This window comes from Cannabis sativa, chromosome 3 (genome assembly GCF_029168945.1).
Source record: "Cannabis sativa cultivar Pink pepper isolate KNU-18-1 chromosome 3, ASM2916894v1, whole genome shotgun sequence".
In the NCBI taxonomy this organism is placed as follows: domain Eukaryota; kingdom Viridiplantae; phylum Streptophyta; class Magnoliopsida; order Rosales; family Cannabaceae; genus Cannabis; species Cannabis sativa.
In genome coordinates, this window is record NC_083603.1 from 2,874,493 (window position 1) to 2,946,581 (window position 72,089).

Here is a 72,089-nt window from a genome sequence, read left to right on the forward strand (position 1 = left end):
AAAAGAAAGATTTTATGCCCAAGATTAAACATAACACACAAATATGGCTCATAACAAAGCAAAGTTTGTTATATAATTCTACAAAAGCCATACAAGGGAAAGAAGATGGTTTAGTTGTTGGTTTTTTTGGCTCCATTTTTAAGCCTTACCGATACGACATATCGGAAGCTTCTTTGACAAGATCGGGTTGAGGTTCATCTTTAGTGTTCGAACGACATAGCTCCTCGATTCGACTTGTCACTTCTGACATTGTTGGACGCCTATCGGGGTATTGCTCGGCACAATCAATAGCAAGTTGCAAGAGTTGAACCATCTCTTCCTCGACGTTTTGGTACCTAAGGAGTTCAAGATCGAACACTTCGGCTGTCCATTCTTCTTTAACAATGGATTGAACCCATCTAGGGAGATCAACACCTTCCTCATTCAACAAGGCATGAGTTGGTGGCTTCCCTGTTAAGATCTCCAAGAGTAGGACACCGAAACTGTAGACATCAGCCTTTTGAGAAACCTTTTTCGGGTCTGTAACTTCTGGTGCTCGGTATCCAGCAACGCGGTTTGGGGTGGTGGAAGGGCCAACAAGGTGTGCTAAACCGAAATCAGAGACTTTACCATTGTAGGATTTGGTGAGGAGAATGTTTGAGGATTTAATGTTTCCATGGGAGACATTAGGACCTTGTGAGTGTAAGTATTGGATTCCTCTGGCTGCACCGAGCGCAATGCCTGATCGGATTTCCCAATTCAATGGAGTTCTTCCTGCTCCTTTGTTTCCTGTAATGGAATGTAAAGATAAACAACATTGTTTGATGAAAACCCAGATCAGCAAAAACTGAAATTTGACAGTTGTTAACACCAAATTGCATCAAAATCACTTCTTTAACAATACCCAATTCTCATAACAACATAAACAATTGACATTATTCACTTGTGAAGCAAAATCTCAACACAATCATAAGAAATACAGAGAAATGGGAATCATCATCAATAACTCAAAAAAGTGATAATCATAGTCATAGATGAAAAATCAACAGAAAGCCTAAAGTAATAATAATAAAAGAAGAGACTTAAATCAAAAAAATCACTCATTTAACACCAAATTACATCAAAAATCACTCTTTTAACAATACCCATTTCCCAAAAATCACAGTTATTATGCTAATTCAACATTTTTATCATCATCAACATCTCAAAAAGAAATAATCATAAATGAATTCAAAGTTTGAGACTTTAATCAAAAACAAAAAGAGAGAAAAAAGCCACCATAAAACAAAGCTTGTTATTTTGCTAAATTTAACATTTTCATGTTGTTAGTTAGTTTTTTCAAATTTCCCAAATAGAAAAACAAATCTAAATACTTTAATCATAGATGAACCAAAAGAAAGAGAGAGAATTATACCATGCAAAAGTGCAGATAAGCTTCCCATAGGCATGTAATCATAAACAAGAAGCTTCTCATCTCTGCTATAATAATAAGCCCTAAGTGGTACCAAATTCTCATGATCCATAGCCCCAACAGACTCAATCTTTTCCCTAAACTCAACATCACTTATATTAACATCCTTAAGTCTCTTCACAGCCACAACAGTTCCAGCTTCCAAAACAGCCTTATAAGCAGTACCAAATGTACCTTTCCCCAAAACCTCAGCTGAAGCTCTCAACAGATCCTCCAAATCAAACACTCTCGAACTCGAATTACCAAAGAAAACCAACTTCTTAACCGCCGTCGCTTCGCCCTTATTCCCATTTCCAACCGGCATTGCAGCTGCAGCCGCCGTAGCCGCCACCGGATAACCATTACCGTTACTAAAACCGCCGTTATCAGCATCAGTAGAAGGCGGTTTATCCCTCGAAAGCTCGGTTTCGGGTTGTTTCAATGCCGCCACGTCAGCAGAACTCCTCCTTTGGTTACTACTCTTACGACATAAGAAGATCAAAAGCATTAAAATCACTAAAACCGCCACCACACAACCGATCACAATTCCGGCAATGACTCCACCGGAAAGTTTCCTCTTATGACTTTTACCATCAATGTTGACTTCTCCATTAGGTAAAGGAGAAGACCCGTTACTGTCTCCGGGACAGAGACCAAGTGGACCACCGCAAAGAGTGTTACCCATAAAAGAATCCGACTTGAAAGTTCTAAGCTTTACCGGAATAGACCCATTAAGCAAATTATTCGAAACATTGAATTGTTCCAAATTGGGAAGCTTTAACTCCGGAATCAACCCAGAAAGCTGATTATTCTCAACGTATAATGTTCTCAGCCTTGTCAGATTGTTCAACCCCACCGGGATCTCGCCGGAAAAGTTGTTTGAAGCTAAGTTAAGTCTAACAAGATCATGCAAACTAGTGAAGATGAAACTTGGGATTTGTCCAGAGAAAAAGTTACCTTGAAGATAAAGGTTTCTGAGATTTGTACATGAAGCAAGATCTGAAGGGAGTGAACCCTTAAGAGCATTAAGACGAAGACTAACAGTTCTCAGAGCTGTTAAATTACCGAAAATACCCTTTGGTAAAGAACCGGAGAGAGCTACTCCCGGAAGTCGGAGAACGACGACTCTGTTGTTCTCACATTTAACTCCAGCCCATGAACAAGGACTCTGAAGGGTCACATTCCATAGAAGAGTTCTTCCACCTACTGAGGAACGGAGAGATAGTAAAGCTTCACGATCGGAACTCAGATCTGGTTTAGCTAAAGGAAGAAGAAGAATAGAGAGGAAAAGCAAAATGGGAAGCCTTAATGGCTCCATTTTAGCTAGAAAAAACCAAGCTTTTTTGTATTTTTTTGTCCAACAATGGCGAAACTAAAAATGGGATTTTTTTTTTTAAAGTTTAGGCATTGTTTGATTTGGGGATGAAATGGTGAGAGAGATTTGATATAGTGGAGAGTATTGGGTAACCTGCATTTTTGTTGGTTTTCTCTCTCTGGTTTCGAGGAGAGAGAGAGTACAGGCTGTGACTGTGTGAGAGGAGAGAGAAAGAGAGAGTAATACTAAAAGGAAAAACCCTAGCTGGACACAGTGAGAGAGAGACAGTCAACTGAAATTTAGCTTTTAGTTTTGCTTTTGTCTTTTTTTTTTTTATAAATAAAAAATTAAAACTAAAATAAAGATAATTTTATATTTAAATAATTGTTTTCTTTTTTTAAAAAAATTTAATATATAGAATATTGTCCTCACTCATACTTTTTTTTTAAGAAAACTTGTAATAAGGGTTCTTTTGTGGTGATGGGCTATTAAAAAATAAGGTGTAATTTATTGATATAGGTAGTACTAATTAATTCATTTAAGTATTTTTTAACTATATAGTTTCAAATCTACACAGTCTTAGAATCATCACATTTGATATTTCTCAAGCAACGTAGATTGCAAAGCTTACTTGTTATTTACCTTTACGGATCACATGATTAGTAACTATTACAGGTGTCTAGCACCTTTTATAGGTGGTACTGCACAATTGGTTAGCGATATTCCTTTAAAATTATTTTCTTAAGTTATATAAGACCCAATAATTAATTATACTAATAGTGTTATGACATTCAGTAGGGTGCTAAGCACTAATAATGACTTTTAGCAATTCTCTTTAATATAATAAGAAAATTGTATGGTAAATCTTTTAAGAAGAATAGAGTATTGTTATAGGATATTTTTGATATGACATCTTATATAATTAATTAGTAGGTTCTTTATAATTATTATTAAATTGAAATAAGTAGAACTCGATATTGAATTACATCAATAGTGATATTGTATCTTATAACTTATAAAGTAATATGTGTAATAAAATACTTGAATTTTATTTTCTAACACTATAGTCGATTTAAAATTTTCAAAAAGTTTATCAATAACCCCTAAATAATTATAATGTACACGATTATATAAATAAAAAAATATACTAAATAGTACTCTCTGAAATGGTGAAACACATATAAAATCTATCGACACCCAACCGCTCTAAAATAGGTATATCACTGAACCTTTATGTATTTTCTATGTATAAATATTTTAATTCTAATTATTTTATAAGATAATATAAATCGTAGTTGTAAATTTTTTAAAATTTAAGAATAATTCATTGCTTTAAAAATAAAAATAAGATTTAAATATTTTATTAAATGTGTGACTATATTATTTTATATGCACGAACAATAAATTATTTAAGCCTCTTTTCTCTATTATAAATGTGCAAAATGTATTAAACAACTACAATAGATTATTTAGAATTTTTACCCCGTCAATTATGATTTATGTATTATTATACTTTTTAAATTTTTCAGTCCAATAAAAATAATTTCTAAACTATTTGTAGTATCGTAAAATAACTTTTTTATCAAATTTTATTACATATAACAAATAAAATGACCAACTATTCATAATACACACTTTACATAAGTACTTGTTATAAAATAATCGTGGGCAAAAATTATAAATAATCACTACAATATCTTATTATTATTATTATTATGATTATTTTGAGATTATAGTGGCATTAAAAACACCAAAGTGTTGCATTGGTGCACACAACACAATATTATTACCCAATATTTTATTTAAATGTTTATTTTAAGAATCTACCGTTATAATTTTGATCTATGAAAAAAATAGTTATAATAATAATAATAAATTAGGTTACTTTTTTTCTACTTTAGTTGCTTGGATTTATTTCCATTTATTATTATTTTTATTATGGTAATAAATACTCAAAACGTATCTTGTGTAATAATATTAAAAATTAAATTAAAACAATGAAGTTTAACCAAAAATTAAGCAATAAAATCAGATAGGAGTTGGAAGTTTTATCTATTTTCTATTATTGCTTTTATTTATTTATTTCTAGTTAATTAATTATTAAAGATAGTTTACTTAAATAATTAAAAAATATGGTTTGACAATTTGTGAGAAAGCTCAAGATTTTGTCTTGAGAATTTAAATGTCATTTTCAATTTCTTATCTAAATAAATTGGCTTGGTCTTTTCATGGAAATTATTTATTAGCAAATAATAATAATAATTTAAAGTATCAATTTTTTAAAGTTATTTTTAGATAAAATTTTCTTAATGGACAAACTACCAAATTTGTAGGAAGAGAAGATTGAAATTTTACAAGTCAAAATGACCATTTTGCCCTTATAGTAATTTATTATTTTTGGTGACCAAATTGAGTTTTGTGTCACTTTCTTATTTATGAATCTTCAACGTTAATGTCACTCAATTCTTAACCGAAAATTTAGAGTTAAAAACATTTAAAAAAAATGTTTTAAAAGCCCTTAATTACATGCTTTTATAAATTTGTTGTTTCATTTATAAAGTTAAGAAAAATTAAAAACCCAATTAAATAGATTAATTTTTTGGAAAAATATTGTAGCAATTTTTTTTTTAAAAGAAATGGTTTAGGAATATCCAATGTTTTGTACATTTTTTTTGAAAAAGACAAATGAAAAAAAACAAAATAATGGGTATTTTCTTGAAAAAATTGTTCATGGGTATTACAAAGTTATATGCCACTATAAATTTTTTGGCATTTTGTAGCCGGTTCTTGTTGATATAATTACTAAAAATATTTCAATTAAAAATATATATATTTATATATGGCATTTTATATAAGATTTATTTGGACCCATAAGTTGTGTTGAGAAAATTACTGTAATTGGATTCGGATATAGTTGAAGATAATTACTTAATTTAACAAACATTTATTTTTATCTTATATAATTACTAATAACTTTTTTATTTTAAATATTAATTATGAAAAAATGTTATTTTATTTGTTAAAGAGACTTATATTGATAATATGTGTACACTAATTATTATATATAAGATATATGAGTTATTCTTTTTATTGTCAACTGGTTTGAAATTGAATCTCATGCATAGGGATGCACATTTTCCACACGGGGATGGCCCCGCGAGGACCCGCCCCTAATGGGGCGGAGATTTCCCGTCTAAATGGAGAACTGGGCAGGGAGGGAGATAACTTTTTGTCCCGGATTATTAAACAGGGCGGGGACGGGGATCACACTCCCCACTCCGATAGGGATCCGTTTAGTATTTTATCTTATGTTTCTAGTAATATTTTATAATTTATAATTTATGTTTGTATTTTTAGTATATTAGTATTTTTTTATGAATTTTAAGTTGTGTTTTGGATAATAATAAGTTTAGTGAATAATAATTAATGTATAATATTTTAATTTTTATGTATTTTAATATTTTTTATATTAAAAATTTTATTATAAATTTTATTTTTCTATTAGGGAATTTCCCGCCCCTCCCCGCCCCATTCTCGATATGAAATAAGGGTGGATGGGGATTAAAATCTTTAGCGGAAATGAGAATTAAAATTCTTAACGGGAATGGGGACGAGGAGCACTCCCCGCCAATTCTCCGTCCCGTGTGCATACCTACTCATGAATCTCACAATTCTAATATGGTATCAGAGTAAAAACAAAAATTTCTAACAGAGCCACTAAAAAATTAATTAAAAAAGTAGAGTCAAAAATCGAAGTGTCACTTGTGATTCACAAAAAGAATATTATCACTTATAATTTAGGGATAATGCCAAAGAAAATTACTATTCTAACCTTATATAGTAGTTTTTTTTATATGTAAATATTCATTATAATTATAACTTAAATATAAAAAAAAAAATGATCCTTAGAACTTTTGTTTTAATATTGTCAAAACTAAACAATTAATTTTACAAAAATTCTAAATTTATATCTGTTACAAACTTAAATTTTAGATATTTATATCCCAAATATTTTTGTTAATTGTAAGAAAATTTTGTAGTAGACTCTCTTAAATGGTCATGATAGTAGACTATCTATCTATTTTAACATTCAGAAATACTTCTTAATTTTTTTTTTTATGATTGCGTACGTTGTAAGTATTTATGATCATTTATAAATTTTTAAAAAAGTCTAAGTAGTTTACAACACCGAAAATTAAGTTTAAAAAATTACTTACCACACGTATAACAAAAAATTAAAAAAAAAAAATAATCATACGTGTAATAAAATATGTACATTTTATTTTTGACATTATAAATTACTCGAAATCTTTTAAAAATTTACAAGTGGTGTTATATAATTATAACATAAACAATTAAAAGAAATAATTAACTAATTTTTTTTCTATATATCATAATAAATAAGGAAGAGAATCTACCAAAACACTCGGTTCATTTGAGATTGTAGTATAGATTTACCCTTAATTTTAAGGTTAATTAGCAATTTTTCTCCCCGAACTTTGACATGTACTAAATCGTGTCCCTTGAACTTTTTTGGCCGTTAAAAATTCCCCCCGAACTATTGAGATTGTCAAATTTAAAGACTTTTGTCTAATTTTAATAAAAAAATTCTAACATGGATGAAAGTTCAAGGGACATGATTTAGTACATATCAAAGTTTGAGGGGCATGATTTGATCGATATCAAAGTTTGGGCAACATGATTAGTACATAAACAATCACTGAAACAGTAAAATTGAATAAAATTAGATAAAAGTTCTTAAATTTAACAATCTCAATAGTTTAGGGGAAATTTCTAACGGCCAAAAAAGTTCAAGAAACACGATTTAGTACATGTCAAAGTTCGGAGAGAAAAATTACTAATTAGCCTAAGTTTAATAAGAATATATCACTTCAATTACTTGACACTATTACTCTATTATTTATTTATTTGAAAGGTTACTCTATCATTAATGATTATTAATTTATTGTATTAAGGAATTGGGATGAATTTATAGTTGCACTTGGATGAAGAAGTGGAGCAATTGTGGCCATTGGATTGAATGGGATGCACCGACGGATCCGACCGTTTGAAGTATGGAATCATAGATATTATATCATCCTTGTAATGTTTACAACACAACAAAATCCATAGGTGGGCCCACTTGTTCTCTTACACTTTCTCTCTCCATATATCTACATGTAACTATTTTATTATTTAGGTATTAAAATAATATTTTTTTTAATTTTTTTATAAATCTATTTGTCATAATTATAATATTATTTTTAATTTTTTTTTTAAATTATTGAATAGTTTATAGTACCGAAAACAGAATTAATGATATTTGAGTCTATCACATGTGTTTAAAAAACTTTAAACTTATTCTCGGCATTATAAAATATTTTTCAAAAATTTATAAAGATGGTATTATAACTATAACGAATATTACCGTAAAAAAATATTTTGGTTGTATTTGTTAGCAAAAAACTGACTAAAAAATTAACGGTAACACTTCAATTATGTAAATACACTAACAACCTATAATTATATGTAACTAATTAAAATTATAGCTCATTTAATTATGAATGGTAGCTTCAACCTATCATTTTTTAGATTCCTATTCAATTAATTATGTTCTTCTTATTTAGTACCTTAATTTTGTGTCTTGATTTGATTCTATTTCCATTCAAAAAAAAATTAAATTATATTAAAAAATATTTTATCATTGGATTCTTGCTATGTTATATGTCTTTTTGCTAAAAGAAAGAAAAAATAGTGAAAGAGGAAACTTCTTAAGCATCCAAGGCTTTTATAAGAGAAAAAGAAACTATATATTATGATTAAGTTACAATTATTGGGTCTCAACTTTCAAACAAGTTATAATTAATTAAATAAATAAATAAAAATAAACTTATAGACTTAGGTATAATAATAAATATATAATATATATATATATCAATGTTATTGCTTTCTTTTTTGTTTTTAACTTATCTAATCATAATTAATGGCATAGCACTCCTTTATTTAGGTTAGTAAATTAATAATATATATTTAATAAAAGTAAATCAATAATATTTATTTATATACATATTAATTGACACATTAGCAATGTGGTCCACATTTTTATATAACATATATATAAATGTGACAAATTTCATAAATAAATAGTTAATAGTATCATTAATCCCATTAGGTACCAAATTAATTAAAAATAATTACAATTCTTACATGAAAAATAAATAGTAGACCACCAACATTTAATACATATATATAAATTATAGTACTATATATATTATCAACAATTTAACATCAAAATTGTCCTTAATGCAATTTTTTAAAATAAAATAAAATAAAATAAATATTTAATGTTTATATGATTGGCCTAAAAATGAACTTTAAAAATGGAAACTTGTATTTTTTTAAAAAAAATATAAAAATAAAAAAAATGGTTGGAATCTTGCTGTGTTTTATGAATTAAATTAGTTCATACAAACACACGTAGTTTAATTAGCTAGGGTCAACCATATCAAACCAATTTTAGAAATTAATTAATGTGGTTTTAATTTTTAATCAATTTCCAACAAGACCAAATTATATATATTTTTTATGGGAATTAAATTATTTCCAAGTTTGGTTAACCAAGAACAATCTTCACCTTCAAGTTTAGAAGTGAAAATATACATATATAATTATATAAATGTATGTACTTCTTTAGGAATCAATGAATGAAAAGTTAGATGTGAAATATGTATAAAGATTCTGATATACCAACCAAAATTAAAGTTTAGAAAAGAAAATGAAAAAAAAAATACTAGTGAAAAGCCAATTATAAGAAAAATTACATGTAAGTACCTATGTTTTAAATAATTATATATAACAATACAGGTAACAATCGCATTTAACCCTTGCAGCTAAACTCTCCCAATTATTATTTTACTTACATTTAACCCTTTAGCACAAATTTTGGTAGTAAAACTATTCAAACTATTGAACTCTTAACAAATTTAAGGTGCCATATATTTTTCACAGTTAACTACCAACATGGACTGCTTATATGTATACGTGGCATATTTATATTGATAAACCTAATATCATTATTTAAAAGTTATTTCAAAATTTATAATATTTTTTATTTCAAAATACTATATCTCAACTGTCCAATAGAAAAGATAAAGAATAAATGAATTTTGAAATAATAATATTAGGTGTACTAATATAAACATGTCACGTGTACAAGAATGTACACGTAAATAGTTCTTTGTGGCAATTAGCTGTATGACACCTTACGTTTGCTAACAATTCAGTAGCTTTGAAGGTTTTACTGTCAAAATTTAAGCTTAAAACATTACAAGTGAAGTAATAGTTGAGAAAGTTTAGCTACTAAAAACTAAATCTCTTATTGATTTTAAGAGAGTATAGGAAGTATGTGTTACAACTCTAATCATATAGTCTTAATAAAGTGAACGATTATTTATAAATACTATTTTGGATTTTATGTTTTGCAAAAGTTAATAATTGGATTTTCTGTTTTATTAAATGTCAATTTGTGTCATTGTTTTAATATAATCAACTTGAAGCTTGTTTTTAGCACGAATAGATACCAAAAATATAATCAATCTTGTCATAACATCTTCAAGTTAGGTTATTGTTAAGTTTTAATCAGGTGAAAATTAAGCTAGTTGTCTATTTTGTATTATTTTGAAAAATATAGAATTTGAATTGTCATTTAAAATGTAACAAAATAGGGAGTTCAAAATAGTATTTTAATTCCTATTACACAAGTATTATCTATAACATTTATAAGAGCATCTTCAATGGTACTCTCTATTTTTTTTAATTAAAATAGCTAAAAAGTTAAAATAAAGTTCGTTTTATTGTTGTTGCTCTAATATGCTCTCTACTTTAGTTAATATTTGATTATTTTAATAATATTTTATAATTTGAATTTGTCAAATATAAATTAATTTTATAAAATAATGAAAAAAATAATAATACTTGAAAATGTAATAATACTTTTGATTAAAATACCATTAAAAAAGTTTAGTAAAAAAAAATAGAGAATTCCTTACATTTAGAGAGTTTATTTCTATTCTCTATTATAGGCTATAGAAAGCCAATTTTTGTATGGTTGAAGTTCCTTTTTCAAGTCTAATTCCTCATTTTAGTTAAGAAATATTTAGAAAGCATGATTAGAGATACTATAAGAAAGCATGACCGATGTTAGAAATATAAGAGTTGCTTGTCATAATAAATGGGCCCGTGTGGGTCCTTAACTAACTTTGCAACCAAAAAAAAAAAGATTTGTGACAAAATAGGAACACCGATACTCGTTAGATATTCTTTTTCTCTTTTTTATTTTGATTGGCTAAGCATGGAATTCTAAGGTTGTCTGCATAGGTCATGCTCTAAAAAATCACTACAACAATATAAAAAGTAGATAGAATTATCACCATTCACAACTTAACATAGAAGGTTAATATAGTAATTATTGAAAATTAAGGGTTTAAATTGATATTAAAACAAAATTAAAGGGCTTCAAATGAAAATTAAGATTAGTGGGTAGGGGTAAAATGTTGTTTTTAGGTGAGAATTATATGAAGAGAAGAGGGGTTATCTTACTTTTGTTAAGAAAAGCATTGATAATATAAGTTTTGCCAACCCATACCATACATTACCATAATGACATAAATTAGCTGTTTGGTGAGGAGGGGCTTAGTTGGAATTATCACTTTTATATTTATTATGATTATTATTATTTAATTAATTTTTTTATGTGTCGGCTCTTTTTTTAATAAATAAAATAAGTAACACTTTTCCTCTTTTAACAGATATATAAAAATTTAAAAAACTCATATATAGGGAATAGGAATAGAACAAAGAAAGAATACATTTTTGGGAAAGGGGCAAAATTGTAATTTCAGTCATATATTAGTACTTCTACTTTACAGAGTGTGTGAGTGAACTAATTCATCATCAACCGTTTCATAAGTTATTCCTTTTGGAAGTTGAGAAAAAATGCTCACTCACTCATCAATGTCAAGGGCAATTTCGGTAATTTCTTACTTTGAAATTGAAAAAAGCTTACTATAGAAAAATTCAACAATGTACATTTTATTTGTTTCGCTATTTGAGAAAAAATAATTACTCTAATAATTTTTATAATCGTTTAAGTTGTAGTTATTTAAAATAATTTACAAAATTTAGTAAAATTAGTAAAATTTAACATGCCGAAAATAAGGTTCAAATAATTTATTTCACACGCGTATAAAATAAAAAAATCTTGCGTACAACAAAGTGTTTGAACTCTAATTTTACCACATTAATTTTTTTTCAAATCTTATAAAATTTTACAAAATGTCTTAAATAATTACAACGTAATTTTTTTTTTCCAAGATATCAAAATTGATAGGATACATCAATACACCTTTTTTAAGGATTGCATTGTAAAAGAAAAAAAATGCCACATTAGCTTCAAGTTTGATATATATAGGGAGGAAAAAATAAGAATAGGGTGCTCTAACAATGATACTCGATACATTGTATTAGTATTTTTGGTTTTTTTTTTTTTTTTGAGAAAAAGACTATTACATTAATTTGTGAGAAATTACATAAATAACAGTCATAAGTGGAGGTGGAAATTCCTCCAACCAAGAACAATCAGTATCCACCGTAAGAGCATACTTAGCCAAAACATGGCCATAAGTATTAGCAGATTGTTTAACATGAGTGATCTGTGCTCGTAGGAAAAAAGATACCAAATAGTTTACATCATTTAAGAGAGCATGAAAGGCTAGTCCGATTCTAACTCTAGTTTATTTTTATAATATAACAATGTATCAAGTCCGATTCTCAGGCTAGTCCCATACTTAGAGCCCATCCAACACATGTGCTCAAAAAAAAAAAAACTCTTTTTAAAATTACACATTTTCTTTTACTAATTTTAAAAATTACCACATTTTACTCTAAATAAGAACCCAAAAATATTTTTAAAAGAATACTTAGAATTCTACAAAATTTCTTAGATGGTTTCCAAAAACCTATTTTCATTAGTATAAATAAAAGATTAGCTCACTACTATAAAAATTGTTATTTGATACCTTAAGATTTCCAATACCACACTGATAATATATCATATAATTAGTTAGTGATTATTCATATTATTTATTAAATTAAAATATATAAGACTCGATATTAAAATATACTAATAACAATATCAGTATAAGTATCCCACATCTTATTATGCTTAATACTTTAAAAGTGTCTTACATCATTATGAACTTAATAATGTTTTGAAAGTTATTGGTTGAAAAATTTCATGCAGTTATCTATTAATTATTGTAGCTTATTGTAGCTTATTATTGTTGTATTATTTGTTAACATTACCCACAATTGAGTATTATAATTTTAGTAACATTTATTTATACACTCAATACAAATTTTAACCACTTATCTACTTTCTCTAATCCAAAATTTCAATTTTGTGTATACATTAATGAAAACTTAACAAATGAGTCATTTGTGAATCGTTTTGATGGAAAACCAAAAAGAAAAAAGATGACAAGTTTTTTGAAAAAAATTAACAAATGGTCTCATATAACCCAAAATGATCTTTGTTCATACACAAACCTGAAAAACTATATTAGTGAAAACTTAATTGTTAGAAAAATTAATAATTCTAAAATCCTGATTTGTATATAATATAGAATACAATAACAATAGATGATAATTAGGTATACATATATAATTGATCCACAATAATTACTTCAATTTAATAATAAAATACTATCAACTAAGTCTTTCTCCTTAGGTCTCTAAATCAGAAGAAATTTTATTTGTCTGATTATCTAAAGTATACAATTGTGATGAGACAATATGTATTTATAAAGTTAGGGAGGGAACTTAACTACATAACTCTAGTTGAACTACTAGACCTGTTCATCAAAGACTTCAGTCAACTTAAAAAAGTCCACAGTTATGCTTCAACTAGACTTTATATATCTAGATGTTAAGTTTATTAACTATTGACAACTAACAATATAGGCTAAGACAGCAAAGAACTATCCAATAAACTCAAATTCTAATAAAACCAATAAAAATTAATGTAAACTCAAATAAAAACTCTAACCCTAAATGTTTATTTTAATGTAATTTTATTAAAGACAACATGACACTAAAAAATGACCTAGACAAAATAAGTTAGAGCCACATAGGATGTTAACGACAGAATTAAATTTGCAAAGGAAAGTAGAGTTTGAGAGGTTTTTCCACAAAAAGAAAAAGAAAGTAGGGTTAGTTGTTGCCGTAAGTGAAATATAGGGGATTTGGTCGCAAATAACTCATTAAAAATTATTATCCTTCTCATGATTTTGATGATAAAAACTCTTAAAGAAGAATTAGCTGCATCAAAAGGAACTGTGAAATATTATTGTTTCCTAGTAACCATCCTCTCCCAAACAATGCTTCTTTGAACGACATTGAATATGGTATTAGTATAAGTAAAGAGTAAAATAGAGGGAAAAAAAACTTAACCTTTGAATAAATACCTATAAGTAACAGACAATACTGAATACAAATATGGTCACTAATAAGATATGAGACAAGGACGACTGTCTTTTCCCGATACTTCTCGGGCTCTAAATAGCTAACACCTATAAAATTCGACAGGGTGAAGCAAATAAAGGAGAGACTAACAACTAACAATCGAGTTGCTAAGTTCTTGTGCAACTAAAAGCTCTTCTCTATGCTTTCTCTTTCAAGCTAAACACCCTGGTTTATTACCATAGATCAAGTCCATGAATGATAGATTCTAAGAAATTCACCATAGATCAAGGCACCTAAAGACCACCATAAACCAGTCCATGGATGACAGATTGCCAAGAAGGTGTTAGTCATCCCAAATAAAACAGGACAACTACCGTGGTTCTAAAGAACATGAATTAATCTACAATATTGCTATAGGACACGAACGGTGCCCAATACTTTGATTCATTCAACATTTATGATTCACAAGCCATTCATGGTTTCTATACTTCTAATATACAACCTCAAGAAACTGGAGGTCTCTTATAACTGGATGATGAGAAAGAAAAGGATGAACAGCACCAATCTTGTCCACAAAGACACCTTGAAACATTTCTTTTTTTAACTATAAAATGCAAATAATTCAGTACAAAAAAAAAAATACAAAATATTCTGTTGGCTGTGTCAACAGGAGAGGCACAAATAATACTCTTGTGCCCCACAATTATGTGTTGTACTTAAAAAAAAAATGTTTATCATCCTCATTACTTCAGCGTTCTACGAGAATGAGGATATTTCCTATGAAGTACTTTCGGGAAAAATGTCTTTCCCAACAAGGTAAAAGTATATGTTAAAATGAAAGCTATAAATACTGAAACCATGAATGGGGAACCTGACATCGTCGATCTCCATGGTAATGCTGATGTGTCCATGCTCACCGTTGCAAATCTTTCACTAGAGTTCCTACTTCTGTGGAATGAAAAATAGTTAAAAACCCTTCTATACACAATAAATTCAATGCTTATATAGAAACAATACTCGGTTCTCAAATGATCAGTTCCGGATATGGCCATTTACATATCAAACTGACTACCAATATTTCGGAATATAAGACACCTACTTTGCTGTCAAATTTAGACACGATATTTGTTATTCAAACAATATATATACAGAGCATACCCCATGAACCCCTTGATCAACTCCCACAAAGATGAAACACGCTTTGTCTCCTGTTTTGAACGGGATCCCTCTTTGCCTCTAACTTTGTCCTTCGAAAATCTCTCCTCAGTCGTCCCTAGAAAAGTGATAACAAATAAAGTTTATATTGTTATACACCAATCAACAAAATATGGGCATATTATTTACATATGTTTGCGAGAAACCGTGGAACCAACCTTTGCTTTCAGAGGAATAAGAAAAGCCTTTGCTAGATTTCTGAAAGGAAGCCAATTGTTCAAGGAGTGGACGTTCCGAGTCACTGCCAAAAATATAGAAGCTAATGCACATATATCGATCACGATACACCATGAGTAAAGCAGTTCATAAGTTATTGGGTTGAACCTTATTTGTTTTGGTATCTGAACATTTACAGCAAAGTAATGATCTCCTCGTACAGAAGGTCTATTGATATCGGGAACTCCTAAGCGTGATAACTTGACGGTTTCTCCAGGTTGAGTCCCAGAAGGAATATGAAGATCTCTCATTCCCTCAACAGTTTCAACCTGATATTATACAAAATAAAAATAAATACTTGGCCCCCAAAAAAAAATATGCAACAATTTTATTCAAAAACCATACGCATGAGAAGCTAGAAAATATAAATTAAAAAAAGTACCATAAGAATATGCCGAATAAAGTCAAGCATTCCAGAAGTAAAGAAAATATTAATGAAGATTATATGAGAGTACGGTCAACTGAAATTACTACTAGAGATTTGAATGCCTAAAACTCTAGAATTGCAGTTGCTTCTTTTCTAAAAGTTACAATATTACTAATATTGAATGCTTCCATCATAGTCAGGATTTCGGGGTAGAATGACTAAAACCATACATGCTTAACACCATTTACAACTTCAAATTTTATTTGCTGGCAGCAATGTGCAATATAACCAATACTTGATTTATGTTTTATGCAAATGTATCAATAAATAAATAAATCATAGTCACATTATTATTTGATTCTTAATTAGAAGTGAATAGATCAGCAATCCAAGAAGTCTTACAAAAGATATTTTTGGCTTCTCTTAAATCAAAATAGAATACAAAAACCATAAAAGTACCTTTAGAGTAGTCCCTAGTATGGCTTCGGTATAATGCAAATTGATCTTTGAGTACAGATGGAGTCCTTCCCTTTTAATTCCTTGTTTTGAATTTACATGGAGTACTATATAGAGGTTACCTGCTATGCCCCTGCAAAAATACAAACAAACATCCCGAAAATTCTGATTTGTATTGAACAAATGATAAAAAGTTGAGTTGATTACAACTAGGAAACTAATACTTCATCTTAGTGTGCACACCTTTTACTATCAAAGTTACCTTCCCCCTGCATTTGCATTGTGGCTCCATCACTAACACCAGCTGGGATCACCAAATCCATTGTACGTTTAGATTGTACTCGACCGTTACCACCACATATTCGACAATAATCAGTGATTATCTTGCCATCTCCACCACAAGTTCCACATGTGGAAACCTAATTAGCATCAAACGCGTTGCAGAAAATGTCAAAGATAGTAAAAATCAAAAGAAGCATACAAACAAGGGAGAGAGACGATATATTAACCAACTACTCTTAGAAACATGGCTTAACTTTGGGTTTAGAGTTAGATTCCTAGTAAAATGTAAACTATAAATAAGACATAAATAGAGACTGAAAAATATGGAGACTCGAAATTTTGTTATCTATTTTTGAAAAATTTTATTATCTTCGATGTTCTAAAAACATGTCAAGTGTGTCAAAATTACCTGCGACATTATTCCAAACGGTGTTTTTTGAGTTTTAATCACTCCTCCTCTTCCTCCACAAGTGCTACAAGATTTTATGTCATCACTAGATTTCGCTCCTGTTCCATCACAACCATTGCATGCCTCAAAGCAAGAAATTTCAATTTCTCGCCGTCCGCCAAAAATGGATTCCTCGAAGCTCAAATGCAGGTCATGTCTGCAAAAGACAAACCACCATTCATACAGAAACAAGGAAAAGCTTAAAAAAATATGCTTATATTTATATGTATATATGTGTGTCGGCGAATGAAAGGAGAAGGGTGATTACCCTAGTGAATAGTGACCGTAAGAAAATTACCGAATGTCAAGACCCTGATTCTTCTTGCTTCTCGAATTAAAATTGAAACCTCCTTCTTCGCCCATGCCTGCAAAAAACCCTTCTGATCCTCCAAAAAATGTATCGAAAACATCAAAAGGATCCACCTACAAAATTGGATGTAAAACATTAGCAAGTACTCAAAATTACCAGCTCCTCTGCCCACCGAAAAATAAAAACTTTGAATTATGATACATAAAAGACGAATAGAGATAGCTAAGTTAGTATCTATAATGAATATAGTAATTTAGAAAATGATCAGGAGGGTTGTTTAACTATTAGGCAGTTGAAATTGGTTAAACTTAATCATATAATCATACCCCTGATGAACCGGATGAACCATCTGACACTCCTTGTAAACCTTCCTCGCCAAAGCGATCATACATAGACCTTTTCTCGTCATCTGATAGAACCTACAAAACTGCTTGATTACAACATGAACGGAAAGAGAAGGAAAAACAACAGTTTATGTTAGAATATTTATATAGACTGACATAATTATTGCTCACACAATGTCATTATTAATATATAAGGATAACTATATGCATAGTATAATGCCTATTATGCAATTAGAAATTTAGGACCATAATGGGATGGTCGGTTTTATTAACTGATATCACCCTATTATATGTAGATCATGGATGAAAATAATGAGGGATGTATGATATTAGTGGTAAGAGTTTGCTCTCCATGGGTTTTTCTTTTGCATTTTACTTTGATCTTGTGTGTTTATGGTGTTTTGGACCGATTGGATCAAGATGGTTCAAGGAGATACAATGCCCAATAGTAAGACATTTGTTGTGAAATTAGTGCCTTGAATATATTTTGTGTTTCCATAATGCTCATACGGTTAATTAGAACTGAGGCGTTTGGTTAGAAGGAATGAGAATGGAATATAAAATAAAATACACAAAAAAATAAATAAATAAAAAATTATTAAATTTTTTCTCATCTTGTGTTGGAGTGGTCTTTCCTTCCATTTTAAATTGGAATAGTCATTCCACCGAAATGGTGGAAAGACCATCCCATTAGAATGATACTCTAAATCCAATACTTTGAAATGCATCCAATTCCAATCAAGAAATGAAATAAAATTTATTTTCTTTCCATTTCATTTCCTCCAACCAAACGCCACCGAACAGTTTAACCACAAGCACAATAATTTCTCAATTAAGTAGCTGCTTTCATACACCTCCAAACTCATATTGATGAATAAATTTACAAACCAACATTAAAAAAGGAACAAGAATTACCTCATAAGCAGCACTTATCTCCTTGAACTTCTCCTCAGCTCCAGGGCTCTTACTCACATCAGGATGGTACTGACCCCAATTACCAAACCAACAAAATTTTAACCCATAATAACTCATAACTCAAACATTAAAACACACAAAATATACTCTCAAGCAAATTCAAGTAACATTTTTTTTCTCATTTAGATATTTAGGCTATGTTTGGAAGGTTGAATTTTAGTAGGGAAAGAAAAAAGTGTGAAAAATAACAAAAATCAATTTCTCAAGTTTAATATTGAAAGAATTGAATGAAAAAACAGAAAGTTAATTGAACAAAACTTTTCATATCCAACATTAAAAATTAATTTTCTTCTATAATTTTTCACACTTTTTTTTCTGCTTTTTTCTTTCCCCACCAATTTATTTTTTTTTTCCTATTAAAATCTAACTTTCAAACATAGCCTTACTCAATTCGAACAGGAAAGTAAAGATTAATGCTTTTTTGTATTGGTTGAAATTGAAAGAATTCATTCACATTCAAACAACAGTTAAGTAAAGATTTATTCACATTCAAGTAATTTAAAGATATTTATTCACATTCAAACAGTAAAGTAAAGATTTGTGCATTTCCATTGAATTGATTGGATTTGGATACCTGACGAGCGAGTTTCCGATAAGAGGCCTTGATCTCCTGCAAGGAAGCATCCTTAGTGACCTGGAGAGTGGAGTAGTAGTCGGTTCTGCTGGACCTGACAGCAGAAGAAATTGGGGGAGGGTTCCGTCGATGTGAAGAAGGGGAATTAGGGTATGAGATTGTGAGGTTGGCGGAGAAGAAATTGGAAGCGCGGGAAGTGAGGGAAGAGGAAGTAGTTGCAGAGGTGGGAAATGGAAGAGGGTAGAAGTAAGGATTAGGGTTAGGAAGGATTTGCATGATTTGGGAATGGGATGAGTTGTGTTGTGTTGTCAATCAAAGGTTTGAGCTTTGAGGTTTTGAGGTTTTGTGGATATGGAGGAATTAAGATTTTAGGTGGGTTTTGCTGTAAGAGAACATACACAACAACATATATTATTCTAACATCTTTACTAATATGTAAGGGAAATTTGATTTTATATATTTAAAAAATTAAAAAAATTTATTATTAAATCAAAAAACTAAATCTTAAAAAAACTATACTTTTTTTTTAAAACCCTAAAAATACCCCCTTCACAATTCTCTCTCTCTGCATCATCTCTCTCTCTCTCTCTCTCTATCTCACATCCCAACCGCCCACCCTCACCACCACCTCCGACCTCCATCCTCCGACCCTCACCGCCGACCACCCGCACCAATACCCCGACCCAGCCCCACTCTCTCGGACCGCCCAAAAGTCGCATCCCGAAAGCCCACTTCCTCTCTCTGAAATCGCAGAAAAAAAAAAATTGGTCCCAGGTCTGATGGTCGGACCATGAGTCCGATGGGTCCGATTGGTTGGTCGGACCTCATGGTCCGACCATCGGACACCGGACAATTTCTCTCTCGAAAACGCAAAAAAAAAAAAAAATTGGTCCCAGGTCCGATGGTCGGACCCCATCGGACCTGGGACCAATGTTTTTTTTTTTTTTCTCGCGATTTCAGAGAGAGGAAGTGGGCTTTCGGGGTGCGACTTTTGGGCAGTCCGAGAGAGTGAGGCTGGATCGGGGTGTTGGTGCGGGTGGTCGGCGGTGAGGGTCGGAGGTCGGAGGATGGAGGTCGGAGGTGGTGGTGAGGGTGGGCGGTTGGAATGTGAGAGAGAGAGAGAGAGAGAGAGAGAGAGAGAGAGAGAGAGAGAGAGATGATGCAGAGAGAGAGAATTGTGAGGGGAGTATTTTTGGAGTTTTGAAAAAAAAAAGTATAGTTTTTTTAGGGTTTAGGTTTTTGGTTTAATAATAAATTTTTTTAATTTTTTAAGTATCTAAAATCAAAATTCCCATATGTAATTAGAATTTGAATAATAAACTTTAAAATTGAGAAAATAATCGAAAATAATATTTTATTATATTATTTTTTATTAAATTGTTTCGAAAAAATATAAAATTATATTATTTTATTTATGATTTAAATTTGAATAACAAAATTATTAGAACATGTAATTAATTTTTGTTTATAAATTTTTAAAGTACATATTTATCTTTTATATTCCTTATAATAGTGGGAGAGAATATTTCCTTTTATTTTCTCTTTAATTTGTTTAAGCTCTACTACTTTTTTCTTTTCTAAAATTTAATAAACAATTGTATGAGAATCAATATCATACTATTGATTCTGATTGCCTTTTAAGTAAACATATCATGAACTTCAAGCTGCTTTATATTTTGACCATATTTTCCAACACTTTTTATTTAGAGTAATTTGCAGAATACATACTTAATAAAGTTTAAGAGAATTTTTAACAGTCAAAAAAGGTTAAGGAGTATAATTTGGTACATGTCAAAGTTTAGAAGTAAAAATCTTAATTAACCTTATTTATTATTGAGTAATTTACAACGTAAATACTTAAATTTAATTCTCGATTGCAGATAAATAGCTAAGTTTAATTTTTTACAGTAATAATATCTAAGTAATATTTTTGGAACTCCCGTAAATACTTAGACGCTAAGTGTGAAGTCATTATCCACATGTCATTTTCTTATCGGTATATTTAAATTAATTTTTAAATAAAAATAAAAATTTTATAACTCTAACCAATCAGGGACTGTCACGTAACCATTGACTTGACACTTAAAAGATAGGTACTTACGGGTATTATTACCATCAAGATTTAAACTTAAGTATTTACATGTAACCAGAAATTAAACTTAAATATTTATGCAATAAGTTAATCTACGATAAAAAATACTTTATGTTTTAATTTTTTTGCACTTAATTATCTGTTGTGTAAAATTTATCAAAACATTTTCTGCAAAAATTTTATCAATATATATTTAATTATATCATTAAATTGTGAATTATTCATAGAAAAAGGATAAAATTTCAATTTCTCATCAAGTTTTACCGAATTTACCGAAGCAAACTAAAATCTAATACAAGTAAAGTATAAAATTATTTTTTATGCTAAATATAACATAATTTTTACATCTTTCATTCAAAATAGTCTAATAATATTGTTGATAACAATTGAAAAATCACTTTCTTCATCTTGAATTCTTATAATCATCACAACAAAAGTAGAGATTAAATAGATATATGCTCTAAATTAATAATCAAAGAAAAGTACACTTTCCCATCAAGTAGATTAGATAGTAATCTTTCCTAAACATTTTGTGTTCAAATCTTTTCCTTCACATTCACATTAACCCAACATACAAAAAAAACACTTACTTTGTCTACTTTCTATGCCTATATCAACTAGAGTACTAACTCCTTCTCCTCCTTAGCCCTTGATTGTTCCTTTAAGCTTATCCATTACAAGATGTGCCACTGATTTGTATCCCAACTCCTTAGCTTTAAAAATCAAAAGTAGAGATCATTCAGAAACAATATGTATATGTAAAAGAAATAATGTAATTTACAACATAAATACTTAAGTTTAATTATCAGTTGTAGATAAATACTTATATTTAATTTTTGACTGTAATAATAATAACTAAGTTACATTGTTATAACTTTTGTAATTACTTGACTGTTTAGTATCAAGTTAATAACCACACGATAGTTTTTAATTGATCCAAGTTATTATATTTTTATTTTTATTAAAATATTGAATTAAATATACCAATAAAAAAAATAACAGATAGACTTGCTAATTAATGGAAATGTACTTACGATTCAGTCAAAAATTAGACTTAGGTAAATAAAATTTAAGTATTTACACTAAGAATTACTCGAGAAATAACTATTAATGTAGGCAACATAGCAATCAATGAAGAAAAAGATGATTGTAACTAACCTGTATATATTGCTATCCCAGTTGGAGCCATCTTTCGTCTTTTCAGGCATATGGAACTACATCATCATCATTAGAGGTGTAAATATTAAAAAAATATATATAATAATAGAAAATGGGTTTGTTGATTCTCTTACCTGTTGCATATCCAATATTGGTTTATTCCTTTTTCTTCTATGCAATGAGGACACATCCATTCTTTGTTCTCTCTAACTTCTTCCATTTCTATAAAAAAATATATGGTAATCAGAATTTCAATTGTTACTTTGTTCCCAAGAAAAGAGAAGAGAAGAAATAGTAATGGATTTTTACCTTCACCATATCGAACCTTCAGACAAGCTCGACAAAGAACACCATTGCTCGAATGACAAACCGAACAATCAGTTTTTCCTGCTCAAGAAAAAAATGAGTAAACATCACAGAGTCCCTATTAGTTAATGATCACAATGCTTGGGAGATTCTTGCATCAGAGGAGAATTACACTAACCAATGCATGGTTCATCGACATCAAGATTGCCACACCGCTTACAATCTTCCTCGCCACACAATTTTTTCTGCCTGCGAGTTTATAGAGATTAGGACTAACAAAATCATCACTGTTTAACTCAGTCTTCATAGCAATGTACAATATGAATGTGGCACCACTTGTATGTAAAAGAGTTTTCAATTCAATACATTGAACAAGTTACGGATATGCAATGTCAATGTGTCATGGTGGTATGATTAACTTAATAGATTATGCAAATAGAAAATCCAACAAAAAGACAATAAGATGAGAACAAAAAATTTGATTAAAACAAGAGAAGGCTACTGTAGAATTAATAAATTTTGCCTACTTGGTAACTATACAAGGAGAAAAGATGATTGCATCTTCTAAATTTCTGTCACTACAACAAATTGAATGCAAGTCAAAATCATGAACTTAACAGAGCGAATGTAATCATTATCAGCATCAAATTTAGAAGAGACCAAAAGGGTAAGTACTAAAACTATACATACAAAAAGCTGAAGACATCTAAATGCACACAAGAAAAAACACCATTTGTTTTTAAAATTTTATTTGCATATTCACTTTAGCAAATGGATTCTAAAAACAAACCTATCAACTCAAAAATTGAAAAAAGGGCAAAAAGGAAGCACAAAAACCTGCAAAAATGGCAGCAAATTCCGACGACAGAGTTATAGACACCACCCCTTCCCCTGCTACTGCATCTCAAAGCTGAAGCTTCAGGTGAAAGTTGAAGCGCTGCCCCTGAGCCTTTAATTTTCACCCAAGGCATATTTGCAGGCCTAATCTTTCCTCCCACAGTTCTTTCATCCTCGCTTTCATCATCAAAAAGCTCTCCTGCTGAAACAAAAATGGTGAATATGTGAGTTACATATAACCATTTCCATTATTTTCTTCGCCAAATATGAAAAGATGGGAATTGTTAGCATACTGTTGTTATCAGATCTTAAACTAAATCAGTGTTCTTTTGATATTGATATTGATGACTTTCTCATCTAAAGATCACAGTATAACGAAAAACAGATCTGAGCTAACATGTAAAATTTTCTCTTAACAATTTCCATTACTACCTGAGCTGAAAAGAACACAGTAAAAACGATTATACTTTATTTTCATACATTATTTTCATTACTTTCTCATCTAAAGATCACAGTGTAATGAAAACAGATCTCAGAGTCAGAATCGCTAATGCATAAAATTTTGAGCTAAAAAGAAAAAAAAAACACAGTTAAAATCAAAATGAAAACAAGAAACCTGAATCGAGTTGTATAATATCGCTACTCAACCGAGAAGATCGTCTTCGTAAAGAGGACTGAATCTGAATCGGAGTTAGATCAGAAGAAGACGACCGCTTTAAACGACGAGAACGCCTCAAAGACGACAAGTCGTAAACCTTCTTCGTCCATGGTCTCTTGGCTGGTTTTGAAGATGAAACTATAGATCGAAGTTCCGATATAGTTTTTTGCAATCCGATCGTTTTCAAACGAGCCTTTAAAATATCCGATCATCAAGTAAGACTATTGTTATTCATTGTTTTGATCCGAGAAATTAAGAAAAGATTCAAAGAGAAAAGAGACCTGATTTTCCAAGATTCGAGCGTTTCTGAGATCTTCGTAGTCAGTTTTGGCACTGAATCTTCCCATTGCAGCTCGAGAAATCTAGAGAGAGAGTGAAGAGAGAGAAAGTGAGTGAGTTGAGTGCATAGTTTCCGCTCAAATGAGTTAACGGTCATGAGATTTAAAACTTCAAACTAAGGGCGTGTTTGGTAAGAAGTTAGAATAAGGACATACTGAGAATTAGGCTAGGCCTGAGTCTAGGCCCAAACCCAGGCCCAAATGATTTATATACTGGTAATTTTGTAAAGTTTTTGGGAAAAAGTGTTCTTATTAAGCATTATATGATGCATAATACCATACTAATACAAATGTGTTACGTTGCCATTGGTTAGTAATTTTTTATATTCTTTATTAAATCTATATAAATTTGTATTAATAACGGTATAACCACATCTCGTAGTGTTTAGCATCTTAAGGTGCCTCTTAACATTAATTAGAAAAACTAAACTTCTTAAACTCTACATGTTATATCCTATTTTCTTCAACTACTAACTAACTATACAAAAGTTAGTAATAATAATAATAATATACAAAAATATCACAAACAACATTACAAAACTTGTTGCCACACAAGTGAATCACTTGTTTGCTCAATAAAAAAAAATTGAGAGATTTTACTTTAGCAAATTTCATTTCCTATGTTGTTAATCTATGCTTGCTAACTATGCAAGTTGGTTGCACGCATGAGTGAGTTATGCGTAAATCGATCCGGCTTCAACCCTCGTCTAATCATGTCATCACGCAACTCGAACGCCTTCCCCGTTTCCCCATTGACACAACAACCGTATATCACAAAATTATACGCCAGCGTATCAGGCTTCAAACCCTTATCGAGCATGGTATCCCAGAGTCTGATTGCATCGTGCAAATTGCCCCGTCTACAATGCTCGTAGATAAAGGTTGAATAGGTAACGCAATCTGGAAAAACGCCATGGTTTGTCATTCCAACGAGGAGTTTGGAGGCCTCCTCGAACTTCCCCATTTTGCAAAAACCTCGAATGAGAATGTTGTACGTTACAGTGTTAGCTAAACACCCTTCGAGCATGGTCTCGTGGAGTTGTAGGGCTTTATCCATTTCTCCTTCGTTGCTAAGGTGGTCCAAGAAACAACCGTACGTTACATGATTCGGAAGAGAGTTGCCATTCATCATGTCATTGTAAAGAAGCTCTACTTGATGTAGATATCCAGCTTTGCATAAGCCGTGTATCAAGGACGTATACGTTACAACGTTAGGAATGCAGCCTTCGCCAACCATAATGTTCCAAACCCCGAAAGCCTCCTTAAACTTCCCCGATTTTCCATATGCATCGATAATACTCGTGTATATTACATTATCAGGTCTCAGTTGTTGATCACGCATCTTCTTCAAGACACTGAAGAGCTTTTCGGTATCCTGTTGCTTTAAAGTTCCATAAACAAGTATAGCATAACAAACCAGATCCAAGTCAATACCTCTTTCGAGCATCTCGCGACAAGCACCCAATGCATCTTTTACTCTCCCGTCCTTGCATAAACCGAGTAGAAGTGCACTGTAACACATCTCATTTAAATTACAGTTCTCATTATGAAGGTGGTTTACAAAATCATTGGCTTCGGAAACTCTACCTGTAGTGCATAGACCACTTATTAGAGCTCTGTAAGTATATGTGTCGGGCGTAAGACCCCTCTTCACCATTTCATGAAACAGTTCAAAGGCACTTGTGGTGTTCCCTTCCCTACAGTAACCATCTATCATGACATTGTAAGTAACCTCATTGGGCATAATTCTTCTTTCGATCATTTCATTGAAAAGTTTACTTGCTTCAAGCATCAAATTCACCCGACAAAGGACAGAAATGAGAGCAGTGAATGTGTAAATATTAGGCGCAATGCCCTTCCCAGTCATTTCATGATATAGTCGAAATGCCTCGGTTAATTCTCCAGATTTGCAAGTCCCGCTTATCAGTGATGTATAGGTTACAACATTTGGCATTACACCTTTTCTGATCATTTCGGTGAAGAAAGACTTCGCTGCAGCTTGATCCCCGAACTTACACGCCCCATTTATCAAAGAATTGTACGTATACACCGTTGCTTTTATCCCAGTCTCGCTCATTCTATCGAAATATCGTACAGCAGCATCCATTTTACCACTTCTGCAGAAAGAATCTATCAAAATAGAATAAGTAATATCATTCGGAAACAAATCCTTCGTCCCCATCTTATTAAAAAGTGATTCCGCCTTGTCTACCTTCCCATCTTTGCACAAAGAATTAATCAAAGAATTATAAACAAACAAATTAGGTACAACCCCAACTTTACCAACATCATTAACCAAATCAAAAGCCACTTCAATCATCCCCTTCTTCCTCAATCCCTCCACAACACTCGAAACAGCTGCCTCGCTAGGAACAAGCCCCAATTCAATCATCTCATACAACAATCCCATACCAACCTCAAACTCTTGAACTCTACAAAACCCAAGCACCAAAGTACAATACGTAACAATATCCGCTCTCAATCCCTTTCGACTCAACAAGTTCTTAACCTCAATCGCCTTACTCGCCTTGTAGCTCTTACAAAGCCCATGAATAAACACATTATACATTACAACACTCAATTCACACCCATTAGATTCAGCACAATCAATCACATTCTCAGCTTGGTTAAAATCCTTCATTTCACACAAACTTTTAACAACAATGGTGTACACATAAACATCAGGCTGAAGACCTTTATTCACAAACTCATAAAACAATTCAACAACAAGTTTGAATTGCCTAATTCTCACAAGTCCATTCAACAAACTACTCAAAGTTCTAACCTCAGGCAATAACTCCACCAATCTACAATCCCTCATGAGCTTCAAAACTATAACACCATCCATAAATTTCCTATTTTGAACATAACACTGAACCAACAAATCAAACCCTAAAGAAGATTCAAACTTGAAACTCTGATAAGTATCTAAAAAACAATTAAATACCTCATTAGGATTTAATCCACGAAGAAGAAGGGTTTGCAATAACGACGAGGCTGGCCAAAACAGCTTAGACTGAACCAAAGAATGAATCAGAATACTAAACGACTTCGTTGAATGAGTAAAGCCTCTGTGAAGACCTAAGAAGTTGAAGAATCTCAAGGCTAACCTGGAATCATCCAAAGTTTTGATCAACAGCTTTTCTATATGGTGAGGCTTCAATGTTCTGGAAATGAAGGTGTCGTTTAATGCAATTGTCCAGCTCTTGTCACCGCGTACTATGTCGTTTAAGATCGAAACGAAGCGAGTGTCGCTTTCTTCGTTGTTACCTTTGGAGAAAGTGCAGAGGTTTCTGAGATTTCGGAGAAACCGATGATGATGTTGATGATGATGATGAGGAAGAGCTATCCTCATTCTTCTTCTTTGTTAGCTTTAGCGAATGGAAGAAGTGATCGGAGGGGAAAATGGCAACGGAGCAAAGCGGCGACCGGAGAGCCAATCTCGATCGGAGGGAGAGAGATTTTCAGACCAAATCTCAAACTCAATTTAGGACTAAGGAAAGAGAAGGCCCATTATGTGTTGGGCCTAAAGCCCAAGACCAAGCCCAATATGTGATGTTGTAGAGATAATTACATAAAACATTAATTTTTGTTTTATAATTTTAAGTTTAAAGTTTTTTTAAATTTTTTTATGTATTTTATAAAAACATAATAAAACAAGTAACAAGAAATAACAACAAAATCAACAATAAAATAACTATAACACACCAAAAGATCATAATTTATATAAATAAAATCTAGAAAATTGTAAAAATATTAAAGGGTAAATACCATTTTGGACCCTGTGTTTTGCAAAAGTTACAGATTGGACCCTGTGTTTTGTTAAATGACAAAATGGACCCTATATTTTCTAAAATGGTAAAAATAGGACCCTGAGCTTAATTTTAGACAACTTTTTTTTAATACAACCAACTTGAAGATAATTCCTAATACGAACAGATACAAAAAATGTAAACAGTTTTGTCATAGCACTTTTAGATCGAATTATAATTAAACTTTAAAAATCAATTCAGGGTCCTATTTGTACTATTTTAAAAAATACAGGGTCCATTTTGTCATTTAACAAAATACAGGGTCTAATTGGTAACTTTTACAAAACACAGGGTCTAAAATAGTATTTACTTAATATTAAATATTACATGCATAACCAATTTGTAATATTTTTTATTGTTTTTGAATATTTTTGAAATTATCTCTTAGTTGTATGTGGGGTAATGAAAATAAGGTAAATAACAATAAGGATTATTTGAGAAATATTCAGTAACAATAAAAAAGTACAAAATAGACGATGATACAGAATTTTAAAATATTTTTTATATTTTTTAAAATTTTATTTACAAAAAAAATATAATTTTTTATTGCTCATACTTTTATATGGCAATAATTTTTTAAAAGAACATTCTAAATGTAGTATTTTAAGATTGGTTATCAATATTTAATTATTATATATAATTAATTGTATCAATAACACGATATAATAATTTAAAGAATGTTAAACATTATTATTGTCTTTTAACATTTTTCTTATTAAAACTGAAAAATATTATTGGCTAAAAGAAAACATTGTAGCTGTACCTATAGACTTAACTCTAACTATAGGCATTAAGCTAAATGTTGACACTGTCTTATTCGATTTTAAACTTTAAAATAATTTAAAAAAAATAAATTATTTAAATAATTAGATTTAAGTATTTTTATCCAATTTTAATAAAAAAAAAAATTAACATAAAAGTTCAAATATTTAATACATGTTATTAAAATTAGATAATAAAAAGTTAAAAAATTGTAGCTGAAGCTATACATTTAACTAACTAACTATAACTATATTCTCCTCATTTTATAGCCTCTGCAAAAAGCAATGAGAGAAATATGTTACATGGTTTGAGATATACAAAAATTTCTTCATTTCTTCATTCCTCCACCATTAAAGCTCCTTCCTTTTCTTCATCTTCTTCCTCATCAACCAAACCCCATTTACAAAAACCTAATCTTTCACCTCAAAACTTGCTCAATCTCATACAAAAACACCCATCAAACCCTCACTTGACTAAACAAATTCACTCTCACATTATCACCACTAACCTCACAATCCCACACAACACCACTTTTCTTCTTCTCTTCAACAATTTGATTCGCTCTTATTCCAATGGAGATTTCCCACACGAAGCTATATCTCTCTACAGATACTTCACTCACTTTTCCTCTTCATTTGATAGCTTCACTTACTCTTTCGTTATTCACTCTTGTTCGAATTTGAGCTCTGTTTTTACAGGTTCTCAACTCCATGGTGTTGTTTTCAAGGTGGGTTTTCATTCTCATGTCTATGTTCAGACTGCTTTGGTTCAATTGTATGTTTCTTTTGGCTTTTTAGGTTATGCATACCAAGTGTTCGATGAAATGTCTGAGAAGAATTCTGTAATGTGGAATGTTATGATCACTGGTTTGAACAAATGGGGTGAGTTTAAATTTGCTATTTCTTTGTTTGATCGAATGCCGAATCGAAATGTTGTTTCTTGGACTTCTGTTATTGATGCTTACACTAGAATGAATAGGTATGGTGAAGCTTTGAAACTGTTTAGAAGAATGGTTTCGGATGATAACATTCGGCCTAGTGAAATAACTCTTTTGGCTATAATCCCTGCTGTTTCTAATCTTGGTGATCTTAAGATTTGTCAATCAATTCATGGTTATGGTGAGAAAAGAGGGTTTAATGAATTTGACATGAGAGTGACGAATTCGATCTTGGATTCATATTCCAAATGCGGCTGCATACAGAGTGCAGTGAGGTTTTTCGAGGGGATATCATCGAGGAGAAAGAATTTGGTGTCGTGGACATCGATGATATCCGGGTTTGCAATGCACGGGATGGGAGAAGAAGCTGTTGAGAGCTTTAGAAAGATGGAGAGAGTTGGTGTTAAGCCAAACCGAGTCACACTTCTAAGTGTTTTGAACGGCTGCAGTCATGGAGGATTGGTCGAGGAAGGGCTCGAGTTTTTTAAGAAGATGGTTGTGGAGTATGGAATCGCTCCCGATATCAAGCATTACGGGTGTTTAATCGACATGTTGGGGAGAATAGGGAGGCTAAAAGAAGCCGAAAAGATAGCTTTGGAGGTTCCTAATGAGATGGCTAATGTTGTGATATGGAGAACACTTTTAGGAGCTTGTAGCTTTCATGATGATATTGAGATTGGTGAAAGAGTTACTAAGAAGATAATGGAGATGGAGAAAGGGTATGGAGGTGATTATGTGCTTATGTCAAACATTTTTGCTAGTGTTGGAAGGTACAAGGATTGTGAAGAGTTTAGAAGATTGTTAGATGAGAGGAAAGCTTACAAAGTTCCAGGCCATAGTTTTGTATAACTTAAAAGAGTTTAAAACTCAAAAAGTCTATGCTTAAAATTAAAGAAATTGTAGAAGAGAAAATCGGAAAGAAACACAAAGAATGAAGAAATTGAGGAAATTATTTAATGAGGCATAATCTAAGGGGTAAAATAGTAATTTTTACAATTTCTCAATTTTTTTTTAAATATAATAATTAATTTTATTGTTGAGAGTCAAACAATACATTGATCATTAAATAAGGAGGAATTTTTTTCAACTAAAAAACTCGTTTTTTCATTTGTAGTGTATTCGCTAACTTATGTACTGTAATATTACCATTTCACATTATATGTTGAAATATTATATTTAGAAAGAGAGATAAGAAGGACCTAATACAATTTCTCAATTTTCCTTTCTTATTTTTCTATCCCTTTTATATTATTTTTTCCCCTATACCTAACATAGTGAAAATGTCTATAATTCTTGAAAGGAGAATTCAACTCATGTTTTACTTACAAACTAGAGTACCTACTAATTACACTTTCTCTTCAAGTATGCACATTAAGCTTTGATGGAGTTTCAAAATGGGACTTCTAAACCTTATCTACTTGTATATTACTTTACAAAATAGCTTTCTTTTGATAATATTTTATAAAATGAATTCTATCTGAATGAGTAAAAAAATTTCAAAAGGGTTTTAATTTTATAAGGTGTCGAAAATATTCGAAAAATGTTTTTTGTGTAGTACAAATATCTTTAAAAACTTTAAAAGAGATATTTTTTTTGAGTCATTGCTACTCGATTTCTAATAGTATCCCTAATTTATGTTAGTTAAGTTTTTAGTTCGAATAGACAACTTGTTTGGTTTGATAATATCTCCTATTTTTATTAGGATATTTAAATTGTATGACATTGTGCTCATTATTAATAAAGTTATCATTACAATAAGTATAGTGCCTCTAAAATTGGTACCATACTTATCAATACTTAGATGATTTCATATTTTATTCCAAAAACAAGAAAGAAAGCCAAATTATTTCCATATTGATAAGATCACTAAAAGACCGTCCAACCTATTAGTATAGAATTCATGAATTATATTTTTGTCATATTGCAACAAATGCTATTGAGAAGGTGATTTTAATTTAATGCTTAGTTTTTCTTCATTTCAGCAAAAGGATTCCCCTTGATTTGATTTGATTTAGAGAAAGACTACAAAGGAAATAATCACAGATTCACAATTAATCAAATTAAATGAATTGAATGATTTAATTATTAATAGGGAGTGGAAAGTTTTAAGCTTTGTTCTGATTTCACAATCCACTTTTTGATAGAAGCATTGTTAACAACACCAGAAGAAACTCAGCAAACCAAACATGGATATGCTTATGAAAAGCCATGAATGGCCCCCTCAATTCATGACCTTTCAATTCGAGTTTTTCGAAGGGAGGAGACACCCGAATCACCCGATTTTTCTTCATCACAATTCCCATCTCCACACTTTGATTTCTTCTTGAGCAATGGAGTGTTTTAGAGTTTCATTTTAAGTTTTCACAATTCCATCTCTTCAACTTGTTGTGGCGATTTTTCGAGCTTCGAGATTTCTAGGAAGACACCCTTTTTCGAGTTTTCTCATGTGAAGATCAATGATTGATTTCTCTTGGCAAATCTCCACACCCTCCTCCATCTCCCTTGATGTAAAACCGAAATTGATTTAATTTCGGTGGGCAACATCGGGTGGCCTTCTTATGTACATTTCGCCTCCTCAACCTTCTTCTCTTCATTTTGTTTAAGGTTCATTTGTCTAGCAACTAATTCATCTAAAGCTTCTCTCATCCACAATGATTGACATGCTTCTCTAGCTTGAGCAACAGACATCTAAAACAAACCAAAAAAAATAAAAACTTTAGAAAAACAATTTTCAACACAAGTTTTATAGCATGAAATTAGCAAGAATGATCTCATTTCGACATACCCATTGGCGATTTCGAAGGTTCTTTTCGGGCCAAAGATCTAACTCTTCACTAACAAGTAAAGGGAACATGTAACCCTCATGAACTATGCTCTCTCTTTTGCTCAAATAACGCCATTTACCCAAAATTTTCTGTAACAAAAAATACATAACAATAAACATAATAAGAACAAAAATCATAATCACTAAAAAATTGAGCCTTTGATCATAAAAAAGATATAATTTTGAATAGAAATTATTATTACTTACCCCAATTTTTCCAACTACACCAGCTTCTTCTATTGTCTCTCTTAAAGCTGCATCTTCCATATTTTCATCACTTTCCCAACCACCCTGAAAAAAATTAACAAAAATAATGTCAATTATATGAAATCATTTCATTTTAAATTAAATGAAACCATTTCATTATTTAAGTGGGGTTTTGAAAATTTACCTTTGGGAACATCATTCTTTGACTTTTTTGTGAACTAATCAAAAGAACTTCTAAGTCTTCCACACAAGAAAATTCATCACTTTTTCTCTTGGTAAATCTGTACGGTACACATCTGCAAAAACCAAAAAAAAAAAAACAAAATTAAGAACAAAGAAAAAAAAAACAGATTTAAGAATGTGCCAAGACCCAAAAGGGGAAAAGTCTATAAAGATTTGATTTTTAATCATTTTTTTAATCTGCAAATTGCACAAATTAGTTAACAATGAAATTAATTAAAAAGGGGTTCTCATATATCAAAGTCAAAACATAACCAAAAAAAAATCAATCAGATTTAAGAATGTGTCAAGACCCAAAAGGGGGAAAACAAAAAGTAAATAAAGATTTGATTTTTAATCATTTTTTTAATCTAAAAATTGCACAAATTAGCTAAGAATGAAATTAATTAAAAAGGGGTTCTTCTCATTCACAAAAGAAAATCCAAAAAATCCCAATTATCCAAAAAAATAAAAATAAAAATTGAATCTTTATCGAAAAGAAAAAAAAAAAGATAAAGATTGAATCTTTAAAGCTTACCCAACAACTTGTCTTAAACCCTCTTTATCATATCTTTGTAAGAGTCTTCCAGAACGAGAAACCATGAGTTTACCACATTCTTTTTCATGGAAAAGAGTTGAAAGAATCAAATTAGCAATGTCTTTAGACATAATCAAACCCATTTAGTATATAAATTCTTCTTCTTCTTCTTGTTTGTTCTTGTTTTTGTTTTTGATTTCTCTTATTAGAGAAATAGAAAGAAAACAAAACTAACAATCTAAAAATAATAAAAATGGATATTTGAGAGATTTGAGGTGAAAAATATGGAGAGAAAGAGAGAGAGAGAAGAGTTTGTGTTAATATGAGATAAGAAGAAGCTAAGTTGTTTATAGATAGAGTTGTCATATATATATATAAAGATAAATATATAAATAAAATAAAAAAAAAAAAAATAATGAGAAAGAGAAAGAGAAGAGAAGAGAGAAAGTGTGTTTGTGAGCGTGTGTTATGGTGTGGTGGGTGTCATGACAACCTAACGCGGCTTATTTTACATATTAACTTTGTTTGTTTTTGACAATGACTTCTTTTTTTATTATTATGTAAAAATATATATTAATTTGATTATTGTTATTATTGATTAGTGTCATTAATACGAGTATTAGCATGCTTTATTAGAATTCTATATATCATTCTTTTTATTTATTAGGGTTGCTTTTATAGGGATATGATTTTGTCCCGTGATGTACTTTCACATAATGTATTCTGTGGTACATTAGATGAGTCTCAGGGTACATTAAATGAGTGTTAGGGTACGTTTCTACTTTTTAATCCTAATTACCAGCAGATCAATCTCAGCAGTTAAATCAAATAACTCCCTCATATGACGGCTGTCGTACATCACAGATTACAATCCGTGAAAGTACAATAATAGGACAAAATCATATCCCTACTTTTATATTGTTAATGTATAGAAATAAAATATTATATATAAGTTGAAATTTTCTTTTGAAACTTTTCGATCTATGTGTGTTTGTTTTTAGTGTTGTGGTCTTTAACCTGTTTTAAAATTCACAAATTGTCATGTTTGGTCCTCTTGAACAAGGTATTTATCTTATTGCCAATTAATTTTCAAATATATGAGATCTTTAACTGTACTCTCTACATGCACTTCTTCGCTAAAATAAAATGTGAGACTTAAAAAAATGAATTTCAACTATATAAATAATGGTTGTCTATAATAGCAAAAGAATAAGGAGCTCTCATATAGAAGTTCTCTACATTTTTGCTAAATATTTTTAATAGTATTTTACTCGTACCCTATGAACTTTTATTCATGTCAGACATCCATTAGTAAAATTATATGGAAGTCCTTGAATTCAATAATTTCAATAATCTGAAAATAATTTTTAACGGCTCTAAAAAGTTCAAATTACAAAAAATCTTAATTAAAGGGTACTAGGAGGGTTTAGCAGTTAGCACCACCTAAAGGTATCATATTGTTATGACTATGAGCATTGCTATTAGGCATTATGGTGTCTAATATAACCATAATGTGACAGCTTTATAAATAGTAAATGATTTTTTATAATAATTATTAAAGTAGTAGAACCTGATATTAAAGTACACCATTAATAATATAATATATTATAGTAATATTATGTATTATAAGTATCCTTTAATATTTTTTCGTCTATTCAGTCTTATTATTTTATTTAATATTTACTGCAAAAAAACACTTTTTTTATGTGATAGTATAGGGCATTAGAATATATATGGCATATTATATTAATAATTACACAACTTAATAATTAATATTTTCATTGGTTTTTATGTTTTTAACTATTATTGAGATTAATATTAATTCATTGAAGATGATGATTGTAAATAACTTAATATAAACTTATATTAGTCAATTGAATAGTGATGCCTCTTAATGAAAATCACCTATTATTCTTTGTTTTAATATCTCTTGGTTTCATATTAACCTAAAATCAATAAATTTACTTGTACCAAACAAAAAAAACCTATAGTCATAACCATATCAATATCAATATTAGAATTAAAGCTTTGTCTTCTTAGTAGTACAAAGAAGGAAAGCATCTTAATAATTTTTTTAACAACATTTTCACATATATATAGTAATTATTACTAATTGTTAATTACCTCTAATAATTAGTAATTATTTTATTTTAATAGCCAAAAGGTTATGTCTCTTTCAACTTTTCTATTCACAAAATTGATAAGTTGTCAATTTGAATCATATATGTCCACTCAAAACCGAGTTGACTCAGACATTTTGGTCTTATTTTATATATATATTATTATTATTCTTCTATATATATATAATTCAATTAACTTAGATTAAATTAATTGATAAAAAATGTGCCAAAATATAGGAAAACTTAGTCTTCTTTCCTCTTGTTAAAAATTAGCCCACACGCTTTATAAGACTCTATTTCTTAAATTACTGCATGCACCTTCTTGGCTCCTTCAAAAAACATCATCACCAATGAACAACTTGTTATAAAAAAAACTTGACATTTTTAACACATCATTTTTTTTACTCTTAATTTTCACACTTTCAATTGTAATACTTTGGCATATGCCAACTTTTTTTTGTTGTTGTTATTATTATTATTTTTGTTATATTTTTAAGAAACAAGAGTTTCGAATTAAGAAACTAAATCGAGAGTTCACTTATCGATCGAGTTGTTGATCACGTTTGAGCGAGGTGGTGACAGGGTCGTCTCTAAGTTGAAATGGGCTTTAGAAATAAAAAATTAAAATCGAGCCCTTATTATAAGAATTAATGATGTTTTAAAAAATTATTAAAAAATATTTTTTTTATTTGAGCCTTTAAGATGGGGTGGGCTCTAGATGCGAGTCTAGCCCGCCTTAACTTAGGTTTGGCTCTGAATGGTGGGATCACTATAAAAAACAACTACTTTTAGTGATAATATTTTACTCACATTATAAATTCATTGTGACTAATTGTGACTTTTAGCCACAACAAAAAGTTATTTGTGACTAAAATATAGTATTTAGATACGAGTTGTTACTAATTTAGTTTTAATCACAACAAGTATTGTGAGTAAAAACACATTTAATCACAACAAAATTTAATTTTTGTGCTTAGTATATTTAGCTACAGATTTTTTAGTCACAACTTTTTTATTTTTGTGACTAAAAGTAAAAAATTTTGTAGTGGATTCTTGACAATTTTGGCTATGAACAGAGTTCAAAATCTCCGAATTAGGGCCTAGGCTAAGACGAGCTACGTCTATACCTAGAGCCTACCTAAACAAGGGGTCCAAGATTTTTTATTATTATTATTTTAATGCTCTTAAAAATATGTATATTTTCTATAGTAATTTTTTAAAATATCATATATTTTTCTAATTTGGTTCAATAAATATCTTTATTAAGGCTCACTAAATCTCAAAGTCATCTATCTTATGTATACATATATGTACTTTTACTAATAGTTATATTAGGTATCCACAAAGTCGGTGGTGAATTATTTGTTTCCTTCATTAGTTAGGATAAAAGATTCAGCTCCGATGTATTATAAAGTTTTTTCTTAAAAAAAATAAAATAAAATACTAATTGAGTTGAACACTATATTATAGGACCAATTAAGAATTTAACAATAATCTACTTATCAAAATATAATTATTTAAAAACAACTTATTTTTAATTACTTAAATATAATATATACATTTACACAATATGTACTATAGGATAACACTACCTCTTCTTACTACAATTGGTTCATTATATATAATTAGTTATATTTATTAAGTTTTGTTGTTCTTTGATAGAGAAACTACTCTAAGCTTAAGACTAATTAATTAAGCTATATATGTTAGTGAAAGAAATGGGTAACTTTGAGTTATTAATTTTTTTTTTAATTTAATATGTCTATTTTCATTGGTTGTTGTGTTTTTGTATCTTTATGATAAATTATGTATCTAATAAGTCAATAATTATGAGTAAGCAAACTTATCCATCTAATCATAATAATTTTTTTTTTAAAGGATCTAATCATAATAATTAGTGATGAAACAATTATATTTTTTTTAAAAAAAATAATAACTAAATGATAACCAATAGATGAAATCACACCATTGATATATATATTCACTTTTGTAAGATTTTTTCTTAATTAATAATTTATAACATATTTAGCACTCAATCATAAAAATAATCCTATGAGACACCTTAATTAATTAATTGTTATTATCTTTTACTTCGATTGCAGTCTCTGAAATTCTTCTTAATTAATTGAAAATCTAATTATTTTGAAAACATTACGTGTTACAATAAGATAAATTACAATTATAATGCATAACATATTATGTCAAAACTCTAATATTTTACTAATTTCATCCCCAAATTGATCGAGCATTGCTTATAAACACGTATACTTCATGTCTTGCATAATTGATTTTGTTTCGATATTCAATCGAAGAAAGTAATATCGATCTTTTATTAGCTAAGTTAATCTGCTAAATTATTAGAATATTATTTTTTATTTATGTATTAATTTTTCTTAATTTTTTTCATAATTTATAAGTTGGCCCCTTCTAATTTGTTTCTTTATTTCTTTTTAGCTCCATTTATAATTAAAGATATATATTATCATCAAAATTCACAAGAGAAAAACCTAATACACTAGTTAAATAAAATATTAAAATTTATAGAAATATATATATATTTATATATAATATTTGAGTGGGGTTAGTGAGTTCCAAAGTTAAAAAAAATCTATAACAAAAATTCATCAATAATATATATCTTACCAAGAGTATAAGACATATTTATCACCACAAAAAATAAAATATTTACAGAGACAGTGACTTTTATTAATTTTTTCTTTTTTTTTTTGGGTTTTTGTTATTTTTTTGATTGGACAGTTTTTGATAAATAAAATAAAAATATACCAACTCCCAAAGTGATAAAACTTCTAGAATTAACCATATAATATGTCAATTTTCCAAACAATATAATTTATTGTATATATAGGCCGGTGACAGTGACAATATATAAATATACATAATATATATATTATTATTATTTATTTATTTATTTATTTATTTAATTTGTGGAAGAGTGAAGAAGAGTGATGATGCTACGATGCATGGATTGAGAATAATAAGAAATTTTAATAGTAATTATATTATTATTATTATTATTATTATTATTATTATTATTATTAAGTGATATATATATACATACACGTGGCCATTTATATATATAGATATATATATTTTACCAAGTCAGCTAAATCATCCTATACTATACAATACTATACATACACATATATATGACAAATGATCACATGACATGGATATACACAACTATATTTATCTCATAAAATAAAATTATAATTTTATTATTATTTATTATCTGACTAAGTCATGACTCATCACTATGTTCCCACTCTCTTTCATGCTAAAATTAAAAAAAAATTATAAAAATATAAAAATATATTTTCAATAAAAATAATAAACCGTTTTTAATTATTTTATAATTGAATTATATTTATCGTAAAGTTATTTTTTTTTAGTTATTTTATAATTTATTTTTAGTTATCGTGAAATTGATTTTTTGTTATATTTTTACTTTTTAGTGAGAAAAAAGTACTTTTATAATTTAAAAATTTTATAAATATATTTTTGTAAATTAAAATTTTAAATCGTAAAATTATAAATAAAATATAAAAAAAAATATTTTTCACAAAAAATAAACAATAAAAATAGTTTTTACTACAAAAAAAAATATATATATTCAGCCAAAAAAAAGTTGACAAAATCTTGTGACAAACTTTGATTAGAAGTAAAAAAAATTATGTTATAATTTTCAAAATAAAAAAAAAAAATTATGTTATTTTTTTTTTTTTTTTTTTTGAAGAATTCTATTGCAACCGAAGAGAGATACAAGAGAGGAAACAAGGTTACAATAAAATCATAGAAACTCTGGAATTATACCATTCCAAAGACCCTCACTCTCAAGCCTAATAGCAGCCTTAGCCAAAGTATGGGCAGTAACATTGCAATTCCTAGGAACATGGATTAAAGCTGCATTAGGAAAGGAAGAGAGACAGGGCAAAATTTGCTGCACTAAGTCGGAGAAATAAGAGTTGTCCTTCCAACGATTCTTCAGCCTGTGCACTAGATTCAAGCAGTCACTTGCAACACAATCTAGAGGAAACCTGACTGCTGCACACCAACGCAGGGCAATGAGAAGAGCCTTGGCTTCAGCTAGCAAAGGAGAGGAGGTTCCAATGAGGGGAGAAGATAAAGCTGCGACAACCTCCCCTTGACTATTAAAGACAGCTGCACCAAGACCAGTTTTCTGCAAATGGCTATTCAAGGCAGCATCAACATGAAGTTTAAAAATACCCCTGCTTAAGCCAAGACTGAGATGATGCACCATTGCTTGATAGAGTAGTCGTGTGGGAATTAGGAGCTCCAGAGGAGATTTGAGCATCATCATAATCCTGAAGCATACAAGAGACCTGAAACTCTGCAGAAGAAAAGGAAACCTTATGCTTGTTAAATAACCTGATATTTCTTTGATTCCAAATCTCCCAAGAAATGCCAAGAAAGAAACGGAGGTCATCTTTTGATAAATCCTGGAAACCCTGTAAAATAAACTCCTGTATATCAGCACATCTGTTTTGCATATGAAAACTTTTAAAATGAGACACTTGCCACTCACTAAAAGCTCTGGGACACTCTATTAGAGCATGAGACACAGTTTCAGGACACCTAGAGCAAGAGGAACACAAAGGAGTGGGAACAATTTTTTTATGGAAAAGGTTCAAAGCAGTTGGAAGAGAATGATGGAAAGCTCTCCAAACAAAGTGCTTGATTTTTTGAGGAAGTTTTAAATTCCAAAGGGTTTTCCACCATCTAAGAGTGAGACCAGAAGAAGAGGAAGTAGGTAAAGAATTGGAAGAATTAGCTAAGTGATAGGCTGAACTGACAGTGAGGGAGCCTGAAGGATGGGGCTCCCAAATGAGGGTGTCATCAAGGGAAATATCAGTAATGGGAACAGATAAAATGGCATGTATTACTTCCTCATCAAAAAACGCTAACAATTTGTCCTTATCCCAGCACCCATCAGAAGTGATGAAAAAGGAAACAGTGGGATCAGGGGGAGACTGATTATCTTTGAAAGAGATGAACCTCCAACCAGGGATCCAATAAGAGTTAACAGTAGAGATGGATCGACCATTTCCAACCTTCCACAGAAGACCTCTTTTGAGCAAGTCCCTACCCCAAAGCAAGCTACGCCAAGTGAAGGAGGGGCAATGACCCTTAGCTGCTTCAAGAAAAGAGTTATGCTTAAAGTATCTGGCTTTCAAAAGACGAGCAAGAAGAGAATCAGGCATAGAAAACACTCGCCAAGCCTGCTTAGAAAGCAACGCCTGATTATGATTCATTAAGCAACGAAAACCCAACCCCCCAGAGAACTTAGATTGGCAAAGTTTTTCCCAAGATTTCCAATGAACTTTCCCCTTGTTGCCACAAGAGCCCCACCAAAATTGAGCCATAAGACTCTCAATCTTTTTACAAATAGACATGGGGAGACGGAAGCAGGACATAGCATAGGACGGAATGGCTTGGACAACCGCTTTCAGAAGCACTTCTTTACCAGCTTTAGAGAAAAGACGATTGGTCCAAACATTCATTTTAGAACTGGCCTTTTGAATAAGAAAATTGAAATGCTCAGATTTGGATCTACCAAAACACTGAGGGATGCCCAAATACTGACTAATGAACGGCTTGTCTTCAAGGCCAAGGGTATCACGGAAAAAGTTTGAATCTGAGGTATTGGTGTTAGGGGAGAACAGGACAGAGGACTTAGCAAAATTGACAAGTTGACCCGTAGCCCTATGATAAAGATCAAGAGCATTTTTAATAGCAAGGCAAGAACGGGAAGTAGCAGTGGAGAAAAGAAGGCTGTCATCAGCAAAAAGAAGATGCGAAATGACAGGGGCAGAACGACAAATGGAAATACCCTGCAAAGAATGATGGTATTCCTGCATCCTGATAGCAGCAGATAAGGCTTCAGAAACAAGCAAAAAAAGATAGGGGGACAGAGGATCTCCCTGCCTTAGACCTCTCGAAGAGGAAAAACTGTCAGAAAGGGAGCCATTGATGAGAAGCCTAAAAGAAACAGTGGAGATACACTTAAGAACCAAATTGACAAAAGAAGGAGGAAAATGGAGATGAGTCAAGATAGCCTTTATAAAACTCCACTCAACACGATCTAAAGCCTTCTCCATATCCAACTTGAGGGCAGCCCAGCCAATTTTACCAGATTTCCTATGATTGATGGCATTTACTATCTCGTTGGCAATAAAAACATTGTCAAAGATGACTCTATTCTTGATGAAGGCACTTTGGTTGTGAGAAATAAGACTATGCAGAACGTCCTTCAACCTATTGGCCAAAACTTTAGAGACAATCTTATAAATAGTAGAACACAGACTAATAGGTCTAAAGTCTCTAATTTTAGTGGCATTCTTCTTCTTAGGGATGACAACAATGACAGTGGAGTTTATTGGAGCAATATCAGCATTGTTGTTAAGAACGGAAAGGACAGCATCACACAAATCAGAGCCTAAAGTAGACCAATTTTTCTGATAAAACCTTGCATTAATGCCATCCAAGCCTGGGGCTTTGTCCCCAGCCATATGAAACAGGGCAGTTTTAACCTCTTCAGAGGTAAAAGGCTGCTCAAACGAATGAATATCAGAAACAGAAAGGCGGTTAGGGATAAAATCTAAGAGCAAATCCACAGCAGCCCTGTCCACACCTTGAGAAGCAAAAAGAGAATTATAGAATGTGAGGAAATGACTGCTAATATCAGCAGGATTCTCAACAAGCTCACCATTATCAAGAGTAAGGTGTCGGATAAGGTTATTTCTACGACGAGAGGAGGCTTTAGAATGAAAATATTTGGTATTTTTATCACCAGCTCTAAGCCAGTCAACTCTCGACCGTTGCTTCCAGAAAATCTCCTCCTTTAAAAGGAGAGAGTCAAGCTGGGATTGAAGCTCCTTAGCCTGTTTGCTATGCAAATCAGAAAAAGGTTGAGAAGAGAGGACACTGTCAAGGCTATCCTGGATTTCTGCGATACGATGTTTAAATTTATTTTTGTTTGTACTCCAAGACTTAATCACCCTAGTGCAAGACTCTTGTCTATGCATGAAGTGCTGAAGAGGATTGAGATTACTAGGAATCGGAGAATTACTATTCCAGCCATCCTCAACAACATGAAGAAAGTCAGGCTCAGAAAACCAGAAGTTTTCACACATGAACCGACTGCTACGAGGGTTCTTGTTAAGAGGGTCATTAAGCACAACTTTGAGAGCCCTATGGTCAGAACCAAAAAAACCTAAGTGATGGAGGGTAACAGAAGGGAAAAGTCGAAACCAAGGGTCGTTGGCAATACACCAATCAAGTCTTTCAAAAAGATTGCCATGTTTCCAAGTAAACTTATTACCAATGTAAGGTAAAGGGGTAAGATTAAACTTAGAAATGAAACTCTGAAAATTATGCATAGCATATGCAGGAGGGCTGTTAGAACTAGATCTATCATTAAGGGTAAGATAATCATTAAAATCCCCGAAAATGAACCAAGGCAAATTTGGGGCTATGTCATATAAACGATGCAGTAAAGTCCAAGTATGGGGCTTGTCCGAAGCAAAAGGGGAACCATAAAAACAAGAAATGTGCCATTTTGTATTAGAATTATCAGCAAAAGATACAAGGCAGTCCACATGATTAGAGGAGTAATTGTTAATATATACATCAATATCAACATTCCAAAAAAGAAGTAAACCTCCCCCTAAGCCTCTCCTAGGAATTTCCAAAACATTATCAAAAGAAAGCTTAGACTTAATACTATGACTACAACCAGCCCCAAGCTTAGACTCCATAACAAAAAGAAAACAAGGCCTATGTTGCTTCACAAGAAGGGAGAGATTACGGAATGCTCGGGGACTCCCCAAACCCCGGGCATTCCAACTTATAAGACTCATTTTTCAAGGCGGGGTTGCTCTGCAACACCCGCCGGTACAACATGGTCAGAATCATCAGGAGGATTGGGATCAGTAATTCCAGCAGCTCGTGCCCGCTTCAACATGCTACGGATGGAGGAGCCAACAGCAATCTCTTGACGAGCGAAAGACCGTTTGGTACCCGTGCCTCCTCCAATGTTCAGAGGCCTAAAAGGAGCCTGAGGCACGAAGGATGTAGGAACTTGGATGCCTTTCCCTTTATCCTTAGAAACAGTCGAGGAAGCTGAAGGCAGATGGGTGGGAGTCCCCTGTTCCTTGTCAATATGAGTGATGGGAGGAGCTTCATTCATAGTAACCTGAGAGACAGCACAAAGAAGGCTCTGAAGACTAGAACATGGTGGTGCAGAGGGTTGTATATTTTGGTAAGAAATGAGCGAAGAGGCAGTGGCTTGTGGAGGAAGAAATTCTTGAGAAGAGACCATAGCTTGATTAGCAAGAGTAGCTGCAAAGTTTTGATGCTGAGATGAGGATTGAGGAGAACCAGATAAGGGAATGGAGGCAGCTGGAGACAGGAACTGATTAACAGCATCTTGAAGATCATGATTCTGCCTCAGAGTGGGAAGGTTCATCTCCTCGAAGGGAATGGAGTTGGCCAGCTCGAAGGGGTCCCTCTTAAAGTGGGATTTGAAAGGAGCCCTAACATTATCCTTGTACGGGAGGGAAGGAGGAGCAACACCATCATCACATCGCTTAAGAAAAGAAGCACACTTAGAAAAAGTATGATCAAAAGCACCACAGAAGTAGCAATAATTTTGGAGACCCTCAAACTTAAACAAAAGCCATTTAATTCTGCCCAAGCTTCGAAAGAAAACCTGCATACCCCTTCGAAGAGGTTTGGTAACATCAAGAAGAACACGAATACGGAGGAAAGGACCTGAGATTTCAAGCAGAGTTTGTTTGTGGATTTCAATCAAATCGCCAACATCATCAGCAACCATTTTAGCAAGAGCAGGGGTACGGAATCCAAAAGGGATGTAATGGATTTGCATCCAAAAGGGAACATAACGAAGCTGCTCTGATTGCAGAAGATCAAGGCCCTCAGGGTTGGCAAAGACCATAAGACAATGATCAAAGTGCCAAGGTTGGCCTTCAACAACCCTGCGCCTATCACCCTCACAACCAAAGTGAGCCATGAAAAGTCCAGAGTGGTATTCAGAAAAGCTAACAGGAAAACGTAATGTCCAAGCCTCCTTCATAGCTTTGTCCAGCCAGTCCACTTTGATACTTTTTTGAGTAAGAACCTTAACAACTAAGCAGAAAGACTCCGATGAAGGATTGCAACCGAGGGAAACTCCATCAAAATCATGAATGAGGGCTTCCTCATCATTAATAGCAAGATGGGGAGGGGAAGAACGACTAGAACTCGCCATAACACTCAGAAAAGGATTTTGAGAAGGAAGAAAGAAATACACAAAGAGAATAATGCCCAGAGAAAGAGTGATAGCGATAGTTAAAGGAGGATAACATATAAATAGAGAAAAAATATACCTGCAACAGAGATACGCCTGATAGAAGATAGGAAGTACCCAATCCATCTCTCCATTAAATGGAGCCTGGCAAAATCCCTCGATGATAGAGATAATCATCTCCCAAATCCCCTCAGTTCCCCCACTGACGGCGCACTGGGAAAGCTTGTGGTTAAGGAACAAATAAGGATCAAATTTGGAGTGAGAGTGTATTAAATGCAAATAGATATGGTTAGATTTACTGGGGTGCAATAAATGTCTTTGATTTATTAACCAGAAAAGACAAAAAATTAAAAGAAAGAGGAAGTGTAATCGACGGCTACACTTAATCATCACAAGGAAGAGCAAACTGGAAAAACCAGAAGAAGAAGGGAGAACCCTAATAGAGCATTCCAGAGCTTTTTTTCATTCAATTATGTTATTGTTAAAAGATTTTTAGGCTAAAAGTAAAAGTAATGAGAAATATTAATGAATACAACTATTTATTTATATATTTATTTTTGAATTAATGAAATTTTTCATTAATTAGGCCCTAAAGCCAAAATAAGTTTGAAGATTTACATAAACTTCAATGCTGTCATCAAGAAAGAGAACTAGTTTAACAAAATTATGAACGATGAAATTTGTCGAACGATTATAAAACAAAAACTTAGAAAAATTAAAATTATTACAAACTAAATAAATATCTTGCAAAATTAAATCATAAACCGCCAAACACAACTCTTTTCTGTTCAAAAACTTAGAAACAACTCGAAAATCCGTTTCGACTTCAACATTCACATAGCCAAGTCGAGAACACAATTGGAGATCCACCAAATTAATAGCCATTGCCTCGGCCCTCGGCTACAAATAGAGGAAGTAAACCCAATGCCGAGAAAACTGATGAAGTGACACAATTGCCAGTATGATCTCAAATGACTGCACCAAAACCCATACAACTGTAAAAACTAAAACAGAAACAGAATAGCAGTTTAGAAAATTTCATCGCCAAATACGAAAGAAAAAGGTTAAACCCAAAAATAAAAATAAAACTATAATAACTTTATTGTTATTTTTAAATAAAAGATTAAACCTAAGAATTTTTGTTTAAATAAAAACTATAATAACTTTATTTGTATTTTTAAATTTTTATTTTATTTTTAAACATTTTAAACTTATGTGGATGATAACATGCCACATATGTACTCATGTACACATCAACGATCTATTTTGGCATTTAATCGAAGAAAGTAAACAAAATAGTAAAAACTAAAACAGAATAGCAATTTCAAGAATTTTGTCGATTAAAAAAAAATCAATTTATAAAATTAAGTGTGACAAAATGTATAATTCGAATAATTTTGCAGCCAATATTCTTAAAAAAAAAAAAAAATAGTTACAAACAAAGTTATCTTTCTTAATTTCTTTTTCTTTCTTTAACCAATTATATGTAAGAGACAAAACAACAAAACTTCTTTGTCAAAAGACAAATGGAAAAAAGGTGGAGCCTTGTGTAAAGTTTAGGCCTTTTGTTTTGTTTGATTGTTTTAGAATCAAACTGTGGTAGAATATATAGAAATAGTAAATATTGTTTTGTGGTCATAATAATAACTTACACAAACAAATTAATTATATGTACTTCCATATAGTTCACACCTATATATATTTTTTAATTTTATTTTATTATTTCCATAAAGAAAAAAAAAATACAATCATAATTAATGTTGAGTTCAAAAAATTGACTTTTTTTTTCTTCTTCATTAAAGTTAGAATGACCAAAATGTGGCAAAATTGCAATTATAATTAAATTTATTTTTGAATACATATTGAATGACGTAATAAATTATTTTGCTTATATTTTTTATATAATTATAATCTTAGTTTTTAATATGAGAAGGTATAATTATGAAGAAAAATTAATTTTTAAATACAAATATTTATAGATTTTCTTAAGAGAGAAAAAAATTGAGAATCGAAAAATACTAAAATGATAAAGAAGAAAAAAAATAATCTTTATGAGAATATGAGAACTAATTTTTATGTAAAATGCATAAATGAGTGATTTTTCATTTTTTTTTTTATTTGTTACCAAAGTTTGTGTTATCCCATATTTAGGTAATTAAGAATCTCAAAATTCACATATTAATTATTTATGAAGAAAAAAAGCCTATTAATTTAAATGCAACCAGCAAGATAACATATTATATAAAGCAATAATTCCTAATTATATTCTTATAATAAATAATCAATTCAATATTTAATGATAATTATAAATTTAGCAATATATTGACAAAAGCACCACTAATGCATATTCAATATATATTTTACACAAAAAGTCAAGATATGGATGAGAGAAAAATACAAATATAAATAAAAATAAATAAAACAAGTGAATCGTGTTAAACACTACTAGAATCTCATTTAAATATAGAGTATTTACAAAATATAATTAAATAAAAACACATAACATTTAGAAAAATAAATACTTGTATCTTATTTTAGTTCAAAATTATAATATTATAATTAACTTACTAGAAGAGTTATCTTGTGGCTCATTCATTAGATGTAAAATATAAATAGTTAAGTAAATCTTGATGACATTAACTTCATTAAAATAAATATAATTTATTTATTTTGTTGTTTAATTTTTTATATTGTTTTAAATTTGTTCGAACTATTACAAAATCTATAAATATACCGAATCATGTTCTTCTTTCGAAATTTCAAAAGGCAAGATTTGATACTAGTAATAGTTCATAGGACTCTGAAATTATTACAAAGTCATTTTTCGCTATGTTAACTCTTAATTTAGACAAAGATGCACGATTTAATAGTTGTAATAATTTAAGGAGAACTTAAAAACAGTGTAAAAACTTCAAGGGATTCGATCAAATAATATAAATTGTTCGATAAAAAATCATATTTATTTTTTTAAAAAAAAGCTGATTATGATTTTTTTTTTCCTCTAAACTTTGACATGTACCAAATCATGTCCCTTGAACTTTTAAGACCGTTAAAAATTCTCCCTGAACTATTGACATTGTTGGATTTAAGGACTTTTGTCTAATTTTAGTAAAAAAAGTCTAACATAGATGAAAGTTTAGGAGGTATGATTTGACATATGTCAAAGTTTGAAGAACTTGATTTGGTAGACATCAAAGTTCACGGGAGCATGATTTAGTACATGGACAATCACCGAATTAGTAAAATTAAATGAAATTGGATTAAAGTCCTTAAATCATACAATCTCAATAGTTCAGGAGAATTTTTAACGACCAAAAAAATTCAGGGAGCATAATTTGATATATGTCAAAGTTTAAGAGGCAAAAATCCTAATTAATCTTTTAATTATATATATATATTAGTAATTAAGCACACAATTAATTTCTTACAATTTTTTTAAATAAATATAGCTCTATAATTTATTAAAAAAAGAGTTGTAAAAATAAAACTTTTAATGGGCCTTGAGCACTTCTAGAACTCAATAGTATCTCTCTCTCAAATATATTTAAAATGGGACCACCAATTTGAAAAACTAATATATTTTTGTGGATTTTTACATGCAAATATTAATTATTGATCATATAATATAATAAATATATATTTATTATAAAAAGAAAAAAAGATATATAAGATTTAATGTTTATAGTTTATAGTTTAGTAGGTAGAAAAAGAGAGCAATTAATAATGTGATGTCGGCATGCAGATAGAGACTCATTCCAACCAAATGTATGGTTTCTATTTAATGCTTAATTAGTTATAATTATTTCTATCGCTTATACTTTTAGTTACAACTAAATTTATTGTAACTAAAAGTAAAAAAATTATAATTAATTATAAATTATTATTCATATATTGTGACTAAAAGTTTCGTGACTAAATGTATTAATTACAAAATAAAAATTTATTGTAACTAAATATGTTTTTAATCACAATAATTGTTGTGACTAAAATTATATTAGCGACAACTTATATCTAAATACTATATTTTTAGTCACAAATAGTTTTTTATTATGATTAAAGGTTATATAAAATTTATATTGTGACTAAAAATTTATTACTAAAAGTAACATTTTTTTTTATAGTGTATATTCAAATAATAATCTTATTTTATTATTATTATTATTATTTAATTTATTAAGTTATTATATATTACAACTGAATTATACAATATACACACAACATGTTAATGAATCTCTTTTATACATAAACTTTAATCCAACTAATCTGTCTGAAGTATTTATAAGAAGAAAAAGTGTAGAACTTCAACGATATTAAAGGGAATATAAAGAGTAACGATACTATTACTTCTGTCTTACATATAAATAGATAAAAAATTTATGTAGTACACTCTTTAAAGGGATATTCTGGTATACTCCCTATTTGTTTTTCGGCATCCAAAAAAATTTTTGATCTAGTTTTTCTTATAATTAATCACATATATATGCTGTAGTTAATTAAGATTGTCTATAAATTTATAAATATTGACCTTGATTAATCCAACTAGCCCATCACAATATCTATTTTACACACATATATGGAAGTTTATGTAGTACATCATCTAAAGAGATGTTATTGTAAAGTATTCCCTATTTTTTTCTCGATATTAAATAAAAAACTTTTGATTTAATTTTTTTTATAATCACATACGTTGTAGTTATTTATATATTTCTAAATATTAATCCCACTTGAATTTTCTACTATATGATACAAAGGAAAGAGTCCCCACTAAAGTGCTTGTTGGTACTCTTATACCTTCTATTCACACATAAGCACACACAACTTTCTTGTTATTAATTATTAGTATATTCATAAATAACTCCAAGTCTCTAACGTACAAACTACTTCAAAGTTAGTTAACACTTTAATATGACTTTGCTAAAATAAAAAAACTTTAATATGAAAGATCCACTATGAAAAAATCACACTTTAAAAGCTATTCATTTATTTATTTGGGAAGAGTAAAGATATTACAAATTTACAATTAATAACAAACACAAATGGACCAATATGAATTTAAAACAAAAGAAAAAAAAAGACCATGAAGACTAGTATATTTAAAATTCCAATTACTTGACTTGATGCTTTTCTTCTTAAAAGAAAGTTATCAAGTTATCAAATTTAACCCATCGGGAATGGTACCCGAGGTATTAGGGCTAGGGCAGGAGACACAAGCCATATTTTGACCCCGAGATGAGGAGGGAGTGAAGAAGTTATCCCCAACCTCGTCCCATGGTCCTGTTTTTACATCCTTATTTTACTTAAAACATACTTCGCCAAAAAAAAAAAAAATACTGCATATGAGATTAGTTGATTTCAAATTTTGAAAATATTCCACCAATTTTGAATTAACTTTGATTTCCTTGATAATCACATCCAAATCACTCTAATTTGTGACTGAAAATACTTTTTTTTTTTTTAAGTTGTAGACATAAATATTTATAATGAGTATATTTCTAATAAGAATAATAACTTTTTGTAATTAAAATGTTACTTTCATTTCAAAATCACAAAAAAAAAAATTATTTATAATTAAAATGTAATATATAATTACAAATTGCAACTAAATAATAATTATAAAAGGAATCTCATACATATGAGAAAAGGCTTATATAAGCATCCAAATGTAACAAAAGTATTTATGAGAAGTGCCAAGAAAGATGACCATTAGTATAATAATAATCAAAAGAATTAATTATTGTTTTTTTACGGTAAACTTACAAAAATATTGAAATTTGGGTAAATTTTTATAAAAATATAGTCACACGATTTTTTTTTAAAAAAAAAATATTGTGATTTTATAAAACAACAGTGGAGCACAAAATAGAACAACTAAAATTAATAGTGGAACAATTAAAAAACAACCATAGAACAATAGTGAAAACTTAACACAGTACACAATATAAAACTTACACAGTATTTTTGAAAAAAAAATTCGCCCTGCAATAAAAAAATTAAAAAAAAATTAAAAATTTCAGTATGTGGTGTAAATAATTTTTTTTTATTTTCTTTTAATGAAATGTCAAAATGGAACCAAGACCAAATACAAATAAAAAATACTAAAGTGAAAATATAAATATCACATAATTAGATGATTCAACTTAAGACTAATCAATTGGATCTTGTGTTTTGCAAAAATTATTAATTGGATCTCCTGTTTTGTTAAATGACAAAATGAACCATTTGTTTTGTTGAATAGTAAAATTAGGACCCTGAGCTCAATTTCCAACAATTTTAATATTTAATATAATGAACTTTAAGACAATTTCTAACACGAACAGATACAGAAAATGTAACTAGTTTTGTCATAACATCTCTAGATCAGATTATTATTAAGTTTTATTTTGACAAAAAATCAGTTTAGGGTCCTATTTGTACAATTTTAAAAAATACAGGGTCTATTTTGTCATTTAACAAAACAGAGGGTCCAATTGATAACTTTTGTAAAATACATGGTCCAAATAGTCTTTACCCTATAACAAAATAATAATCGACGATCACTAAATGGTATAAAATTTAAACAATACAAAAATGATCGAAACAAAATAATGACAAAAGTTTATTCCTCAAAACACAAGTGTAATTATAAAGAGAATTGCTAAAAGATATTATTAGTGTTTAACATTCTCTTCGGTGTCATACTGTTATTGGTGTAATTAAGTATTTAGAGAATATCGCTACTAATCATAAAGTGACACCTATAAAAGATGTTGGACACCACCACTACTACCCAATAACAATGCCCGATCATAAATATACAAACTAAACCAAAATTAAAAAAAAAAAAAAAAATCCTTAAAAAATTATTAGTTTGCATAATCATTGTGTAATAAGTTATTATGAATTCATCTAGTTTATGATCCAATTCATCATTTCTTTTTTCTTTTTCTTTTACTTTCTTTTTATGTGTATATATATATAGGAGAAATCTAATGTACTCTCCTTTCTCTTTACCTCATAGGATAGGGAAGTTAAATGAACCATTAACAATAAAGAAAAAATATTGTATATTTGATATTAATGCACTCTTGTACAGCTGATTTTTTCTTCTTTTAAAAAAAAAAAAAAAAAAAAAAAAACCCGCTTTATCAAATACAAAGCAGACATGATGTTGGGTTTGAGGCTTTGAGCATTTTAAAAATTTCATAATTCAATTATAAGTTATTAGTGACTACAAATTATATATAATATATATAATTTTTTTGAATTAAGCGTTTATATATTACAATATATAATTTGGGACTCGAATCCAAAACCTCCAACACGCACGCACTCTCCTATAACCACTTGAGGCTCCAAGCGGTTTAAATATATAATATTTCAATAACAATAATATATATCATGAAAAATTAAGATTATAACTATTAAAGATCTAAAAACACAAAAATATACCAATTCTAAGTGTCAAATTACATATTTTAAATTAGAAATACATTTTTTTAAAAAAAAATAATAACATTTTTACCTATAAATTTATGACATCTACTAAATAATGTCTCCAATGATAACGGAGTGTTGTTGTGTTCATCTAATTCAATTCACACTATTTTGCTCATAGATTCGTACTAAGTGTGAATTTATTGGGTCCAATTCAATTTGCACAATAGCTCAAATTCAATCCAATTCAATCAGTAAAAATACAGATTGAATCGGTTATTTTAGATTGGTTACTTTTTAATATTAAATTATTTTATATTTATAAAAAGTATTTTTTTTTTTTTACATTTGATATTTATATTGATTAATATTATATTGATAGCAAAGTTGGTAACTAAAATTATTTTTGAAAATAAATATCTATATAAAAAAAATTAAACTAATTTTTTAAAAAATAATAATAATTTAAATTAAAATTAATATTTTTTTTTATAAATTATTAATATTATTTTATTTTTAAAATAAATATATCATTAAATATTATTATAATGTATAAAGTTTTAATTGTATACAAGCAGTCTTATTGTAAGAGTATACACCTTATATCATAATAACCACACGATCTAAAATCAATGGTTAAAAAAAGTACCCTACCGGTAGGGAACTTTTGCTAGGTCCTACCATAGTCTTGCCCTATATATATATATAGGAGAAATCTAATGTACTCTCCTTTCTCTTTACCTCATAGCATAGGGAAGTTAAATGAACCATTAACAATAAAGAAAAAATATTGTATATTTGATATTAATGCACTTCTTATGCAGTGATTTTTTCTTCTTTTAAAAAAAAAAAAAAAAAAAAAAAAAAAAAAAACCTGCTTTATCAAATACAGGCGGCATGATGTTGGGTTTGAGGCTTTGAGCATTTTAAAAATTTCATAATTCAATTATAAGTTATTAGTGACTACAAATTATATATAATATATATAATTTTTTTGAATTAAGGGTTTATATATTACAATATATAATTTGGGACTCGAATCCAAAACCTCCAACACGCACACACTCTCCTATAACCAGGCCCCAAGCGGTTTAAATATATAATATTTCAATAACAATAATATATATCATGAAAAATTAAGATTATATTAAAGATCTAAAAACACAAAAATATACCAATACTAAGTGTCAAATTACATATTTTAAATTAGAAATACATTTTTTTTTAAAAAAAATAATAACATTTTTACCTATAAATTTATGACATCTACTAAATAATGTCTCCTATGATAACGGATTCTTGTTGTGTTCATCTAATTCAATTCACACTATTTTGCTCATAGATTCGTACTAAGTGTGAATTTATTGGGTCCAATTCAATTTGCACAATAGCTCAAATTCAATCCAATTCAATCAATAAAAATACAGATTGAATCGGTTATTTTAGATTGGTTACTTTTTAATATTAAATTATTTTATATTTATAAAAAGTATTTTTTTTTTCACATTTGATATTTTATATTGATTAATACTATATTAATAGCAAAGTTGGTAACTAAAATTATTTTTGAAAATAAATATCTATATAAAAAAAAATTAAACTAATTTTTTAAAAAATAATAATAATTTAAATTAAAAATTAATATTTTTTTTATAAATTATTAATATTATTTTATTTTTAAAATAAATATATTATTAAATATTATTATAATGTATAAAGTTTTAATTGTATACAAGCAGTCTTATCGTAAGAGTATACACCTTATATCATAATAACCACACGATCTAAAATCAATGGTTAAAAAAAGTACCCTACCGATAAGGAACTTTTGCTAGGTCCTACCATAGTCTTATATATATTTATTTATATATATTTCAATGTAGTCGTTGACATAATCTTTCAAAGGTATCTCCTTTATTATAAAGATCAAAACTTTTGATTGGGATTAAACATGATATCATATTTTTTTAATAACCCATCTCTTGAATATATACATATATACTATACATATAGTTCTTATTGGATTTTACTACCTTACAAATATTATATGTATATATAATGATCCTAATTAAGAGTATCATGATCAATATAAGACACTTGACTTTATATGTTTCATATTAAATCCAATATTGTATTTAGCATGTGATTCTATTTTAGTGTCTAAAGATATGTATACATATATATACATAACACACATAAATAAGAGACATAATACTTAAAAAGGTATTAAAGATCACTTGGAGTGTAACCTATCAACCCTACAAACTCATGAATCAACACATGCATAGCATATACTTTAACCAATAATATACATAAATTAATTATGATTTAATCCTTGAAGAAAAGAACTTTGAACTTTTTTTTTTAAGTTTTATTACTAGTTTATAATTGGGTGGGTGTGTTTCTAGGGTTAATTCTATTTTCTAAGATAATGTAATTAACATATGTATATATATAGCATAAACTAGTCTATGACAATATTGTAGTTGTAGATTAGTAATTTTTTTTAAGAGAAATTAGAAACTTTATTAATTTACTAAATTAACTAATAAATTAAACAAGACTGTAAAATAGAAGGAACAAAACTCCAACTAAAAACTCGATATAGGAAAAAATAAAATACTCTAACAAAATTAATTATGAGCAACTATATAAACTAGTTAACGAAAAATAAATAAATATTGTTTAAAATATAAAAATATGTTGATCATATTCAAGCTAGAAGTCGATCCATATGAGTTTTGGCAGGGCTGGTCTTGAAATATAATGAGTTATAAGAAAAAAAATATATTTTTAGATTCTTATTTAAAAAAATATGATATTTTTTAAAAATTAATAATAAAATGTGTAATTTTAAAAAATAAAATTTTAGTTGTAGACTAATAATAATTATTAGTAAATATTATTACAATATTGTGTTCTCGAAAGTAAAAAGTTAAAAAAGACTATCTTCCAATATGACAAGCCATGTGACTCATTTGGGTTGGTCCATAGCATAAAAAAATATTTAGATTAATTATAAAGAATTAAGTAACTCTAAAATAACTTTTTATTCTAATTGTCTAATATTTCTTTATAAGTATGTATAAACATATTTTTTTAAAAAAAAAAAATTGTATATACGGAATTATTTTAAAGAAAATTATTAAATTTTTTAATTTTATATATATTAAAATTAAAATATATGAGATTAAATATTTAATTTTTAGCGCCGAAAAATCTAAAAATATTAAAATTATTTTGTAATATGGAAGACCTCGAGGAGTGGACCCTTGTAAAGTCCACGCTTTTGTTTTATTACTCCCATGTTCGTTTGGATAGATACTCATAATAATAATAATATTTAAATTCAAATAATAATAATTTGATTTAATTATAATAATGGACACTTTTGATAACTACTTTTGTTGTCTTTGCATCAAGCATTTTTCTCATTTGGATGGATTATGAAATTTTTAAGATTCTTTTATCTCTTTTTCTTTCTCAATAGAAATTTACACAAAAAAAAATTCATCTTTAAATTTCAATGTTATGTTATGTTATTAATAGTGAGGTATTTTATGTTATTGAAAATTTAGTAGTAGATACCTTTAAAGAATGGTGTTGGTAGATTTTTTTTTTGTTAGTTTTGGTATTTAGGGAAACCTTTTAGTTTATTTTTCTAAGATCGCATATGTTGTAGTTATTTAAAATTACTTGTAAATTTTTAAATTTTTTTAAATAGTTTACAGTACTAAAAATAAAATTTAAACAGTTAGTTACCACGTATATAAGAAAAATAATAGAATCGCGTGTGTAACAAAATATGTAAATTTTAATTTTGATATTTATAAACTATTTAGAATTTTATGAAAATTTACAAGTAAACTTAAATAGTTACAATATATGCAAGAGAAAAAATAGAATAGAAAGCTCTCATGAATGTCGAAAAAGACAGGAGATCTACCAAAAGACCACTTTAAGGATGCGCTGTAGACTTACCTTCTGTTATGTATGACTATCTAGCCCTCTTTATATAAATATTTATATACTATTAGATGCTTCTATAATGCACTCCGTTCAAATAAGTATATTGGTGCAACCCTTAAATATTTTAACATCTAGAAGAATTTCTTAGCCCATTTTTTTATAGTCAGCTACGCTATAGCTATTTGACATCTTGTAAAATTTTGAGAAATTCGAAATGATTTACAATACGAAATTCAATGTTCAAACCGTCTATTTTACACGTGTATAAAAAAAAAAAAAATCACGCGTGCAACAGACTTCTTGAACTCTATTTTTAGCGTGTTAAATTTTTCCGAATTTTTCAAAATTTTACAACATGTCTTAAATAACTACAACGTATATAGTCATAAAAAAATTTAGACTAATATTTTTTTTTTCTAGATACCCAAATAAATAATGACCTTTCAAGGGATGCATTTGTACAATTTTTCTTTATTATTTATGACTTATTACACTTAACTATTTAAATTCATATTTTCAAATTTATATATCATAATTAATCATTTGGGATGTTTCAAACCTAGCCACAATATTTATATATATAAACAAATAAACAAATAAAATAACAATTGAAAATAACATGTGTAAGTTATCAATAATGACAAGACAAAATATAAACCGGTTCACATATGAAAACATGCAGCTTTTATATGATGATTCATGGGGACCTATAAATATATATCTTTTATAAAAATATTATTATTCCTTTCTCTAAAGAAAAAAAAAACATTATCATCCCAATATGAAAAGAACATAAAAATAGAAAACTTAAACAATAAGTTGAGACATATCAAAAAAAAAAAAAAAAAAAAACTTGACAATGTTCACACTAAACATATTTCATTACTTCTAGAGAGATTACATAATTATTATTCTATAATTTGGGTTGAAATTTACAATGTATTTTCATGTAGTTTTTAGCTTTTATTAAACTCACATGTAAAGGAAATATCAAAGTTTTAACTACTAAAAAAAATAACCTAAATGTAACTTAATTACATTCATACTTCATTTTTTATTTTTTTATTTAGTAAAATCAGTCGAGAATCTGAGAAAATATAGTCATTGCATATGTGCTAAAAACACACAACAAACTAAAATAATTTTCATTTGTTGGAATTTGTTTCCTTAATAGCAAAACCAAAACCAAAATTTTGTATTATTATTATTTTGTTTGAAAGAATATTATGTATAATTAATTTATATATATATATATGGAACACTTCTTAATGGGTAATACCCATTGATGAGAACTAAAAAAAATTAATAAGGTAATAATCTAATAACCTTTTTATGGCAAGTTTCTAAAAATTATTTTTTTTTTAAAAAAAATTATATTTATTTTTTTATAAAATTGGAAATAATAATTACAACTAATAATTCGAAAAAAAATTATAAATTATTTTTAAAAATTAATTAAAATTACTACTTTATGAAATTATGAGTTTATTAATAATTTATTATTATAAAACTAAAAATTATTTACATGTATATTAATGTGTTTTTTTTATTAGAAGAATAGGAGCTTGATTGTGGAATCCAATTGTTTTAATATTATTTATATTCTTAAAAATAAAACGCTACAATACTTCTTAGTTCTTACTTAGGCTATCATTGTTAGAAATGTATTATTACCATCCAATGATTTTTTTGATATTACCATGAATCATTCTCCTAGAATAACTAATGAGGTGTTGTTCATTATTTATATTTTTAGGATTGGAAGATGATAATCTTGTCTAGGGGTCAAATATAATTTTTTGTGCTGAAATTCTTGTGTTGACAATTGCCATTATTCAATAATGTTTATGACACTTTTTTCTTCCTTCATTTTTTTTTTTTTAAAAAAATTTCTTCATTGGTTTTGTTCTTATAGATTTGGTAAGCTCAAGTATTTAAAAAAAAAAAAACATATAAATAATTGTTAATTATTATAAAATTAAAGATTTTAGGTTTAAAAAAAAATCTTATACATTTTATGTGTATTACAGTTTAAAGCTTAAAATTATTATTTTTTTATTTTCAGTAATGCAATTTAGAATTCTAGTATAAAGAAATTTTATAAAAAGATAAATATACATTTTTTTTCTTTTTAATCTTTAAAATGATTTTTATTAAAAAAAAATAGTTTGTTAATTTTTTTAGTGTGTTTTATTTTTTAAATAACAATTCTATTTATAAATTTTTTATTTCTATTAATAGTTTTATCTATTTTAGGAATATAGAGAATAACAAAATAGGAAATATTAATTTTTTAATATTTAATTAATGATTATAAATATCAACCATTAGATATTTGATCCAATGGTCAAGAATAAAATACCCATACATGGGTAATACCCATTAAGAGCATACCCATATATATATATATATATACATAAATTTAGGTCGACCCAATAATGCAAGTGCAAAAAAATCTAGAGGTGATAGTTTCATAATGACCTGGCAAAAAAACATGGCTCTCCAATTTTGTGGCTCCCAATAGTTAGCTTTTGTGATTGGATTAAAGAGCAAGACTTGTCCCAATACTAGCACTAGTAGTAGTACTAGTACTATATCAATTATTACTTCAGCATTATTATTGAATATTACTGGTCTTTAGCACTCTTGACATATCGTTTTGCGACTGGCTAGCGAATATTTGTTCCAATACTAGCACTACAAGTAATAGTACTAGTACTATATCAATTATTACTTCAGTATTATTATTGAGCATCAGTTGTATCTAGCACCTCTAGATATATGTCGTCTTGCAAGTGGCTAGCGCATACTTGTCCCAATACTAGCACTACAAGTAATAGTACTAGTATTATATCAATTATTACTTTAGCATTATTATTGAACATCAGTTGTGCCTAGCACCTCTAGACATGTCGTCTTGCGACTGGCTAGCGAATACTTATCCATAGCACTACAAGTAGTAGTACTAGTACTATCTCAATTATTTCTTGAGCATTGCTATTGGGCACTAGTAGTGCAAGCACTTCTAGACATGTCTTGCAATTGACTACCGATACTCCCTAAAAGTTATTACGTTAAACTATATGGGACTTGATACTTAATTGTACTAATAGTGATATTAACACATAGGAAGGTGTTATACACTACTGGTGTCTTTTAGCATTTTTCTTATTACTCTTAGAGCACTCACAATAACTAATGTAAGATAGCTAGAATGGTTAAACAATAGCTAAGAGTTAAAAAATAATCAAAAAAACACATTCAATAGATGAGCTAAATAGCTCAAAAATTTACCTAATGAATAGTGTTTAGCTAAATATAGCTAAGCGTTATTTTGGTTTTAGTGCTTAGCAATAATTTTTTATTTTTTTTTATAATGTATTTTATTAATTGTAAGTGTAAAAATAAATAAATATTATGTAGCATATAATATTTTATTATTTGTGTATATTATAAAGTTATTTTTTAAATAGTTTAGAGAAAATTATAAAGAAGTTGATATATGGTATAGTGTTAATATGTGAGGTAAAATAAAAAGGAAAGTTTTAATTAGGCATTTTAAAGAATAGAGTAGGAGAGTTATTGTGAGTGCTCTAAGTAATTTTTTTCATCTATATATATGATTGAGAATCTGAGATGTAGTGATTGTGAGGTCTAATTTCTTTTATATATGAAACACTGGTATTTTTTTTTAAAAAAAAAATTATTACTTTATGTATGGGGTTCGATTCTTTTTTTTCTTTTTTAAGAAAGGAATTAAAATAGAGTAATTTACGGTATAAATATTTAAGTTTAATTTTTAGCAGTAATAATACCTGAGTTATATTTTTGAAACTTCTGTAGGTACTTGGTCGTTAAATGTCAAATTGATAACTAGATGATAGTTCTTAATTTAAACAAGTCATTAAATTTATATGTTTTATTTAAAAACTAATTTAAATATACCAATTAAAAATAATAAGTAGTAGTAATAGTGCTATATCAATTATTACTTTATATATGGGGTCTAATTTTTTGTAAAAAGAAAAAAAAATTAAGTAATTTGCGATATAAATATTTAAGTTTAATTACTAAATATAAATAAATATTTAAGTTTAATTTCTTTTACAGTAATAATACATAAGATATATTTCTAAAATTTTCGTAAGTACCTGATCGTCAAGTGTCAAATTAATGACTACGCGATAATCCTTGATTAGTCTAAATCATTAAATTTATATTTTTCATTTAAAAATTAATTAACATACACTAATCAGAAAATGACAAATAGTAATAGTACTAGTACTATATCAATTATTACTCATATGGGGTCCAATTCTTTTCTTCTTTTCTTTTTTTTTTTATATAAAAAAAATGAAAGAAAATATTGACAAAGTTACTTTAGTTTATAATTGATTGTAGTAGAAAAAGATTTATGTGTAGTGGAGTGGTGTTTGATTGGTTATTTGTGGCTTAAATTAATATAAAACATACTTTTAGGATAAGAAGAGTGGCAATGTTATCATTGCAATTTTTTCTTTGTCTTTAAGATCATTAGAGTATTTAACTACAAAATCAAATATTTCTTTGCACATATATAGAATAATTTTAAAGTTGGAACAATAATTTAGTTAACACACTTAGTGAAAGTACTTTTGAATTTAGTTGATATCTTAATACTTCTTTATTATTATTATTATTATTATTATTATTATTATTATTATTATTATTATTATTATTATTATCTTAATACTTTTGTAGCATCAATTATAGCCTAACTACCTCATTCTTTTACAAACATTTAATTTTGTTTTCAACTTCTTTTTACTAAAACCAAATATCATTCTTCCAAATTATTCTTACAAAATTAAAACAAGCCTCCTAACTACCTTAATCCTTCAAACAATATTAAAGATCTGACCCATCAAATCTCCTTATCAGTGTCTTCCAAACTCTTTAATGATCCACTAAAGTAAACTTGTAGCTACCTTGAACAAACTTTTACGACAAAAATCACTATGGTTTGGCTTTTTTAAGTGTTCTTCACCTTTCGAGAGTATAAAAAAGAATGTCGAGGCTCGAGCAATTTAAAGGGAATTTCTAGTTAGCTAACAATTTTGTGTATTCTAGAATAATTTAATAATGTAATGATTGAGATTAGTGGATCACTTGTCTTTGTATACTATATTCTTTTTAATTTTATCTCAATTCATTTCATAAACTTATTTGATGTCTTATTGGACAACTTGACTCGTTTATTCAACTCAATAACTCATACCATGGAGTATGACCGAGTCAAATAGTATATGCCATTCATTTTGTTCTTTGCCCTAATTGTGGTGTAAATTTACTAAACAACAAAGAACCTAAAAAAGGGAATCTAGAACATATATTCTAACATATACTTAAATATGGGTAAACATAAACAACATATTCTAACACCTACTACTATAATTATTTTTGGCATAACACCTATATTAATTAACAAAATAGATAATTTACTTGTAAATAGTGACATTTTAGTTTCACCTCTTTTTTCTTCAATTTACTACCAAAGTCCAAAGACTTACATAAACTCAAGTAACTCAGGCCACCATACTCTTGCCTCATCAAGAAAAAGAGCGAGTTTTTAACAAGATTATGAGCAATACAATTCGCCTCTTTTTTCTTCAATTTAATGCAATATATTTTCACGAAGCATCGAAAAGTTTGTTTAATTAAGTTCACTAGTAATTTTCTATTACTATTAACATTGTATTTCTTCATAACTATTTTTGAATCTCAAGTACTCTTCTCAAAATTAACTTTGATATCTCATAAAGTGTTGGTGTGGTCCTAAAATGCCAATCCATAGTCGACATAGTTTATCTTTATAAGCTTTATGAGAGATAACATCATTTTAAGTATTTGTATTGTGTGAAATTGAAAATATAAAAGTAAAAAATTAAACTTTATAGTATATGATATGTAATAAAAATAAATGATTGTTTTATCTTACTAATTTTGAGTCTCCAACAAGGTATGGAAGTCGATCGTTGCTTAAATTCAATACCCGAATCCGCCTGTTAGTGTAACCGGGTAAACTTGAACCCGAACCCTTTTGTTTTGCCTTTTCCTTTTTGAGGTTTCGCCGAGCAAGAGTTAAGTATCAATGGAAAACACAAATGAGAGTGAGAAAGAAAGAGGGAACGAAATAATGAATTTCAAAAATAAACACCCAACACCTATGAACCCTTACAAACCGAACTCCTAAGAAAAGACTACAATGTACCCAAACAATGCACTCGAACCCGCTCGTGCATCAGGACCAGGTTTAACCCGACCTGCCTAGTCCAAACAATTTTCTTTTTTTTTCCTTCATATTTTCGGGTTTGGCTGAGTCGGTACGGTCGTGTTGACTGTCTAGGCCAGACCCGATACAAATGTTCAGCCCTGATATAACAATACTAAGATTTCTCATTTCGATAAGGATGTTCCTGCTGAGCTAATAGAAATAAAAAAAGGTTGCAAAATGTTGTGTTTATAAAGAACATATACTTAAGAGAGCTGGACCCATGCATATTCTTCTTTGTAAGCCACACTGTACTCACAAGAAGCTTTGCAAGTATACACGACGATTGTTGCCCAATCGAGCGAATCCACGTCATTTCGCACACGAAAGTAGTAAAGTAATTGAGGCAATATCTGATCATTAACAGCAAAGATAACATCAGCTTGCCCATGTTTTCCATGAAACTCCGAAAAAAGTAATAATGAAGTAAAATACCTGGAATTCAAAACGCATAGGGCCACTGCAGTAGCTGCATTTGGGGATGTCATCCTTTGATGGTCGCCCGCTCGATGTGGGCCACAGCGGTTTCGAATCAGGAGTTTTACAATACCTATTACATCGAAAAAAACAAATAAAGCGGTAAACAAAAACATAACTACTTTTGTAATAACAAACTCTCTTGTAACTTTACTAGGTTTAAAATTTTAAGATACCTTATCACTTGTTCCGGTGCCCAAGCGATGCGCTCTTCGAATGATAACCAACTCTTTCTCTCATCATCACCCTGCTCAGTGACGAAACAAATAAGAAAAACTGAAAAAGGTATAATATTTGAGGAGGCAAAATTCGATTCTGTCTTGCAAATGCATTTCTCACCTCAAATTCCTTCATCAATGACATTATTGTGTCATCTGTTCGGTTCCTAGGGAGCAGCGTACTCACGGCCCCATTTTCATCGGGTATTCGTGTGTCGAATTCATCTTCATCCTCCTGTATTACTTCAAGTTCTGGCCATAAAGTAGTGCATGCAACTACTTGCAAATAGATGAACAACATCAGAGCTAAATTTATAGGCAATCATTTCTTATCTCATATATATAAAACTTTGCTAAGAGTGAAAATGGTAAATTGAATATCTCATAATATTTATTTCGCTATTTAGGATTTTCGCCTCCTGAATTATGACCTTTACATTATTGTATCTCCTGAATTTTTCAGTTCATTAAAAATAATCCCTAAACTATTTATAGTATTGTAAAGTGGTCATTTTGTTAAGTTTTTAGACACGTCGCAAACAAAATAATGACGTGAAAATTTATATTATTACCACTACCACATCAGCACCATGTGTGTAATTTAAAATAAAAAAATAAAATATGTATTTTGAAAAAATTATTAAGCTAAAAATCCATTAATAATATTAGAGTTTTCAATTTAGTTTAATCATTAATGGATTTTTAGTTTAATATTTTTTTTCAAAATACATATTTTATTATTATTTTTATTTTAAATTATACATTTGAGCTGACATGACAATAATCTAAACATCACATCATTATTTTGTTTGCCACATGTGACAAAATCTAACAGAAGAATCACACTTAACAACACTGTGAATAGTTCAAGGACTATTTTTGACGGGCTGAAAAATTCTGAGAATACAATAATACATAAGTCATAATTTAGGAGACAAATCTTGAATAACCCATTTATTTTAAATAAATCTCAATACTATATCTATACACCAACCTTCTTGTAATTCACTGGAGATGGTTCCACTGTTACCAAGACTACTCTCAATTGAATTAGAAGCAATACGCACACGTTGACAATCATAATCATGGCCTAACTGAGAATGCTTGACCTGTGTGTATCCAGAAAAGATCTTGTTTTACACACAAGAGTACAAATATTCTTTCTTGTTCAATGAAAGGAAATGCCAAGAAATTATAAAGCTCTTTACCCTATGTTTCTCTGAACAATAAATTGCCTTTTCACAACTTGAGCACGGTTTAATCCCTTTCCATGTACCGCACCAAGTACAAGATGGAACTAGAAGATGAAGTAATCAGCAAAACCGTTAAAGTACTCGATCGATAAGTGTTAAAAATGTGACTGAATTGAATAGAAAAAATAATCTAAAGAGCATAATATGTGTTATGTTACAATCAAACATTAGGGCCCCTGACATTAGTTTTAAGGGTTAAAAAACATTTAATAAAAGGTAAGTACCATTTTAGACCATGTGTTTTACAAAAGTTACCGACTGAACCTTCTATTTTGTTAAATGACAATTTAAAACATGTGTTTTTCAAAATGGTACAACATAAACCCTGAGGTGTTATTACCAAACTGGTTACATTTTTACATGTGTCCGTCCTAGATACCGGCTTTAGGTTGGTTATATTGAAAAAAAAAAAAATAGTCGAAAATTGATTTCAGGGTCTAAATTGTCCTCTCACAAAACATAAGGTCCAAACGGTCACTTTTGCTTTACAAAAAATAGGATCTAAAATGGTATCTAGGCTCTATTAAAATCCGATAATGATAGCTAATGGAAAGCCACTAGTAAATATCACAAACTATTTTGAGGTAAGCCCAGAACTAAATAAATATTTAAGTTAACATCTACCTTTAATTCCAGGAGGTTTGTCATCTTCTTTCGGAGGCTCGCTAGAGTAGAAAGGATTACCACGTGGTAATTGGCAACGAAAAACCTTCACACTAATAACCAAAACATAATCAAGAACATCATTTCAGTACTGTAGATATATATACATATCATTATAGTTGGATGAGCAAGAGCAAGCAATACCTTCTACAAGGTTTATCGGGATGACGCTTCCATTGTTCATGTTGATCTATGCGAAGACAAGCCATTGACGTACAAATAAACACAAATAACGTCCGATGAAATGCATATTCCACATCCTCTGGTGCATAGACCTAAGCATTAATTTAAGTAAGAAAGTTCATAAGGAAATCAACCTTGAATAAGTAAATTTTACGAGAAAGGAAAACTCGAATTCCCTAATACCTGCAGCATGAACTGCAAGGGTTCTCCACATATGTCGCAAAGAAAAGATCTGCCTGATGGTAGATTCACAGGATCCAACCAAGCCTACATTACACAAATCGCACACTTAATTACAAAACCATTCCAATAAGTGTATACAAATTTTCTCATAGTACAGAAAAGAGAGGGTTTTGATAACATACAGGAACACCTCCAGCCTTGGATGGGAAAAAATGGCGGAGAAGGGAATGGGGGTTCTTCGGCTTTTCCACAAAACCTAAAACCGCATAATCAGTTTCTTCATCTTCATCATCTTCTTCATCAATATCAATTTCTTGATCTTCTTCGTCTTCGTCATCCAAGGAGGTAATACGAAGACCCCTGAACTCTTCCACCGAATCACCCCTCATACTTTCAGCCATTTACTTTGAATCAGCAATCTGACCAACAAAATTAGCACTTAGTAAAATAAAGAATAAATTAGAGAAATAAAGATTCACATATTTCCAATTCAAACACAAACTAGAACCGAAACTACCCAACAAAGAAAAGAAATTTTTCTGAATTCAGAGCTACATTCAAAGAAAATTTTCCGAATGGGCCTTAGTAAACCAAATTTTAGAAATGCTGAAAAATAATCCACATTAAACTGTGAATTACGAAAAGAAAGTTAATGGAAACGCTGGTTAGTTGTAAATTTGGAAACGCTGGTTAGTTGTAAATTTGGAAACATAGTGAAAACAAAATATGTATTTGACTGAGATATTTCTAAAAGACAATTATTACATTAAAGGGTTAAGCTGCTAAACAATTAATAGCTCAAATTCAGACTCGAGATCTCAAAAAAGACACAGCAAAGTAAGCTCAAATCCAAAATAAAGCAAAAGTTCAGCTCTTTGAACTAGGCTTGTCAATGGAGAGGGTCGCCCCTCCCCGCAAAGCAACTCACCTCGTTTAATAAATTGGGAAAAGTGTGAGGCAAATCCAACAGGGCAGCAGGCGATCCATCCCGCCCTGTTTTTTTATTTTTTTACCGATGTCATATTTTGACATTCATCTAAACTGATCATTTATGTCCAGATTATATATAAGCTAAGATGACTTGATACTAACAGCAAATATAAAATGAATAGAAGTTTCCATCAAATGAAGAACTTTATAATTTTGTAGCTAAAATACCACCAATAAATTCAAGAACATTATTTATCTAAGAACTTAGAAGTATCACAAAGAAACTAAGGCAATGTTTGGAAGTTGGATTTTGGCGAGGAAAGAAAAAAATAGGAAAAATGTAGGAAAAAAAGTGTGGATATTAAGAAATAAAATAAAACTTTCATGTTTAATATGGAAAATTTTATTGAATCAAGTTTTTTTTTTTTCAATACAATTTTTCTTTCCAAACCAAACATAAGAATTTTTTTGATTTTATTTTTCTTACCTATTTTTTCCCTACCAAAATCCAACTTCCAAACATCGGGTAAAGCAAACATACAATGTAAAACAACCGAGCAGCAAACCTATAATCAACTACAACTGAGCAGCACAAAAGCCTATAATCAACTAAAATTGAGTGACATACATTCAAACATATCTATTATCAAATAAAATTGATTGAGTAACACATACAAAGAAGCCTGTAATCAACTAAAATTCAGCAACAAATAAAAACAATAATCGAGTATCAACTAAAATTCAGTAACACACAAACAGAGAACCTGATAATCTACTACTAAAACTCAGTAATATACAAACAATGAACCTTAAAATCCACTAATAAAATTCATTAACACACAATGAATGAATGAATCCTATAATCCACTGAAGAATTAGAAAATAACAATTCCAAGATAGATTTACTACTTAACTCCTCAACTAAGATATGCAAACTCTTCATATATTTACTATTTATACAATATTACATGTTCTTTTTTTCCTTTTCATTGTTTTAATAATAATAAAAAAAAACTGAGGATGAAAATGGAACCTTGAGACTAAAAAAACCAACATTAGGTGCATTATAATTTATAGTGTTATTATGTTTACAATTTCAAATTCAATTTGCTTCTGATTCAATTTCTTATGTGAAAAGAGAATGAATAGTGAATAATTTAACATTCAAGTCAAGACTTGATGGTTTTGTAATTTTTGATACCTGTAGCCGTAGAGTGAAAGTGAATCCGCCGCCACTTACTGAGTTGATGTCGTCGAAGTTAGGTTGCCGTCGCCGAGAGAAGAGAGAGATATAGATCAAGGAAGAAGTAGGAAGAGGGAGCGTCGTCGAATGTAGCGCCGCCGACGACGGGGACGGCGGCTGGTGGAGTGAGAGTCGATCGAAAGAGAGAGAGATATGAGTGTTTGTTTATTAATGTTTTTAGGTTTATCAAATTAGGAATTAGATTAAATTTAAAATATATATAGCTAATTAGTAATTTTTCTTCCCGAACTTTGATATTTATCAAATCATGGCTCTTGAATTTTTTTTACCGATAATTCTCTCGAACTATTGAGATTGTTAGATTTAAGGACTTTTGTCTAATTTTAGTAAAAAAATTCTAACATGTATGAAAGTTCAAAGGGCATAATTTAGTACATATCAAAATTTGAGGGGCATAATTTGGTAGATATCAAAGTCTGGGGAGCATGACTTAGTACATAAACAATCAGTGAAACAATAAAATTGAATGAAATTAGACAAAAGTCCTTAAATTTAATAATCTCAATAGTGCGAGGAGAATTTTTAACTGCCAAAAAAGTTCAGGGAGCACGATTTAGTACATGTCAAAGTTTAGGAGGAAAAATTAATAATTAGCCTATATATATGTAGGAAATTTCGATAGTATACTCCTAGTTTAATTTTTTTTCAAGCTAATTAATGGTTCCTCGATATCTACTAAATCATACTTTTTGACTTTATGAAGACTGTTAAAAATTTTCCATGAACTATTGAAATAGTTAAATTTAAGAATTTTTTCTAATTTCAGTAAAAAAAAAAGTCTAACATGATGAAAGTTTGAGACATAATTTGACACATGTCAAAGTTCGAGAGGTATGATTTGGTCAATATTAAAGTCCAGTGAGCATGATTTAGTATATGGACAATTACCAAATTAGTAAAATTGAATGAAATTAGACAAAAGTCCTTAAATCCAACAATTCAATAGTTCAAGAATAATTTTTAACAGCCAGAAAGTGCAGGGAGTATGATTTGGTACATGTCAAAGTTCAGAGGACAAAAATTCTAATTATGATAGCATACGTTGTAGCTATTTAAGACCACTTGTAAATTTTTTTAAAAAAATCAAAATAGTTTACAATACCGAAAATAAGGTTTAAACAATTACTTACCACACATATAAAAAAAAGTAGGGTATGCAACAAAATTTGTAAATCTTATTTTTGGTATTGTAATATACTCTGATTTTTCTGAAAATTTGTAAGTTATCCTAAATAACTACAACGTACAATCATAAAAAAGGTATGTCAAAATAGATAGGATGTATACCGAAACACCCCTTTAGGGGTGCGCTGTAGACTTACACTATATTATATATTGGAAATGCATACTTAATTCTAGGGTTGTTTATTAGGCCACTCAAATGTTTTTAAGTATATCTAGATCTAATCCAATTATATATTAGATGTTAGATTTTAGCATCTAATCCAATCTAATTAATTTCATTCAACCGATCGATTCAATATCTCTACTCGGTTTGAATCCAATCCGACGCAGCGACTTTTTTTTTCTTTGTTTTTTGAGGGTCAAGTCAAAGCGGGTGGTTGGGTTTTTTTGAGCTTCTATGGTGCACTCCCCAAAAAAGAGTGTACTAATGTATCCTCTACAATTTTAGTATCCATAAAAATTTGTTTAATTTTTAATTTTTTTAATATTCGTGTATGATATAATTATTTAAAACACCTTGTAAAATTTTAAAAAATATACAAAACATAAAATAATGTTCAGTATAAAATAAAAAAGATATTAATACAACAAATCGTTTAAACATATTTTTACATATCTTAAAAAACTATAACATTTACGATCATAAATAAAAAATAAGACTAAAAATTTCTTGATTGCGGAAACAATACAGTGTGCATTGATAAAATTTGCACACCTATATTTTGTAGTGTCATTATCTTTGTTTAGGGAGTTTAGAAAATACATTTTCTTTATTTATTTGTCATTAAATATATGTATTTATATGATTGTGATGAATATTACAATAACCTCTATTTCTAATTAAGATATTTGAGGCAAAATTCTTTTAATATTTTGATTTGATAACCTCTATTGCTAATTGAGATATTTGAGGTGAAATTCCTTTAATATTTTAATTTGTTACTCATGACCTCCCTAAAAAAAATAATAATAGCGAAACTCCTTTCCATTGTGTTTTTGTTAACTTGAGTGATGTTGATTTATGTTTTATAAAACGATCTGTGAATCGTGTAGCTCACCATCTTGCTAGAGCTTCCGTTTCTTATGCTGATTGTATGTACAGGGAATCTAATGCCCATGCTACGTTGATGGATGTAATTCGTTTGGATATCTAATAAAGTATGCATCTTTTATTCAAAAAAAAAAGTTTAGGGGATTAAGTCCAAAAATGCTAAGAGAAACCTGTTCAAAAAATGTAATTGTAGTGTATGACTTGTAATTACCTGATCAAGTAATTATATAGTGACTTTCCAACAAGTAATTACATAGTAACTTTCAAATACGCACTTAATTCTAGCATTTATTCTCCATGGGATAAAGAAACATATCAAATTGTCTAAATGTGAAAGAAGTAAAAGTATAAAGGGTAAATAGTGACGTAAGTACTTAAAGTTTTAAATTTGTAAATAACATAAATTCAATATTTATTTTTAGTTGCATAAGTACTCAATATTTGTAAAACTGTAATTTTTATCTAATTTCATCTATAGAAACTATATTATTATCTTAAACATGGCACATATAAAGCTTAGATTCTAAATCATTGAGTCTAAACAGAAACATGTAATTACTTCCAAATATTCTTTTAATAAATTCAAAAAAAAATCTATACTAACGAAATTAGAAAAAAGTTACAGCTTAACAAATATTAAGTACTTATGCCATTAAATACAAATATTATGTTGATGCCGTTTACAAACTTAAAACTTTGTATTTATGCTTTATTTACCCAAATAATAATAAAAAAGTTTGGATACCAACATAGAATGTTAAATCCAGTACTTACTTTTACATGAAGAAATATGATATATCAAGTTCTTATAATTGCTCATATAGGTTTTTAACCTCTTAAGCACATGGGTTATTATTAAGTGGTGCTAAACACCACTACTGTCTTATAGCATTGCTTATTATATATTATTAAATTAAATTAAGATTCCATACTCAACATTTCTGCATAATCATATTCTCCACAAGAAAGCTCCCTCATAATTCTTTTCATACAAGGAAAATTTGATTTTCTATACTTAAAAGTTTTCAAAATTTTTTTTTTGAACCAATACATTTTATACTATGAAAAATATGCCTACTTTACCTAAATCCCAAAATTACCCCTCTCAAAATCCCACACCCATCAGCCCTCTCTCTCTTTCGCCTCTCTTTCTTTCTTTCTCTCTTTCTCTCGGTGCCGCACCCACAGACCCACGGCAGACCACCCACGCGCGTCAACGCTCGAACCATTTCACGCGCACCTTCAAATGCACCACCACGGCTCACCTCCACCACCCACCCTTTGTCTTGCCCCCTCTCCTCTCTTCGTCTCTCTCTCTCTCGAACGGGAAAAAAAAAAAAAAAAAAAAAAAAAAAAAACATATGGTTCGATGGTCGGACCACATG

At 29.4% G+C, this 72,089-nt stretch overlaps 7 protein-coding genes across 14 annotated transcripts in view; 1 reads left to right on the forward strand and 6 right to left on the reverse strand.

Moving 5' to 3' along the window:
* The window catches only part of LOC115709225 (probable inactive receptor kinase At1g48480), a 3,166-nt gene extending 133 nt beyond the window's left edge, over positions 1–3,033 (reverse strand). Inside the window, exons 1-2 of the mRNA XM_030637275.2 lie at positions 1,394–3,033; positions 1–768 (exon numbers count right to left, since the gene is read on the reverse strand). The exon at positions 1–768 is cut by the window's left edge and continues 133 nt beyond it. Of these exons, the coding sequence (XP_030493135.2) occupies positions 146–768; positions 1,394–2,747 (1,977 nt within the window). The 5' untranslated portion in view covers positions 2,748–3,033 and the 3' untranslated portion in view covers positions 1–145. The remainder of the gene's footprint in view (positions 769–1,393) is intronic.
* A 9,238-nt stretch (positions 3,034–12,271) lies between these two features.
* Positions 12,272–19,872, reverse strand: LOC115711561 (uncharacterized). The gene is made up of 11 exons (XM_030639914.2): positions 19,452–19,872; positions 18,818–18,886; positions 17,885–17,977; positions 17,547–17,671; positions 17,210–17,405; positions 16,762–16,937; positions 16,522–16,651; positions 15,804–15,964; positions 15,638–15,720; positions 15,423–15,537; positions 12,272–15,212 (listed from the first exon to the last, which is right to left on the reverse strand). Exons 1-11 carry the CDS (start codon positions 19,725–19,727, stop codon positions 15,008–15,010), a joined length of 1,629 nt encoding a protein of 542 aa, XP_030495774.2. The 5' UTR covers positions 19,728–19,872; the 3' UTR covers positions 12,272–15,007.
* Positions 19,873–21,903: 2,031 nt separating this feature from the next.
* Positions 21,904–25,137, reverse strand: LOC115709974 (uncharacterized). 2 transcript variants are annotated; one of them, XM_061112937.1, is made up of 8 exons: positions 24,784–25,137; positions 24,461–24,695; positions 23,845–24,043; positions 23,186–23,256; positions 23,011–23,088; positions 22,836–22,923; positions 22,702–22,757; positions 21,904–22,256 (listed from the first exon to the last, which is right to left on the reverse strand). In XM_061112937.1, the coding sequence occupies exons 1-8, from the start codon at positions 24,847–24,849 to the stop codon at positions 22,186–22,188; spliced, it is 864 nt and encodes a 287-aa protein (XP_060968920.1). In that variant the 5' UTR covers positions 24,850–25,137; the 3' UTR covers positions 21,904–22,185. The 2 variants fall into 2 exon arrangements, with proteins under 2 accessions (XP_060968920.1, XP_030494116.2); XM_030638256.2 differs by having other exon boundaries at positions 23,845–24,046.
* Positions 25,138–25,329: 192 nt separating this feature from the next.
* On the reverse strand, positions 25,330–28,384 carry LOC115709973 (putative pentatricopeptide repeat-containing protein At5g59900). 3 transcript variants are annotated; one of them, XM_061112935.1, is made up of 3 exons: positions 27,951–28,089; positions 27,788–27,856; positions 25,330–27,695 (listed from the first exon to the last, which is right to left on the reverse strand). In XM_061112935.1, exons 2-3 carry the CDS (start codon positions 27,790–27,792, stop codon positions 25,481–25,483), a joined length of 2,220 nt encoding a protein of 739 aa, XP_060968918.1. In that variant the 5' UTR covers positions 27,793–27,856; positions 27,951–28,089; the 3' UTR covers positions 25,330–25,480. The 3 variants fall into 3 exon arrangements, with proteins under 3 accessions (XP_060968918.1, XP_060968919.1, XP_060968917.1); XM_061112936.1 differs by having other exon boundaries at positions 25,330–27,712; XM_061112934.1 differs by having other exon boundaries at positions 25,330–27,712; positions 27,788–28,384.
* Positions 28,385–29,633: 1,249 nt separating this feature from the next.
* On the forward strand, positions 29,634–31,458 carry LOC115709091 (pentatricopeptide repeat-containing protein At1g09220, mitochondrial). Its single transcript, XM_030637126.2, has one exon. It carries the CDS (start codon positions 29,710–29,712, stop codon positions 31,198–31,200), a length of 1,491 nt encoding a protein of 496 aa, XP_030492986.2. The 5' UTR covers positions 29,634–29,709; the 3' UTR covers positions 31,201–31,458.
* An 841-nt stretch (positions 31,459–32,299) lies between these two features.
* Positions 32,300–34,501, reverse strand: LOC115709090 (nudix hydrolase 4). 2 transcript variants are annotated; one of them, XM_030637125.2, is made up of 5 exons: positions 34,140–34,501; positions 33,567–33,678; positions 33,383–33,466; positions 33,137–33,265; positions 32,300–33,039 (listed from the first exon to the last, which is right to left on the reverse strand). In XM_030637125.2, the coding sequence occupies exons 1-5, from the start codon at positions 34,280–34,282 to the stop codon at positions 32,908–32,910; spliced, it is 600 nt and encodes a 199-aa protein (XP_030492985.1). In that variant the 5' UTR covers positions 34,283–34,501; the 3' UTR covers positions 32,300–32,907. The 2 variants fall into 2 exon arrangements, with proteins under 2 accessions (XP_030492985.1, XP_060968921.1); XM_061112938.1 differs by having other exon boundaries at positions 32,300–33,466; positions 34,140–34,500.
* Positions 34,502–62,895: 28,394 nt separating this feature from the next.
* Positions 62,896–68,642, reverse strand: LOC115710273 (uncharacterized). 4 transcript variants are annotated; one of them, XM_061112941.1, is made up of 12 exons: positions 68,406–68,641; positions 67,203–67,267; positions 66,457–66,693; positions 66,275–66,358; positions 66,053–66,183; positions 65,870–65,961; positions 65,201–65,289; positions 64,987–65,101; positions 64,114–64,271; positions 63,951–64,021; positions 63,733–63,847; positions 62,896–63,650 (listed from the first exon to the last, which is right to left on the reverse strand). In XM_061112941.1, the coding sequence occupies exons 3-12, from the start codon at positions 66,673–66,675 to the stop codon at positions 63,504–63,506; spliced, it is 1,221 nt and encodes a 406-aa protein (XP_060968924.1). In that variant the 5' UTR covers positions 66,676–66,693; positions 67,203–67,267; positions 68,406–68,641; the 3' UTR covers positions 62,896–63,503. The 4 variants fall into 4 exon arrangements, with proteins under 4 accessions (XP_060968924.1, XP_030494493.2, XP_060968925.1 ...); XM_030638633.2 differs by having other exon boundaries at positions 64,114–64,268; positions 68,406–68,639; XM_061112942.1 differs by lacking the exon at positions 67,203–67,267 and having other exon boundaries at positions 64,114–64,268; positions 68,406–68,642.
* Positions 68,643–72,089: the final 3,447 nt, after the last annotated feature.

Coding starts and splice junctions, on each gene's coding strand:
- LOC115711561 (XM_030639914.2), bottom strand. CDS start 19,727: ATGCAAATCCTTCCTAACCCTAATCCTTACTTCTACCCTCTTCCATTT. Junction 17,406..17,546: donor AATCAGGGTCTTGACATTCG/GTAATTTTCTTA, acceptor TGTCTTTTGCAG/ACATGACCTGCATTTGAGCT. Junction 15,721..15,803: donor CAGATACCAAAACAAATAAG/GTTCAACCCAAT, acceptor TATTTTTGGCAG/TGACTCGGAACGTCCACTCC.
- LOC115709091 (XM_030637126.2), top strand. CDS start 29,710: ATGTTACATGGTTTGAGATATACAAAAATTTCTTCATTTCTTCATTCC.
- LOC115710273 (XM_061112941.1), bottom strand. CDS start 66,675: ATGGCTGAAAGTATGAGGGGTGATTCGGTGGAAGAGTTCAGGGGTCTT. Junction 64,272..64,986: donor CTCCAGTGAATTACAAGAAG/GTTGGTGTATAG, acceptor TCTATTTGCAAG/TAGTTGCATGCACTACTTTA. Junction 63,651..63,732: donor CTATGCGTTTTGAATTCCAG/GTATTTTACTTC, acceptor GTTAATGATCAG/ATATTGCCTCAATTACTTTA.
- LOC115709090 (XM_061112938.1), bottom strand. CDS start 34,282: ATGGGTTTGATTATGTCTAAAGACATTGCTAATTTGATTCTTTCAACT. Junction 33,679..34,139: donor GGTTTAAGACAAGTTGTTGG/GTAAGCTTTAAA, acceptor TGGTTTTTGCAG/ATGTGTACCGTACAGATTTA. Junction 33,467..33,566: donor AAAGAATGATGTTCCCAAAG/GTAAATTTTCAA, acceptor AATTTTTTTCAG/GGTGGTTGGGAAAGTGATGA.
- LOC115709974 (XM_030638256.2), bottom strand. CDS start 24,849: ATGGGAAGATTCAGTGCCAAAACTGACTACGAAGATCTCAGAAACGCT. Junction 24,696..24,783: donor CTCGAATCTTGGAAAATCAG/GTCTCTTTTCTC, acceptor GATATTTTAAAG/GCTCGTTTGAAAACGATCGG. Junction 23,257..23,844: donor ATTTGCTGCCATTTTTGCAG/GTTTTTGTGCTT, acceptor ATAAACTCGCAG/GCAGAAAAAATTGTGTGGCG.
- LOC115709973 (XM_061112934.1), bottom strand. CDS start 28,195: ATGAGGATAGCTCTTCCTCATCATCATCATCAACATCATCATCGGTTT. Junction 27,713..27,787: donor GTGGATTAAATCCTAATGAG/GTATTTAATTGT, acceptor TTGTTGGTTCAG/TGTTATGTTCAAAATAGGAA.